Source organism: Daldinia caldariorum (assembly GCF_022478825.1).
Source record: "Daldinia caldariorum strain CBS 122874 unplaced genomic scaffold F4812scaffold_23, whole genome shotgun sequence".
NCBI lineage: Eukaryota > Fungi > Ascomycota > Sordariomycetes > Xylariales > Hypoxylaceae > Daldinia > Daldinia caldariorum.
Window position 1 is genome coordinate 332482 of NW_025953059.1, and position 72089 is coordinate 404570.

General features: G+C 27.0%; 8 protein-coding genes across 8 annotated transcripts; 3 read left to right on the forward strand and 5 right to left on the reverse strand.

Moving 5' to 3' along the window:
• Positions 1-35209: 35209 nt before the first annotated feature.
• F4812DRAFT_463272 (glycoside hydrolase family 92 protein) lies at positions 35210-38004 on the reverse strand (the record flags this gene model as incomplete). The annotated part of the gene is made up of 6 exons (XM_047938181.1): positions 35210-35852; positions 35918-36067; positions 36123-37086; positions 37150-37584; positions 37720-37733; positions 37799-38004. 6 exons carry the CDS (start codon positions 38002-38004, stop codon positions 35210-35212), a joined length of 2412 nt encoding a protein of 803 aa, XP_047786256.1.
• Positions 38005-39845: 1841 nt separating this feature from the next.
• F4812DRAFT_445038 (uncharacterized protein) lies at positions 39846-41059 on the forward strand. Its single transcript, XM_047935552.1, has one exon. The coding sequence runs from the start codon at positions 40276-40278 to the stop codon at positions 40603-40605; it is 330 nt and encodes a 109-aa protein (XP_047786257.1). The 5' UTR covers positions 39846-40275; the 3' UTR covers positions 40606-41059.
• A 1677-nt stretch (positions 41060-42736) lies between these two features.
• On the reverse strand, positions 42737-44290 carry F4812DRAFT_463274 (uncharacterized protein; the record flags this gene model as incomplete). The annotated part of the gene is made up of 6 exons (XM_047938182.1): positions 42737-42973; positions 43042-43200; positions 43272-43310; positions 43368-43646; positions 43824-43984; positions 44248-44290. The coding sequence occupies 6 exons, from the start codon at positions 44288-44290 to the stop codon at positions 42737-42739; spliced, it is 918 nt and encodes a 305-aa protein (XP_047786258.1).
• A 4546-nt stretch (positions 44291-48836) lies between these two features.
• Positions 48837-51213, forward strand: F4812DRAFT_468377 (glutaminase GtaA; the record flags this gene model as incomplete). Its single annotated transcript, XM_047938766.1, has 6 exons — positions 48837-49030; positions 49098-49393; positions 49449-49612; positions 49672-49778; positions 49847-50018; positions 50074-51213. The coding sequence occupies 6 exons, from the start codon at positions 48837-48839 to the stop codon at positions 51211-51213; spliced, it is 2073 nt and encodes a 690-aa protein (XP_047786259.1).
• A 1081-nt stretch (positions 51214-52294) lies between these two features.
• On the reverse strand, positions 52295-55693 carry F4812DRAFT_228141 (Neutral/alkaline nonlysosomal ceramidase). Its single transcript, XM_047930506.1, has 3 exons — positions 55316-55693; positions 53757-55253; positions 52295-53510 (listed from the first exon to the last, which is right to left on the reverse strand). The coding sequence occupies exons 1-3, from the start codon at positions 55603-55605 to the stop codon at positions 52910-52912; spliced, it is 2388 nt and encodes a 795-aa protein (XP_047786260.1). The 5' UTR covers positions 55606-55693; the 3' UTR covers positions 52295-52909.
• A 656-nt stretch (positions 55694-56349) lies between these two features.
• F4812DRAFT_228251 (Pre-mRNA-splicing factor SPF27) lies at positions 56350-57439 on the forward strand. The gene is made up of 2 exons (XM_047930507.1): positions 56350-56574; positions 56636-57439. The coding sequence occupies exons 1-2, from the start codon at positions 56535-56537 to the stop codon at positions 57313-57315; spliced, it is 720 nt and encodes a 239-aa protein (XP_047786261.1). The 5' UTR covers positions 56350-56534; the 3' UTR covers positions 57316-57439.
• Positions 56955-59018, reverse strand: F4812DRAFT_468380 (camp-dependent protein kinase regulatory subunit; the record flags this gene model as incomplete). Its single annotated transcript, XM_047938767.1, has 3 exons — positions 56955-58268; positions 58320-58647; positions 58687-59018. The coding sequence occupies 3 exons, from the start codon at positions 59016-59018 to the stop codon at positions 57564-57566; spliced, it is 1365 nt and encodes a 454-aa protein (XP_047786262.1). The 3' UTR covers positions 56955-57563.
• A 2491-nt stretch (positions 59019-61509) lies between these two features.
• F4812DRAFT_445105 (phosphoethanolamine cytidylyltransferase-like protein) lies at positions 61510-63522 on the reverse strand. The gene is made up of 3 exons (XM_047935553.1): positions 63100-63522; positions 62258-63026; positions 61510-62197 (listed from the first exon to the last, which is right to left on the reverse strand). Exons 1-3 carry the CDS (start codon positions 63312-63314, stop codon positions 61841-61843), a joined length of 1341 nt encoding a protein of 446 aa, XP_047786263.1. The 5' UTR covers positions 63315-63522; the 3' UTR covers positions 61510-61840.
• Positions 63523-72089: the final 8567 nt, after the last annotated feature.

Sequence of the window (72089 nt, forward strand, 5' to 3'; positions counted from 1 at the left end):
TTATAATTATACTTTTAATACGAATATTTTATTTAAAAATAAATTTTTAAATAGTATTAATTAATATAAATTTATTTTTTATTTAAATAATTTTTTATATATTTATAAATAATGGTTTATTTTTTATTATTATAAAAGTAAAGTTTATAATAAAGAGATTATTATAAATTAATAGCTTGATAAGTTATGTTAAACACGAAAACGGGGTAACGATTAATAATGATTTAGTTAAATGTTGGATAATTGAATTTTATAGATTTTAAAGATTAATAAAATTATAACGAAATAATATATGAAATAAAAAAATTAAAAAGTTTATTTAAATTATTATATATTTAATTTATATAAATGGAAAAACTTTACGTTTTTTTAATAAATATTTCAATATTTATTTTAATACTTAATTTATATTTCAATATTTATTTTAATACTTAATTTATATTATTATTGTTTATTTAAAATTTAAAATCTATTAGTATTATATTTTAACGGATTTAAATGTAAGTTTATTACATTTTAATAGGTTTTTTAATTAATACTATTATTATTAACCTTAATGATATTTTTTGGTTGTTTTTAAATAATATATAATTTATTACTTTTAAATAATCTTTTAAATAATTTCTTTAAAGCTTAACTTTTAAAAGAAATTAATTAAATAAAATATAATATTAATAAAGGAAAAAAAAAGCTTGAGAAAATAATAGTAATAATAAAAATGATAAAATTTAAATTTAATAAGGATTAACTAAAGTTTAATAAGTTTATTAAAGTTTTAATGATAAAGTTGTACTTTTATAAAATAAATTAATTAAATTTTAATAAAATAATAATAATAATAAAATAAAGCTTAATTTGTAATTAATATAATAAAACTTTATAATTTTATTATTAATTAATAAAAAGTTTAAACTTTTTATTAAATTAATTTTTATGAAAATAAACATAAGGTTTTAATAATTTATTAATATTTTATGAAAAATGTTTTTATACAACTTCAACTAATTTTAAAAGATTAATTAAGTATAATATAAAAAGAAGTAAAAAATCCAAATATAGTTTTAATAAATATAAAAACTTTAAAAATAAAATGTGTTTAATATTTAAAAACCTATTTAAAAAAATATATGTAAAAAGCTATTTAAAACCTTAAATAAATTAAAAAAGCCTTTAAATATACTACTAAATTTAAGTATTTAATAATAATAATTTAATTTTTAAAAAATATGTAATTTAATTATTTTTATAAAAGATTAACCACATGCGTAAAAAATGAAATTTTAAAAGAAAAAAAACTTAAACATATTAATAATTATATTTAATAAATTATTTTTTACAATAAAAGGTTATATAAGAAATTTGTTTTAAAAAAACTAAAAAAGACCTTTTATTTAAACATATAAAAAACTTAAAAAAACAAATTTTAATATTATTAAAATAAAATATATAACTAAAGCTTATAAAATGCTTAAAAAATATTTAAAAGTTTTTAAAAATAAACTAAAAATTAAAATAATAAAAAAGAATACAAAAACAATTTTATATTATAATAATATTTATTTTAATTAATATTGAAAAGGTTGGAAATTTAATAAAAATTACTTATAAAATGTCTTAAATTATTAGAAAAAGTAGTGTAACTATTTAATAAAAAAGAAATTAACAAAGAAACTAAAAGAAAGATAATTTATAAAGCATTAAAATTAACCAAGTCTTAAATTTGCAAAAGATAATTTTAAATAATAAATAAAGAAAATTATAAACCTTTATTTCTTAATAATTACAAGGGGTTTTTTTAAAAAGAAATAATAATGTTTTTATATATAAATAAATTATTAAATAAATAAATAAGAAAATTAAAAGTTTCATATATTTTTAATAAACTAATAAATAATTTAAATTCTTTTTATATTAAGTTAAATTTAATTATAAAAATTAGAAATATAATATTTCTTAATTATTAAAGGAATATAAAAATAAGAAATTATAAATATTAAAGTTAAATTAATAAAATTAATTATAAATAAATTTGTTTTAAAAAAAGGAAAAAATGTTTTAATAATATAAGAAATTTTATAAAAAAGGTTATTAAATATTGAAAAATAAATTAATATTTTTAGAATTAAAAGATACTTATTTATCTATTTATAAAAATAAATTAAAAAAGTAAAAATTAAAATTGAAATTATTTTACTAGGAAATATATGAATAAATAATATTATTATTAATATTATGTTATTAACTAATAATAAACTTAAGAGCATTATAGTTAATATTAATACTAAATGTAATATTTTATAAGTTTATTATTTTAGAAAAATATATTAAAGTATATAAAAATATGAAATAAATAAAGTATTAAAGTATTAAATAAATATTAAATAAAAATATTATTTAAAAAGGTTTTAATGTAATATAAATAAATAATATTTATTCATACCTTATAATAAAATAAAATAATAAAAAGTTTAAAGTATTTATTAATTTAAAATATTTAATAAATATAAGATTAAATATTAAAATAAAAAATAATTATATAAAAAAATAATAATTATATAAAAAAATAATAATTATATAAAAAAATAATAATTATATAAAAAAATAATAATTAATAAAAAATAAATTAAATAAAAACTTATAAATCTTTTAATTTAAATTTAATAAAAAAAAGATTTTTTTAATATTATTAAAATTAAATACAATATAATTCTAAAAAAATGATAATTAAAAATTAATAGCCTAAAAATAAATTAAAAAATACTATTAAATAATTATTATTAAAACTATATACCAAAAGTTATTAACTTAAACATTAAAAAGAAGTTGATTTAAATAAATTTAATATAATAATAAAAAACATATATTTACAACCTTTTAACAAGCTTATAAAATTATACTTGACAAAATTAATTAAATAAATAAAATCATAAAAAATATTTAAAATTATTTGCAAAAAAACTAAATACTAATATAGAAATCCTAAATTACAAACCTTATAATTATAAAATCAAAATTAAAAAAATATTAATTAAATTTATTAATAAAAAATCCAATTTTTTTAATACTTAAAAAAATAAAAAGAAAATATTAAAATTTAAAAAAACTTTTTACCTTATTTATATAATTAAAAAAAACAAATAAAAAATAATAATACAAACCGCTTTTAATTATTATAAATGCCTAATAAATATATTAGTTATATTTTAAAAGATAATTAAAATTATGTTATAAAAACTTTTAAAAAAATAATTTTTGTTTATTTAAATAATATTTAAATTTTTTCTAATACTTTTGATTAATATAAAAAACATATGAATAAAATATTAAAAACTTTAAAATAAACTAACTTATTAATAAATTTAAAAAAAAGCAAATTTTATATTTAAAAAATTAATTATTTAAAATATATTATTACCTTAAAATAAATTAAAATATAAGATTTAAAAATTATAATAATATAAGATTAATTAATATTTAATAATATTATTATAATATAATAATTTTATAATTTTATTAATTATAATAAATAACTAAAATTCTTTTTTTCAATAAATTAATGTGACGAACTTACACCTAGGTCTGTTAAAGTGTAATAGCAATGGGTTTTAACTTTGAGGTAAACAATAAACGATATGGGTTAAATGTCAAATAGATGTTAAAATGTTTGTTAGGAAAGTTTGAAATCTGTTAGGAAGATAAGAAAGGTAAGAGTATAGATAGAGAAATTTTATTTTAATTTAAAAAAGAATTAATAGATTTGAAGGATTTATTAAATTTTCTTTTTTAATTAATAATTATTTAATTTAAAAATTAAGGTTTAACAATCTTAATAATACTTTTTTCTCTTTCCTTTCTTTTTATTTTCTAATTTAATTATTAGCCTAATTAATAAATAAAAAGATTTTATTAAATTATTAATCTTTTTGTTACGAACCAACATCTATCAGAAACGTACTAGTCTAGGCAACGGGAGCGGGGTCTCCAAGGGCAACGGATAAACATCGGTTGTGGTCATGACCTCGTATAATTTGACTGATTTAATTGATTTGATTGATTTGATCAAATCAACCAAATCACCCAAATCAACCACATCACGATGCACTCAAAGAGGTAGGATAAGCAGGACAACCAGGACTATAAAAGTCAACGTGTATCTAGTCATTCATTTACATTTCCTTAGCTATCAATCTAAGTCTTATATCTAACCCATATAAGGGGAAGGACTCCAAGCCTTCCTGACGAACACTTTCAACGTTTTATTGACACTTGACCCGTATCGCTACTGTTTACCTAAAATCAAGACCCCAGTTACTACACTCTAACGGACCTGAGTGTAGGTTCGTTACACTTTTAAATAAATAATTTATTTTAATTCTTTTTATCTGCCTAAATAATTAATTAAAGTAAATTATTTTTAAATTTGATATTATAAAACCGATTTCCTATTTAATTTTTCTTATAAGGATATATTTTTAAATTCGATATTATGCTTAACAGATGTTTTACAGTTTTAACTCCATTTTAACTTTATGCTTTTTAACTTTTAAAGACGATTTTTTACCTTTTTATAATAGCCTTTTATATTTAAAGCTTTTTACTTTATTTTAAAAAATATATTTACTTTTTTCCCTTATTAAAATAATATTTTCCCGAAAATAAATAAATTATATACTTTTAGGATTATATTTTTTTGCAGATCGACTTTATAATAAGCCATATAATAAACTTAATTTTCTTTAATAGATTTCTTTAACATGTTATTTAATAAATCTTCTTTTTTTATTAAGTTTTTTATTTTTTTAATATTATTAATAAAATTCCTTAATAATTTAATTTTTTAACTTTATATTTAATAAGTTTTTAAATATTATTAATTGTTATTAAGTTATTGTTTTTTAAATAAATATTTATAATTTACTTAGGTTTGTAAGATTTAGAATAAGGTAATATAGATTATTGCTTATATTATATTTCTTTTCAAATAAAGTAAAAACTAAATATTAAATTTTATTATTAATATACTTTTATAACGCATTAATAATCTTAAATTATTTTTATAAAAGTTGCACATATTTTTTAACATTAAATTTATTAATGAAAAGCTTAATTAATTAAATAAAATAGTTAATATAATAGCTAAAACATATTACGCAATTATTTTTTCCTGTTGACTTATTTTTTTTTATTGATTAACATCTGGACTTATTACCCTTTTTAGCTAATTAATTTTTTTTTACAAATCCGTTTATTTAAGATTATAAAAATTACCTTGAAAAAAAATATTTAAAAGAGCTGTTTAAACTGGAAAATTATTTGGAAATTAAGGAATAATTAAATAAGTTTAAGGAGTTTAAATAGTATTTGGAACATAATAAATTTAAACAAAATTTAGAACACGAAAAATCTAATAAAAAATCTGAATTATCCAATAATTATACGGAATTACCTTTAAATTTCAATTATTTTTAATTTTTATAAAGAAATTTATTAAGTATTATATTTAATTAAGATTAAGGTAATGATATTATTACGATATTGCAAATTGTTTTAAAAAATAATAATATAAGAAATTTCTTATAAAATATTAATTAAATTGTATAAGATTTTGGCCGAGATTATTATTTTAGTTTTAACAGATAGAAATTTTATTATATTAGCTATTTTTATCCAATATAGCTGAATTTTATAAAGTAAGTAATTATGTTATTATTTTTAGAAACGTTTATTAAAAAAACGTTTATTTATTTATAAATTTATGTTAAATAATTATTATTAATTTTGTTAAGTAAGATATTTTTTAGAACAATTTCCCGTAATTATTTTGCGGAGATACTTAAATGTAATAAATAGTTTACTTTATAAACATACAAAGAGTTCTAGTTTAAAATTTATTTTAAATTTTATTATTAAAAAGTTTAAAATTAATTTTATAAATATATAAGTAGTTATATAAGTTATAATATATAATTGTATTTAATTAGTTAAAAATGTACTTATTATATATTAAGTTATAAAAGTTTTTTAAAATATAAAAATATATAATTTTACATGTTATATATAATAAATAAATTAAATATATAATTTTATTTATTTAAGCTTAAAAAGCTTTATTAATTAATTTTATAATATTATAGCTTTTAATAATTATTTTATTTATATTAAGAAAAAGTAAAAAGTTTATTAAGATAATATTATAGTTAAAGGTTTATATACGAAATTAATTTTATTTATTATATTAACATTATTAATGATCTTTATTATTTTAATACTATTAACAGTAATTATTTTTAAAGTAATAGTAAATATTATTTATATTAGTAAATAAGAAAATATAAATTAAAATTAAAAATTATGTTAATTTAAAAAAAATAGCTAATATAGCTAAGGCGGAAATTATAAATATTATAATTATGGATAAAGTAATTGTTAATTTTATTAATTATAAGGTAAATTTTATAAATAAGGAGGATTTTGTGGACGAGGCGGATTTTATGGACGCGTTTGTTGCGAATAGCAACTGTTCTGTTAAATTTATTAATAATAAATTTAATTTAATTATTTTATTAATGGTTATTTAGGAATTTAAGATGAAATATATGTAAATACTGCCGATTCCGAAAAGAATTAAATTAAGTAATAAATAACAATTAAAGGATATATTATAATAAAAAAATAATAAAAAAGGATTATAAAAAATATATATAAAAGTAAGTAAAAATAAGATTAATAAAAAAATTAATATTATATATAATTATTTTAAATATAAAGTGTTTTTAAATGATTATAAAATGCCTTTTAATAAGGATAAAATTAAATTTGTTTTAAATAAAGTTATAATAACTTTTACTTATTAAACTTATTATAATTACTTTAATAATAGAATAACTTTTTTTATATATAACTTTTTTAAAATATATGAAATATAATTAAAACTTTTAAACCTTTTAGAAAACGCATAAACACAATTTTACAAAAAGTAAGCGTTTATAAAAAATAAGATTTATAATTTTATCATTGTAAAGCCTTAATAAAGCTTTTGCCCCGATTTGGGTTTTATAACTTATATTAAACCTTAATTTTCAGATTGAATAATTGTTAATTAAAAAAGAGAATTTAATAAATCTTTCGGATTTGTTAATTCTCTTTTAAATTAAAATAAAATTTCTTTATTTATATTTTTATCTTTTTTATTTTCTTAATATATACCCTTTTTTTCAAAGAAATAAATATTTATATTTATTATTTTTTTTAATTTAATAATAATTATTAACAGTTACCCTTTTATTTAAACCTGTTAAAGAATTAATTAACATTTATTAAGTTACTATATTTGCAGCTAAATTTTAAGTAATAATATTTAAAATTTAAATTAATTTTTAATTAAAATTAATATTCTTTTTTATAGCTGCTACTTCTTCTTTTAACTTTATTAATTATGTAATTAAATATCGTATTTTAGAATTTTTGGGTGGTTTAGTAAACGTTTTATAAGAAGTTGAAGTATTATCGGGGAGATTTTGCCCGAATAATGAAGATCCGAATGAGGGAGATCCGAATAGGGGTGATCTAAATGTAGGTAGTGCAGCGCCAAAAGAAGGAGAGCCGAATGTGACTGGGGTTGGACTCGAAGGGCCGTTCCTGAATAAGGAGGTAGGAGCGGGAACGCGTTGTTGGAGGGCGCTAGTAATTTTTAATAAAAATCTGAATCTAATTAATTTTTTAGGCAATAGCTGTGCTTACAGCTCGTTTATATTATCGTTTTTTTGCAACTTTAACTTATTTTACTTATTTAATTTTAATTTTTTATAAAGTTTAAATATATATTATTTAAAATTTAGGTATAATATAAATAGTCCTAATTATTAATTAAATAAGGTTTATTACTTTTAATAAATAATGAATAACTGTAAAAAAAGTCCTTAAGCCTTATGGTTTTTTATTATTATAAATATATAATATTTTATTACTTTTACTTTTAAAAAACTAAAATTGGATATATTATTAAATTAAAAATTAGTTTAGCATAATATTAATAAGTTATATTTAATTTTGTAAGAACTTATAAATATAATAAAGTTTCTAATAATTGTTAATCCATTTTTATTAATATTAAATTTTAAATAACTTTATTAAAGTTAAGTTTTATTTTTAATTTATAATATAATAACAATTTTTATTAATATAATTTAAAATTTTATAGATTTGCGGAAGTAATTAAATTTATATTATTTATATTAAAGCAATTAATTCCGTAATAATAACTTTTATCCGAAGTAATTAAGCTTTTTAAAATATAATTATTTATTATATTAATAATTTAGTTATTTAAGTAATTATTTTTATTAATATTTTATTAAGTTTTTAAGGATAAATTTATATTTCTTTTATAGTAGAAGTTTGGCTTTAAAATAATGTTAAGTGTTTGTTATTAAATTATTAAATAATTACTTTCAGATATATTATTTAATATATTTTTTTAAAAAAAGATATTATTTAACAAATATTATTTAATAAGCTATGTATATAAAGAAAAAATATTTTAAAAAATATTGTTTAAAAATATATTAATATAAAAAAGATTTAAATAAAAAATATATTTATATTTAAAAGAAAAAAAAGGTATTGCTTAAAAAAGCATTATTTTTTAAAAATATTAATACTTAAAATAAGGTTATAAAAACGTAATACATTTTTATTTATTTTATTAAATAAGGTAAATAAGTTTTACTTTTACTAATTATATTATATATATTATAAATATAATATTATTAATATTTGCTTTTTTTAAATGCTTTTATTTATATTTATATACAAGTTTTAAAGCGTTTTCCATTAGAAGCTCCTTTAAGTACTACTAGTCCTTTTTAAAGCTATAACCCTTTTATCTAATTAAATATTTAACAACTAACTTTCCACCAACTTTATTTACCCGTTTTTTTATAAAGAACTTAATTTTAAATAAGATTAATTCGTCCGTATCTCTTTTAATATAACTTTTTTTAAATTTTAATTTAACCTTTTTAAATAAATTAAGTCCTTTTGGCGCTAGTATTAAGTGAGCGACCGACATTATTTTATGCATTTTTAGTGCCTAAGGAAATTAAGCTTATATGTTAGATTATTAAAAAGTCCAGCTCTTTAAAAAAAACTATTTTTTCTTTAGTTTTTTTAACAAATAATATCCTTTATAAAAATAAAGGTAAATCTCTTTATTAACTTTAAATAATTTTAGGTTATAGTTTTTATTATATTTAATTTTAGTATTATTAATAATAAAATCTAAGGATATTTTTGCCTTTTATTAATTATATATAAATATAAAGTACAAATTCTATAAGCCAGAATTAATTAATTAAAATATTAGAACAACTTATATTTGCGCAAATTGTTATAATTTTATAGTAATTTTTTAAAATGGCTTTTATTTGTAGATATATATAAGCTATAGGGCCCAAATCGGGGTAAAGGCCTTATTAAAACTTTATAATAATAAGATTATAAATCTTATTTTCTATAAACACTTACTCTTTATAAAATTATATTTATATATTTTTTAAAAAGTTTAAAAACTTTAATTATATCTTATATATTTTAAAAAGGTTATATATAAAAAAAGCTATTTTATTATTAAAATAATTATAATAAATTTAATAAATAAGAATTTCTATAACTTTATTTAAAATAAATCTAATTTTATCTTTATTAGGAGGCGTTTTATAATTATTTAAAAGTATTTTATATTTAAAGGAAATAATAAAGTAATTATATATAATATTAATTTCTTTGTTAATTTTATCCTTACTTACTTTTATATATACTTCTTTACGATCCTCCTTAATTACTTTTTCTATTATAATATATCCTTTAATTATTAATTATTATTTAATTTAATCCTTTTTAGGATCGACAGTATTTATATATATTTTGTTTTAAATTCCTAAATAACTATTAATAAAATAATTAAATTAAATTTATTATTAATAAGTTCGATAAAACAGTTGCTATTTATAACAAATGCATCTACAGAATCCACCTTATCCACCTTATCCTCCTCATTTGTAAAATTTATTTTACAATTAATAAAATTAATAATTATTTTGTTTACAATTATTATATCTATAATTATAATATTTATAATTTCTGCCTTAACCATATTAACTACCTTTTTTAAATTAATATAATTTTTAATTCCAATTTACGTTTTTTTATTCATTAATATAAATAATATTTATTATTATCTTAATAAGTTTAAGAATAGTTGCCATTAATGGTATTAAAATGGTAAAAATTACTAATAATGTTAATATAACGGGCAAAGTTAATTTCATATATAGGCCTTCAATTATAACATTATTTTAATAAACCTTTTACTTTTCCTTAATATAAGTAAAATAATTATTAAAAGCTATAATATTATAAAGTTTGTTAATAAAGCTTTTTAAGCCTAAATAAATAAAATTATATATTTAATTTATTTATTATATATAAAATTCAAAACTATATGTTTTTATATTTTAAAAAAGCTTTATAATTTAATATATAATAAGTATATTTTTAATTAATTAAGTACAATTATATATCATAATTTATATAATTACTTATATATTTATAAAATTAATTTTAAACTTTTTAATAATAAAGTTTAAAATATATTCTAAATTAATAAATATAATAGCTTTTTATATATTTATAAAGTAATATTTCCACAAAATAATTATAAGAAATTGTTTTAAAAAATATCTTACTTAACGGGATTAATAGCAGCTATTTAATATAAGTCTATAAATAAATAAACGTTTCTCTAATAAACATTTCCGAAAATAATAATATAATTACTTACTCCATAAAATTTAACTACATTAAAATAAAAATAACTAATATAATAAAATTTCTATCTATTAAAATTAAAATAATAATTTTGGTTAAAACTTTATATAACTTAATTAATATTTTATAAAAAGTCTTTTATATTATTATTTTTTAAAATAATTTGCAATACTACTACAATATTATTACCTTAATCTTAATTAAATATAATGCCTAATAAATCTCTTTATAAAAATTAAAAATAATTTAAATTTAAAGGTAATTCTATATAATTATTAAATAGCTCAAATTCTTTATTAAACTTTTCATATTCTAAATTTCGTTCAAACTTATTGTATTCCGAATACCATTTAAACTCCTTAAACTTATTTAATTATTCCTTAATTTCCAAATAATCTTCCAATTTAAAAAGCTCTTCCAAATATTCCTTTTCAAAATGATTTTTATAATCTTAAATAAGGAAGTCTATAAAAGAAGATTAATTAGTTAAAAAAGGTAATAAATTCGGATATTAATTAATAAAAAAGGATAATAAATTAACAAGAGAAGATAACTATATAATACATTTTAATTACTATATTAACTATTTTATTTAACTAATTAAACATTCTATTAATAACTTTAAGATTAAAAAAATATATATATAACCTTTATAAAAATAATTTAAAATTATTAATATATTATAAAAATATATTGTGCCTTAAATCAATAAAATTTAATATATTATACTAAAAAATCTACTGTACAATTAATACTTTAAAATCTAAATTAACTCGTAATTTAAAAATCTTCGGCACTTCTATTTACTATATATTCTAAATAGAAAAAATATAATTATACATTTAAATAATTTATCTATTAACTTAAAAAATATTTAAAATCCATTTAATAGAATATCCTTTTAACTTATAACTTTAAACTTAATTTATCCGTTAAATAATTAAAAATAAAATTTAATATTTAATTTTTATTTCATCTAAAAAAAGCGTAATATAAATAATAATTTATATTACCTTATTCTAAATCTTATAAACCTAAATAAATTATAAATATTTATTTAAAAAAGTAACAACTTAATAATAATTAATAATATTTAAAATTTTATTAAATATAGGATCAAAAAACCAAATTATTAAAGGACTTTATTAATAATATTAAAAGAAATAAAAACTAATATTAAAAAGATAAAGAATTAATAAAAAAAGGAAATTTATTAAATAAAATACTAAAAGAATTTGCTAAAAAAAAATTAAATTTGCCGCATAACCAGAAAATATATAATTAAAAAAGTAATAATTGCTGGGTTTAAGATTTTAAAAAAGCGCAAGGGATTTTGGAGGAAAAACAGTTATCCGTTTTAAAACTTTTAAAAAAAATAACAGATCTTAAAGAAAAAAAAAATTATTATATAACTTATTATAAAGTTAATCTACAAAAAGATATAATCTTTAAAATATATAACTTATTTATTTTCAAGAAAATATTATCTTAATAAAGGAAAAAAATAAATATATCTTTGTAAAAAGATAAAAAACTTTAAGTGTAAAAAACTATCGTAAAAAAATAAATAAAAATAAATCGGTTTTGTATAAAAATAATCTACCCCAACCAATTATCCGGGCAAGTAAAAAATTAAAGTAAGTTATCTGCTTGAAAGGCTAATAATTCAGCAGGATCTTCTTATCTGCCAATTAAACTAACAATTAAATTAAAAAATAAAAAAAAAGGAAAAAGAAAAAGTACTACCAAGTATTAAACCTTAATTTTTAAATTAAATAATTATTAATTAAAAAAGAGAATTTAATAAATCCTTTAAATCTATTAATTCTCTTTTAAACTAAAATAAAATTTCTTTATTTACACTCTTATCTTTCTTATCTTCCTAATAATTTAATTATACAATTAACAAAGTTAAAAAGAAAAGTAATAACTATAAAAAAAGCACTAATTTTAATTAAAACTTAATTTAAATCTTAAATAATATTACCCAAAATTTGGCTGCAAATATAATAACTTAATAAATATTAATTAATTTTTTAATAAATTTAAATAAAAAGGCAACTGCTGGTAATTATTATTAAATTAAAAGAAAATAATAAATACAAACATTTATTTCTTTTAAAAAAGAAACATATATTAAAAAAATAAATAAAAAAAACTTTATTTTAATTTAAAAGAAAATTAACAAATCTAAAGGATTTATTAAATTCTCTTTTCTAATTAACAATTTTTTAATCTAAAAATTAAAATCTAATAAAATCCTTCCTTTTATATAAGTTAAATATAAAATTTAAATTAATAATTAAAAAAATCTAAATAAATGATTAAATATATAATAGTTTAAATATACTTATAAGTCCTTTTATTTATATATATTTTATATAGTTTTTATAAATTTGTTTAATTTAATTAATTTAATAATGCTTTTTAAGGTTTTTTAATACTTTATATATTTAAAACCTTATTTTTAGATATTTTAAGCTATTTCCTTTTTACGTTTAATATTAATTTATAATATTATTCCTTTTTTTCCTAATTTCTTTATCCTTAAAAATTCTTCAGTTAATATTTTCCCTTTTTTATTTTTTTAATTTTGCTAATTATAAATAAAATAACTAAATCTTAACAAAAATATATTTATTAATATAAAATTTATAGTAATTAAGTTAATATTATTAACTCTTTTAATTTTAAAAATATTACTTATTTTTCGTATATATATTTTAGGAAATCTTTATACCGTTTTCTTATTAACAATTAGGTTTATAATTAATTAAGCTATAACATAATTATAATAAATACCTTTAATAGCCTTAGTTCTAAATTTAATTATTTAAAAAAGAAACGTGTTAAAGTAGAGAATGAGCTTTTTTCCTTTTATGTAAAAATAAAAGCTTACTTTAAAAAAAAGGCTAAATTTTAATAAGAAATTTCGGAACGGGTGAATTGTATTTAACGATTATATTAATAAGGGGATTTAGTAAAAAGTAAGATTTTTAAAATAATATACTATAAAAAGAAATTAAATTTGGAGGAAAAGTAAAAAGCTATATTATAAGGCGAGAAAGATAAAGTTAGTGAATTTTTTATTATTACTTTTTTAAAGAACGTCTTTTTATTTTTTAAGATAATTTTAATTTTAATTTAAATTCTTTTCATTTATTAGTTAAGACTTTTAGGATAAAATCTTTTAATAAGTTTTTAAATATTTTTAAAGTACCTAATAAATTTTTATATATATTTTTTTAATAAGTAATCCTTCCATTTAAGTAAATATTCAATTTAATTATTAAATAATTTTAAATTTAATATTTTTTTAACTTTATATTTTTAATTTGTTTTAATGTTTAAGGTAATTTATATAAGTATATTTTAAGCTATTAATTTTAATAAAAAAATATGAAAAATTAAATATAATTTTATTTTTATTAATAATAATAATTTATAATTAATTTTCAAAATAATTTCTTTAATTTGTAATTATTAAACATAAATTATTAGAGTAAATTATTTTAAATAAAAATAAGCTTTTTACATTTAAATTCTGGACCAACTTAATGAAAAAAAAATACTAAACAAAAGTTATTTATTATATACCACTTATAATTAAATAAATAATTAAAATAATCAAATTAAATATTAAAATAATACTTTTGTACGTAGATTAATAAAATATAAAATAATTAAATAAAATTATTATTGTAAGTAAAAATAATATATAATAATTCCATAAATAAAAATATAAAAATATCCCCATTTAAAACAAATACTGATTATAATTTTTTAATAATAAAATTAATTAATATAAAAGATCTACTTATACTTAAGGCAAAAGCTATAATAAAATAAATTATTATTATCCAAAAATATTTAACTAATAAATTAAAATTTTTATAAAAGAAAATAAAGTTTACTTATTATAATAAAATATTAAAATTATAAAATTAAGTAAAAAATTAAATTATAAAAAGTTTCAACTATTACATGTTTAAAAAAAGGCGTATACTAGGTTTTTTATAGTGTTGGATTTTTTATATAATATAAAATGCTTATGTTTAGTTAATTTATTAATTATTACTTATATGCTATTATAAGGTATATTAATTATAGGTTTTTTTAATTTTAGTAATTTTATAATAAAATTTTAAGTAATAGTTTTTTATACTTTATTTGGTATTTCCGTAGGTTAAATAAGTTTATATAACTTATATTTAAACGTTTTAATTTTATTATATATATTACAATTATTAATTATTTTTTTAATTATTTTTAATAATTCGAAGAAATTATAATTTCATGTAATTTATTATATAATTTTAAAGATCTTTTACTGTTTATGTAAAAAATGTTCGTAGTAATTTTTTACAAACTTATATTATAGTTCTTTAAGTATATATACTTTTACCTATTTAGATTTTAATAAAAAGTTCTTTTTTAAATATTACTACTTTAATATATAACATCTATATGTTATTTTTTTCCATGAGGTATAACGTTAAGAGAACAAGTGCTCCTTATTTATTTAACAAAAATATTACTTTCTTTTTTATTACGTCTTTAGTATTAATGCTAGTAGATTTACTTAGCACATTTACTTACGTATTTTCTTTTCTTGCGATATGGACAATCTTAAAATTAAAGTTACTAAGGTATTTCACTTATTTTTAGACTTTGGGTCTAAGCTTCTAAATAGTTATTAATATTTTGAAATTATTATAATTTAAAAGGATTATAATAAACTCTTTAATTTTATTAAATTAATGTTTTTATTTTTAAATATTATTATTATAGTAAGTAACTTTTTATTATAAGTTTAATATTTCCTTTAAGTTTTTTTAAATATTTTAAATAAGCAAGTTATTAAATGTTATACTTTATTTTTTTAAATTATTTTAAAATAGCGCTTATAATAACATTTAATTTATTTGTATAAATTCACTTAAATCATTTTGATTTAAGTAATTTTATAATTGAATTACTTGTAATAATTTTTTGTATTTTGTTAAAGGCGCGATCCGCTTTTTTAATTTATTAAAAACCGCTTGTTCTTTTACGTATAATTTTTATTATAAAATTTACTTTTCTTTAGGTTTACTAGTAAGTTAACCTCTTTTAAGACTTTTAATATTTTATTTATATATTTTTCATATTAGTTAAAACTATTTAAAAAGATTAGGATATTATTTAAATAAACGAAAACTATTTTTCTTCAAAATTTCCATAATATAGTTTCGATTATTCCTTAAAATATAATTAGCGCATTTATTAATTTAAATAATATAACCAGGCATTTACAATAATTGAAAGGAATTCATATTATTATTTTCCATTTATTTCCTTTAGTTATTTAAATAAAGTGAAAAGCTTTTTTAAAATTTAATGTTATAAACCATTTTACATTTTTTATTATTTTTATTAACTTATTACTATTAGGTAAGGGGTAGCCATTTTATTTTGTAATGGAATTAAGGTACTAATAATTATATATATTTTAGTATATTATATTTTTATTTTAATCGAATTTTAATATCCCATCTTTATTTTTCTTAAGTACTAAAAAGATTAAACTCTTTATTAATGAATTTTATTTATATATATATCCTTTTTCGAATTTTCGTTTAATAATTTTAATTAACACCTTTTATTCGTTTACACTTAATAAGTATACTCTATTAAATTTCAGAAATTATCCTTCTTTTAACTTAATTTTATGATTATAAGGTTTATGGTTTAGAACTTTTATATTAGTATTTAGTTTTTTTGCAAATAATTTAAAATATTTTCTTTAATATTTTTTAGTATATTAGTAAGTTTATCGCATATTATTTTAATTTTTCTTTTTATTATTTTTTATTATTTTATTTTATTATAACGTATAAGTGATTATTAATTACTTATATTACATTAAAATGTTTTAAAATATTATTTTTGTTTATTATCTTTTACCGATTTTTAATAGAGTTTCGTTAAACATTTTTATATTTTTATATGCTTTAATATACTTTTTTAAGGTAATTAACTTGCGTATTATATGCACTTAACATTAGTATTAATTATAGTTTTCCTAGGTTTTTCTTTTATGGGTATATTCTTTAAGTTTATTATTAACTAATAATGTAATATCGATAATAATATTGTTTATTTGTATACTTTTTAATGGGGTAAGTTCGAACTTAATCCTTATTTTTTAATTTATTTATGCGTGTAAATAAGTAAATGTTTTTTATTAATTTGGGCCAAAAACCCATATATTGCTTAATTTTAATGTATATGTGATAATGGTTATAAGGATAAAAGATTTAGGAGATTCTTTTATATTTTTTATATTTTAGGTTTTATTATGGATTATGTATATGTATTTCTGGTTGTAAATTAGGTTTTTTAGTTCCGAAAATATTAATTCATTTTTTAATATTAAATAACTTTTCTTGTGAGACTTTTTGTAAAGCGTACACTATTCCTAAAATATTTATACTTGCTTTTCGTAAGTTTTTTTGTATTGCTAGTACGTTTTTTCCTTATTTTTAAAAGAATTTATTAATGGTTATTTTTATTAACTTAAATTTAATATTTACAATTTCCTGTTCTTATGTTCTTTTAACAATTAGAAAACGTTATATCTTTAGTTTTTATACTTAGATTAGGTTTAATATAAAAAGGATTAAAATAATCCATCTGTTTATAAAAAATATATTAAATTTTTAATTTTTCAATTTTTTAATTTTTCTCGTTTGGCAATTCTCTTTTATATAAAAGTATTATTATCTTCTTTAAGGAAGCTTCTTTAATTATCGAGAAATAAGAGTTTGTAATTTTCTTTATTTATTATTTAAAATTCTATTTTGCTAAATTTATAAAAGGTGCTCAATAGTTTCTTTTACCGGTTTTTCCTTTGCTAGGTGGTTATATTAGTTTTTGTAACAGTTCGGAATTCCTTATGGGCAGTTTTTATTAATATCTTATCTTTTTTTAGTGTTAATTAAAGATGAACTTTATTAAGACATAAAGCTATTTTTTTGTTCCCATTTATTATCATTAAAGTATTTAAGATAATCTTAATAAGAATAATTATTTAAATTGGGTTAGTTATTTAAGGTAATATAAATTTTAATATTTTAAATAAATTAAATATAAAATGCTTTTAATAATATTATTTTTATTATTTTATGTTTTAATTTACCTTTAAGGACTTTTAATTATCTTTTAAATGCTTTATAATTTTTAATTATATACTCCATTTTATTACAGTTATAAAACTTAATTTTGGACATATGTTTCTTAAATCTTTTTATTTTAATAGCCGTTAAGGCTTATTTATTTAGGTTTTTTGCGCATTTAAATGAAAGATATTTTTTTAGCTTTTTCCCATGTAACTTTTTATTATAAATAATAATTTATTAGATATATTTGTTAATATATTTAAGCCTTTTTTCCTTTGAAATTTTATTTTTTACTTATATTATTAATTTTTTATAAAAATAGTTGAGTTGGGCATTTTTTAGGAGTTAAGTTACTATTGTTAAATGTTTGAATTTAATGGCGTACTTTAAGGCTTTTTTGGTTTATTTAAGGTTTCGAATAATTTTGCGCGTATTTTTTTTAAATAAGTTCTTAAATATTAATTATATTTTGTTTTTAAAGTTTTTATATTTGTTGAAGACGTATTTGGATTTGTTTAATTTTTTTAAGTTATATTTAAATGGTTTTTTAAGATCGGTTAAAATTATATAAAAGCATTTTTTACAAAGTGTTAATAAATTGTTAAGACCTTATGTTTGTTTTTATTAAAATTGATTTTGTAAAAGGTTAAGTAAAGTTTAGTTGCGTTAAGTTAATTTTTTATATCCGTAATATTATTATATTTAGGTGGTGGAAAGGGTTTAAATCCTTTATTTAATAATAATGGGATTATAGTATTTTATTATACTGGATATAGGTTAAGCTTTTTTATATTACCGTTTTTATTTTGGTTAAGTTTGGTTAATTTGTTCCCCAGGATTGCAACCTTATTCTTAAGTCCTTAATAAGCCTTATATACCTTTTTTAATCCTTTTTTTAACAGGGTTACGTTACTTTTATTATTCTTTTCATTGTTTTAAACCTTTTTTTTCCTTTATTACTAACTTCGATAATTTCTTTTATTTCCTTTTTAGGCTAGCATAGTTTTACTTAGTATTTGGTTTTAATTAGGGCTATATTATTTATTAATTTTAAGACGTAATTAAAAAAGGATAAATGTAATTTATTAATATTATATTTTATTTAATTAATTTCTTTTAAAAGTTATACTTTAGGAAATTTATTAAAAAAGTATTTTAAAAGTGATAAATTATATATAATTTATAAAAGTAAAAGGATATTATTAGCGTTAATGCTTATGTTATATTTACTTAATAACGGTATTAATTAAGGAATTATTAAAATGTGACGAACTTACATTTAAGTCCGTTAAAGTGTAATGGTAATAAGTCTTAATTTTAAAGTAAATAATAAATAATATAAGTTAAATATTAAATAAATTTTAAAGTATTTATTAAAGAAGTTTAAAGTTTTTTCCTTTATATGGGTTAAATATAAGATTTAAATTAATAATTAAAAAATGTAAATGAATAATTAGATATATAATGGTTTAAATATACTTGTAAGTTTTTTTATTTATATGTGCTTTGTATGGTTTTTATAGATTTGGTTAATTTAATAGATTTAATAGATTTAATAATATTAACGATGCTTTTTGAGGTTTTTCCGATACTTTATGTATTTAGAACCTCGCTTTTAAGTGTTTTAAGCTATTCCTTTTTTACGTTTAATGTTAGTTTATAATAATTAAAAAAAATATAAAAAATTCTTATAAACAATTTAATCATAAAATTACTAAAGTTAAAACAACTTAAATAAATTTATATAAATAAATTTAATATTACCATAAACGCCGTTTTAAAATAATTTAAAAAAATAAAATATAACATTTAGTAACTTACTTATTTAAAACATTTTAAAAAAGCTTAAATAAAATACCAAACTTATAATAAAAAATTATTTATTATAATTATAATATTTAAAAAATAAAAATATTAGCTTCGTAGAATTAAAAAACCTATTATAATGCTTTAAAACTATAATAATTTTTAAATATTAATAATTACTTAAAAACTTAAATTTAAAATTTAAAAATAAATAAAATATACAAACAAATACATTAAATAAATTTACTAGCATTAATATTAAGATATAATAAAAGAAAAAACAGTAAATAAATAAAAGGCATTTATCCTTTTTACGTTATATATTATAAAAAATAATATATAAATTTAATATATTAAAACAATAATACTTAAAAAGAAATTTCCCATTAAAATTTAAATAAGTAAAAATATATATATATATGTATATATTTAAAAAACTATGATATAAATTTATAAAAGATCATTATAAATACTTTTTACATCGATATTAAAAAATCTTTAAACTTATATAATAAATTATATAAAACTATAATTTCCTTAAATTAATAAAAATAATTCAAAAAGAAATTAATAATTATAATATATATAATACGATTAAAACAATTGAATATAAATTATTAAAATAAATTATTTTAAATAAAAATAAATTTTTTACATTTAAATTTTAAATTAAATATTAAAATAATATTTATATATATATATTAATAAAATATAAAATAATTAAGTCAAATTATTATTATAAGTAAAAATAATATATAATAATTCCATAAATAAAAATATAAAAATATCCTTATTTAAAATAAATTTTAATTATAATTTTATAATAATAAATTTAATTAATATAAAAAATATATTTAGGTTAAAGTAAAAGCCATACTAAAGCAAATTATTATTACTTGAAAGTATTTAATTAATAAATTAAAATTTTTATAAAAGAAAATAAAAAATATAATAATTAATACAAAATTAAAAGATTAATTTTTAAAAAAGGCAATAAAATTTATTTATTATAATAAAATATTAAAACGAAAAAACTAAATAATAAATTAAATTATAAAAAACTTAAATTTTTCTAAATTAAAAGAACTATTTTAAGAACTAATTATAAACTATTATTATTAATAAAAACAAAATTATACCTAATCTTTCATATTTTTTTATTAAAACCAATATATTTGTTAGTCCTTAGTTTTCAGATTGAATAATTATTAATTAAAAAGAGTGTCAAGAAGATAAGAAAGAATATAAATATAAATAAAGAAATTTTATTTAAATTGAAAAACTAAAGTTTAACAATTTAATAATACTAAATTAGCTTTTTACTTAACTTTATTTTAACTTTATACTTTTCAACCTTTAAAATTAATTTCTTACTTTTTTACAATAACTTTTTACACCCAAAGTTTGTTACTTTCTTATAAAAAACTACTCTCCTAAAAATAAATAAAACTCATATACTCTTTATTAGTTTTAAAATTATACCTTCCTACAAATTAACTTTATAATAAACTATATAATAACCTTTTTTCCCTAAAACCCATTATTCTTTTTTTAAAGTCTTAAAACTAATAATCATTTCTTCCCTAAAACTTATTACATTTTTTTTCAAAGTCTTTTAACATTTTATTTATTAATCCTTTATTTTTCTAATATTAATTTTCATTTTTTTAATATTAGTAATAAAATTCTTTAATAATTTATTTAAATTTATAAAATTTGAAATAAAATAAATAATATAAATTATCACATTTCTCTTAAATAAAATAAAAATAAAATTTTAAATTTTATTAATTTAAAGGATAATATATTTTTATAATATATTAATAATCTTAAATTACCTTCACAAAAATTATATATACTTTTTCCAAATCTAAATTTAAATAATTTTTCAAAATTTCCCCCAAACCCACTAATAAAAAACTCAATTAATTAAATAAAATAACTAATATAACAATTAAAACACATTATATAATTATCTTTTTCTATTAACCCATTATCCTTTTTTATTAATTAATACCTAAACTTATTACCCTCTTTAACAAATCAATCCTCCTTTACAAACCGACTCATTTAAAATTATAAAAATTACTTTAAAAAAGAATATTTGGAAACGCTTTTTAAACCGTAAAATTATTTAAAAATTAAAAAATAATTAAATAACTTTAAAAAATCTAAACGAAATTTGAAATATAAAGAATTTAAGAAAAGATCTAAATAATTTAATAATTATATAAAATTTTAATTAAAATTATCATTTTAATTTTAATACATAAAAATTTTATTATATTATTATTTTCAAAAGTATTTATTAAAAAAATGTTTGTTTATTTATAAATTTATATTAAATAATTATTATTAATCCTATTAAATAAAAGATTTATTAAAATAATATTATAATTAAAGGCTTATATATAAAATTAACTTTACCCACTATATTAATATTTTTAATAACCCTTATTATTTTAATATTATTAATAGTAATTATTCTTAAATTTTTTAAAATAATAGCAAATATTATTTATATTAATAAATAAAAAATATATATTAAAACTAAAAATTATATTAATTTAAAAAAATTTAATATAATTAAAATAAAAATTATAATTATAAATATAATAATTATAAATAAAATAATTATTAATTTTATTAATTGCAAAATAAATTTTATAAATAAAAAAGATTTTATGTATACATCTGTTACAAATAACAACTATTCCATTAAATCTATTAACAATAAATCTAATTTAATTATTTTATTAATAATTATTTAAAAATTTAAAATAAAATATATATAAATATTCTTGATCTTAAAAAAATTAAATTAAATAATAATTAATAATTAAAAAATATATATAAATTTAAATAAATTTAAATTTAAATTTATCTTAAATAAAACCATAAAAACTGTTACTTATTAAACTTATTATAATCACTTTAATAATAAAATAACTTTTTTCATATATAACCTTTTTAAAACATACAAAATATAATTAAAACCTTTAAACCTTTTAAAAAATACACAAATACAACCTCACAAAAAACAAACATTTATAAAAAATAAAATCTATAATCTTATTATTACAAAACTATAATAAAACCTTTGCCCCAATTCAAACCCTATAATTTATGCATATTTATAAATAAAAACTACTTTAAAAAATTACTATAAAATCATAATAATTTATGCAAATATAAATTATTTTAATATTTTGATTAATTAATCTTAATTTATAAAATTTATACCTTATACCTATATATAATTAATAATTCTAACTTTAATAAAAAAAACCATTTTTTAACTTCATATTTCTGAAACATACAATTAAAATTATACCATAAATTAATTTATTATTAAAATTTTACTAACATATAATAATTTATAACTTAATTTACTTTTAAAAATATTTTTCTTTTATAAATATATAATTATTAATTTTTTTTAATTCTATAAATAAACTAATCCATATTAAAGATTATTACAAAAAAAGTACTTAACAATTATATAAAAAAATAACTTTTATATAAATTATAACTATTTCCTAAAATATTTGTAAAAATTATTAAATATTATTAAAATTTAATTTTATTAATAGTTTACTTTATATTTTAATTTTAAATAAAAATATCTTAAAAAAATATTTAAAATATTGTCAAAACTAATAATATAATTAAAAATTTGTTACCTTTTTTTAGAATTTAACGTCTAAAAGATATACCATTTCAAAAAACAAAACAAAACATATATATTTATGTAAAAGATCTTTATATCTAATTTATAAAATAAATTATTATTAATTTTTAATTTTTTAATAAATTTATTATTCCAAATATATATCCCTTTTTAATTTAAAAAAATAATTAACAAAATTTATAACGCATATTATATCAATATAATAAATAGTTCTAAATTCTTTTATTAATTACTTATATAATTAAACTATTATAATAAAATGGTAATTATTTCCCTAACTATATCCAATATTATATAAATAAAAAAATAAAATTATATAAATAATTTTTAATAACATATATAAATATATATTTATATTACCTGATGACAATCTTTAAACTTTTTATTAAATCCGACAAATGTTTTTTATAAATAACTTTAAAATAAACTTTACTAACAAATAAATCAAAATTACAAAAGTTAAAAATTCTTTTAACCTTAATAAATTTAAAAATATATATAAATTTTATAAGATTTTTTAAGAAGTTTATACCCTAATATTAATAAAAACCAATACTTTTTTTTAAATCAAGGCTTAAAACAATAATAAGTTGAAAACAATAAGCTAAATTTATTAAACTTTAACTAATAAAAAATATATTAATAAAATATTATTAACTTAATTTATTTTATTCATTAAAACCCCGTAAAAATAACATTTTTAAAAATAAATACTTTTTTATTAAGAGGGTTTTATAATAATAATCTTTTATAACAAAAAGAAATAAGATAAGATATAATTAATAATAAATTTTATAAATTTAATTAAACTTTATTAAAATTTAATTTACTTATTATAATATAAATTAAACATTTAATAGATCCTTAAATAAATAAACTTAATTCCAAATACTTTATCCCAACTACCAGCATATAATGACCCTTATAATAAACAAAAAATAATAAAAAGATTTAAAAACTAATTTAACAATATTACGAAAGATTTTAACTATATTATAAAAACATTTATACTCATCCTAAATAACCTTAAAAAAGAGATCCTAACCAAATATATTACTAATAAAAAATTAACCCAAATTATAATAAAAATTCAAATAAAAATAACAATTAATTAATATATAATAATAAATATCATTTTAACTTAAAATTAATAAAATACCTTTATCATTAACTAAATTACAATATAAATTACATTAACTACTATTAAATATTAAATCAATTTAAACTAATTTATAAACTTCTATAACTATTTTATATTATTACCATAAACTTTATTATTAACCTCTTCAAAATCTTAATAACTAATATTATCTAAAATAAAACAAATTTTGAAAAAATAAATACAATACTAACTATAACCTACAAATTCAACAAAGAATCATTACTTATTACTAAAAATATAAAATATATTACAAAAGATTAAACCAATATATTATATATTATATCATTTATTATAAATTAAGGTTTACCAACTAAAATAATATCAAATAAAAACCCGAAATTTATATTTAACTTATAATAAACGCTTTAAAAAATTACAAAATAACTTTAAAAATCTTAATAAATTATCATAAATAAATAAATAGCTAAAATAAATAACATAATTAAAATATTAAAATTACTCTAAAATATTATATAATAATAAAATAAAATATAAACTAAATTCTTATTATTCTAATTTTATAACATAATCTTAATAATTCTAAATCTATATTATTAAAACATTTATTTAATAAAATTATATTTAATTTTAAAATAAAGTCCCCTTTATTACTCTTAAAAATATTAAAAGATTTATTAAATTTTAAAATCTAAAAGAAATTATATTAATAAAAAATAAAAACATGCTTAAATTTTATTATTACTAATATTAAAATTAAATATAATAAAAATTATAACCTAAAATCATTTAAAGTTAGTAAAAAAATTTACCTTTATTTCCATAAAAAATATTATTTACTAAAAAACCAAAACAAATAATTTAACATATAAGTTTAATTTCCCCAAATATTAAAAAATATATAAAATAATATTAATTATTTATTTAATATTAATGCTAAAAAAAATTAATTTATTCAAAAAAATTAAACTAAAATTTAAAAAAACTTATCTTAAAAAATATAAATAAATTAATCTTATTTAAAATCAAATCCTTTATAAAAAAATAAATAAAATTAACAAAAAGTTAATTATTAAATATCTAATCAGATAAAAGGGTTATAACCCTAAAAAAGATCAGTAAAGCTTAAGGGAACTTTTAATAAAAAACACTTTAAAACTTATATATAAATACAAATAAAAATATTTAAAAAAATATTAATAATATTATATTTACAATACATATAATATAATCAACACAAATAAAACTTATTCACCTTATCCAATAAAATAAATAAAAATATACTATCTTAAATATTAATATTTTTAAAAAATAACATTTTTTTAAACAATATTTTTTAAACACCACTTTTCCTTTTAAATATAAATATATTTCTTATCTAAATTTAAATAATAATTTTAATATTAAATCTTTCTTATATTAACATTCTTTTAAGTAATATCTGTTAAAATATCTTTTTTGTACATAAATAATTTATTAAATAGTATCTTTTTTTAAAAAAATATATATATATCAAATAATACATTTAAAAATAATTATTTAATAATTTAATAATAAATACTTAATATTATCCCAAAACTAAACTTCTACTATAAAAAAATATAAATTTATATTTAAAAACTTAAGAAGATACTAATAAAAACAACTACTTAAATAAGTAAATTATTAACATAATGAATAATTACACTTAAAAAAGCTTAATTACTTTAAATAAAAATTATTATTATATTATAAACCAAAAATAAACTTTAATTTTATTAAAGTTATTTAAAATTTAATATTAATAAAAATAAATTAATAATTATTAAAAACTTTACTATATTTGTAAATTTACATAAAATTAAATATAACTCATTAATATCGCATTAAAATTAATTTTTAATTCAATAATATATTTAATTTTAATTTTTTAAAAGTAAAAATAATAAAAGTATTACACATTTACAATAATAAAAAACAATGGAATTTAAAGACCCTTTTTATAGCCATTTGTTATTTATTAAAGGTAATAAGGTTTATTTAATTAACGGTTAAAATTAATTACATTATACTTAAATTTTAAATAATATATACTTGAATTTTATAAAAAATTAAAGTTAAATAAATAAAATAAGCTACAAGCACAATTATTACCCCAAAAATTGGTTAGATGTAAATTTTTATTAAAAGTCATTAACGCCCCTTAATAACGTGTTCCCGCTCTTGCCTCTTTATTTAAGAACGGCTTTTCGAGTTTAATTTTAATTACTACTTACATTTAAATCTTTGTTATTTAGATTTTCTTTATTTAGGTAAAATTTCTTTAATAATACTTTACTTTTTTATAAAACGTTTATTAAGTCAGCCGAAAATTCTAAGATATAACGTTTAATTACATAATTAGCAAAATTAAAACAAAAAATAATAATTATAAAAAAAGGTACTAATGTTAAGTAAAAATTAATTTAAGCTTTAAATAATATTACTAAAACTTTAGCCGCAAATATAATAACCTAATAAGTATTAATTAATTTCCTAATAAATTTAAATAAAAAGTAATTATTAACAATTATTATTAAATAAAAAAAAATAATAAATACAAATGTTTATTTCTTTTAAAAAAGAATTAATAGATTTAAAGGATTTATTAAATTTTTTTAATTAATAATTATTTAATTCGAAAACTAAGGTTTAATATTATACATAAAGTATATTAATTATTTTAATTATTTTTATTATAATTAAATTATATAGTTAATATTAAATAATTTTATATTTTTATTTATATTATAAATTAATTTATTTTTATTAAAAAAATAAACGGTTAAAAGTTAAACGTTAAGTTAAATATTATAAACGGTATATTTACGCGAGTAATTAAATTTATATTATTTATGTTAAAGTAATTAATTCTATAATAATAACTTTTATTTAAGGTAATTAAGCTTTTTTAAATATAAATATTTATTATATTAATAACTTCATTATTTAAATAGCTATTTCTATTAATATCTTATTAAACTTTTAAGGATAAATTTATATTTCTTTTATAATAGAAGTTTAACTTGAAAATAACGTTAAGCACTTATTATTAAGCTATTAAATAATTACTTTCGAATGCGTTATTCAATATACTTTTTAAAAAAAATATTATTTAATAAATATTACTTAATAAATTATTTATATAAAAAAAATGTTTTAAAAAATATTGCTTAAAGAAATATTAATATAAGAAGAATTTAATATTAAAATTATTGTTTAAATTTAAATAAAAAATATATTTATATTTAAAAGGAAAAGTGCTACTTAAAAAGTAATATTTAAAAAATTACTTCTTAAAAATATTAATATTAAAATAAGGTTATAATAATATAATATATCTTTATTTATTTTATTAAATAAAGTAAATAAATTTTACTTTTATTAATTATATTATATATATTATAAATATTATTAAGAAGATAAAAAAAATAAAAATATAAATAAAGAAACTTTATTTTAATTTAAAAAAGAATTAATAAATCCTTCGGATTTATTAAATTCTCTTTTTTAATTAATAATTATTTAATCTGAAAATTAAGGTTTAATACGAACCTTTTATACCCATTTAACCATATAAAGCTCTTAAATAATAACAATTAAAACTTACAATTTATATTATAAAAATAGAAATATTAATTTAATAAAAATTTACAAATTATTTAAATGTTTATAATCGTTATTTACTAAAATTAATTTTAAGGTTAAATTATTTAAATAAAATATTTAATATTATATTTTTACGATTTGTAAATGGTTTTATAATATTAAATAATAATAAAAAATAATAATTTAAATATAATAATTTTAGTATAATTATTTAAACAAATTTATAGGAAAAATCCTTATATTAAAAAATACATTACCATTTAAAAATAATTATAAAATACCGTACGTTAATTAAAAAAAGGTAAAACTAATTAAACTCAAATTAAAATAATCTTAAAACTAAATCTAAACGTTATTATTAAAAGAAATACTAATTAATAATAAAGGATATTACTAAAATTATTTTAAATATATCTAATATAAAATAATAATAAAAAAATCATTTTAATTAATTAAAATATTTTAGGTTTTTTTTACATAGTTTTATATAAAAGTTTTAATTATTTACCTATTTTATATACCTTTTTTTATCATTTTTATGGTAAATTTAAATTAATTAAAAATTAAAAATAAGTGTTTCTTAAGATAAATTGTAAATAACTAGTTTAATTATTAATATGAAAATCTTTAACTAAAAATGTGTATTATTTTTAAAAAAATATAAAATTATAATTATGGTTTAAGGTATATATAAAATTAATATAAATTATTAAATATTAAAAACGAAATTTATTATATATATATTATTTAATTTTTTGAACAGATGTTAATTATAATTACTTTTATATTTAATACATATATTTAATAAAGTTTAAAACACTTTATAAAACGTTAAAAAAATCCTTTTTTATCATATATATAAGGTTATAGTATATTAATTCTTTAATAAATAATAAATATATGTGTTTTAAAAGTGAGAAAATGGTTATATTAATGGTTAAAACTTGTGTAAAAAGTAAACAAGCATATAAAAGTATATAATGTTTTTATTACGGTAGTATTTTTAAAATTCCATAGAAATATAACTTTTATAATTATTTAAAATTAATAGCTTTTTACAGTTTATTATATAATCCTTAATATATTTATTAATAATTTATATAATAATTAAATTAAAATTTTAATTTATATTATCGTTTAATAAAGCTTATAACTTAATTTTAACGCGTTTATTATTGCATTTTTATAATAAAATATTAGCTATTTTTTAATATAAAAAACTTAAGTAAAGAATATTTATATATTTAACTTAATAATATGTTTAATAATAATTTTTTTTTAAAAAGAAATTAACTTTTTTATATAATAACATTATAAATTCATATTATTAATAGCTATTAATATAATTACGTAATGTATTAAAAAGGATATTATATAATTTTATAATATATTTAATATTAAAAAACTCAGTTTATTAAAAATCATAAAACGTAAAGTTTAATTTAATTCTTTTTCGTTATAATGTATTATTAAGAGATGTATGTTATTTTAAATGTGTATATAAATTATTAACTTGTATAAACCATTAACTTGTGGTTTATATTAATTATTTTTATAGTTTTAATAATAGTTTTTAATTTTAATTTAATTTATTATAATTATAAATAAATTATAATTTTTATTTTTTACTTCTAGTAAATTTTATATAATAATATTTAAAATTAAAAATATTAAAATTATTTAAATTAAATTTTTATTTTTTAAATATAATATACTTTAACGTATTCTAAAAAATAATGAAAACTATTTATTATTAATATTTAAAATAAATAAATAATAAAGTATTAAAAAAATAATAAAGTATGTAAGTTAATAATAATTAGCATAATTAAAAAAACATACATAAATGTTATTATATAAGTATATTATTTAAATTAAATTTTAATATTAAAGAAAATAAAAAGATAATATAATTAACCTATTTTTTTTTCCATTTACCGTTACTTATTAATAACTTATAATATTTATTAATTAACCTTATAAAAAATATTAATAATTTTTTAAAGTTAATAAATACGTATAATATTTCTTTTTATATTTTATTTTATTTAATGAAATGTATTAATTAATTTTTTAATATTTTATTACGCTATTTTAATTTGATAAATTAATAATAAATCGTTATTATTATTAATTAATTTAAATTAAAATAATTAAAAATAATAATATAATAATGAAAAATATTATTATTATTTACATAATATAAATATATTATATTTAATAAAAAAATAATTTTAATTATGAATTTATAAATAATTAAAAATGGTAAGCATTTACGATTAATATAAATAAAAAAAAAAGTATAAAATTATTTTTATAGAAAAATTGAAAAAAATATAATTAAATGTAAAAATAATAAAACGTATATTAGGATTATTTATTATATCAATAATAATATTATTAACATACACTTTTCAAATTTAATTAAAATATTAAACCATATAAAGCTAATAATTAATATTATCTTTAAAGTTAAAAAACATTTTTTTAAATATAATATTAAGTTTAAAAATTAAATTATATTAAAAGGGGAAATGCGGTTTATTATAAGGGTTTTAATTAAAAATAAATAGAAAATCTTAATTAAAACCGCTAATTGCTAATTAAAAACTTTTTAAAATATAAATATAAATATTTTTACTTTTATTTATAATACAACGTATACACTTTTTGTTTTAATTAGAAAATATTATAAGCGTTATAAATGTATTTTCTTTATTAACAGCAAGTTTATATTTTAAAATTTAATTAAAATAAGTAATATAAATTATTATAAAGTATTAATTAGAATTTAAAAAAACTTAAATTTAATAATAATTATAAAATTATATTTAAGCATATAATATATAACACGAGATTTATAGTTTTTATAAACCTTTAAAAAATCTTATTTAAAATAAATTAATTATATTATAAAAAATGTAAAAATGTATTTTCAAAAAAAATTCATTTTAAATAAAGTTTATAATAAGAATAAGTAATTATATAAATTGGTGGTTTATTAATAATATAATAAAATAACGTAACATTATTATATTATATAATAAAAACGTTAAAAGCTTAAATGGAAATATATATAAACGTTTAAAATTAATTAAAAACTAAAATTAATTAAATTATAAAACGATTTATTTTAAAAAAGTAACATATAATATTATATTAAATTTAATAAAAAAAATAACGTAAACCACGGGTTAATGGTTTACACGGGTTAGTGGTTTATATATATACTTAAAATAATACACGTATTGTAAGAATACATTGTTTAATTAATTTATAATGTATTATAATAAAAAAGAAATTAAATTGAACCTTATATTTTATGTTTTTTAATTTCTTAGTATTAAGTGTGTTACGATATTGTATGATATCCCTTTTAGTATATTATGCAATTACGTTAATAATTACCAACAATATGAATTTATAATGTTATTACGTAAAAGATTAACTTTTGAAAAAAAGGATATTATTATTAAATATATTACTAAATTAAATATATAAATATTGTTTGGTTAGGTATTTTATATTAAAGAAATAATTAATATTTTATTATAAAAATGTAATAGCAAATATATTAAAATTAATTAAGTTATATACTTTATTAAGTAATAATATAAATTAAAATCTTATAATATATTAAGTATAGTTTATGCTTAAAGCTAATATTATAATTTTTAAAAATATATATAATTTTAATAAAATAGGATTTATAATAGGAATTATAATAATTATTATAATTATTATAATTTTAAAAATATTATTATAATAATAATATTATATATCTTTATATGCTTACTTACTTTTTACATAACCATTAAACATGATCACTTTTGCACTTTTAAAACACGCATATTTATTATTTATTAAGGAGTTAATATACCATAACCTTATATATATTACAAAAAAAACTTTTTCCTCATATTTTATGAAACATTTTAAGCTTCTTTTATAAGAGAAAATATGCACACAAGCTTTAAAGTAACTAAATTATATTCTCTAAATAATAATAAAGTAATTTTAAAACTTAATATAATTAAAATTAATTATATATTATTATTAAACCTTTAATTACCTAACCTATTTTAAATATTTAAAACATTATACAATATTAATAAAATTATTTTACAAACTTTTTACACATGTAATAAAATTTACAATAATTACTTTTACTTATTAATAAACATTTTAAATATTGTAAATAAAATTACAAAAATTATATATTATTTATTACATAAAATTACTTTATTAAAAAAAGTTAATAACTTTTAAAAGATAAATCACATACTTTTTAAACGTTATAAAATTAAAAATAAGCAATTATAAAAAGGAGAACTTCTTATTATTAATAAAGAAAAAGCTTTACAACTTTTAAAAAAATAATAATTAAAGATGGTTTTTTAAATAAATGTTATTAAACGCTTTAACACTATAATATTTATAAGAATATAAGCTATAATTTAAGGATATATTAAGTTAAAATAAAAACCTTTAATAATAATAATTAATTATATAATTAATTAATTTAACATGTTATAGTTAAATTATAATAATTTTAATTAAAAAAGTCTAAAATTATAAGCCGTTAACCTGTGTAAATTACTAACCTGTGGTTTACGTTAAAAAAAATACATATTTTATATTAAATTTTAAAATTATATTACTTTTAATAATAATAAAATTATGAAAAAAATTTAATACCTTTTATAATTACTTTACTTATATTAATTAATAATAAAAATAAATTTATTATTTTCACCTATTTTTAATTTTGAAAATATAATTTTAAATGTTTTTTAATAATTAATATTAATTATTAAAAATATGAAAAAAAACATTTATTATAAATTTATAAAATTAATTTTTAACATACTTTATTAAATATTTTATATTATAATTTAAAATTAATAATGAAAAATAAACTTAAAAACAAAATAAAATTAATAAATAACATTTAAAAATTATTTTTTTAATCTTATTTATAATTAAAGAAAATTAATTTTATAAAACTAAATATTATTTAAATTTAATAAATATTAATACCTTATATTTAAAATAATTATAAAAATAATATAAAATAATTTTTATAATACGTATTTTTACCTTTAAAACTTTATTAAAATTAAAAAAACTTTTTTATACTTAATATTTTACTATTATTATTATGTAAAAAATAAAATAATTTTATACATAATTTCATTAAGAATAATTTATTTTATTTTATTTAATAAAAGTTTTACTTTTTTTAAAAAAGATTTTTTATAAATTTTATTTATTATTTAAAAAAGTTACATTTATAAATTATTAATATTATTTATAAAATTTATTTATATAAATTTAACTTTAATAATTAATTTTAATTATAAATATAAAAATTATATAAATAAATATAATTAATATTAAATATAATAATATTTAAAATTAAAATTATTTAAAATAAATAACATATATTTAAATAAATAATAATTATTTAATATAACGTAAACCACGGGTTAACAGTTTATACAAGTGAAGAATTTATAATTTTATATTCTTTTAATAAAAATTATTATAATTTAACCATAATTTATTAAATTAATTAATTATATAATTAAGTTTTATTATTAAAAGTTTTTATTTTAACTTAACATATTTTTAAATTATAATTTATATTTTTATAAATACTATAATATAAAATATTTAATAACATTTATTTAAAATTTTATTTTTAATATTATTATTTCTTTTTAAGAAACTGTAAAACGTTTCCTTTTTTAAGAATAAAAAATCTTTTTTTATAATTATTTATTTTTAACTTTATAATATTTAAAAAAATATATAATTTTTTCGTTTCATAAAGTAACTTTATATAATAAATAATATATAATCTTTATAATTTTATTTAAAATATTTAAAACGTTTATTAATAAATAAAAATAATTATTATAAATTTCATTACACGTATAAAAAATCTATAAAATAACTTTATTAATATTATATAATATTTTAAATACCTAAAATAAATTAAATAATTAAAAATTTAATAATAACGTACAATTAATTTTAATTATATTAAATTTTAAAATTACTTTATTATTATTTAAAAAATATAATCCAATTACCTTAAAGCTTACATATATATTTTTTTCCATAAAAAAAAAACTTAAAACACCTTATAAAACACTAGAAACAAATCCTTTTTCACAATATATATAAAAACAATTATATTTAATAATTAAAAATTATATAAAAATAAATAAACATATAAAAACATATAATAATATTATTATATTAATATTATTTAATATTATAACATTTATTATAAATTTTATTTTATTAAAATTATATATATATTTTAAAAATAATACTTTTAATAATTATAATATTAATTATAAATATAAATTATATTTAATATATTATAAAACTTTTATAAAAATTTATTAATAATTTATATTATTATATTTCAATAATAAAATATTAATTATTTCTTTAATATAAAAAACTTAAATAAAAAATATTTATACATTTAATTTAATAATACATTTAATAATAATATCCTTTTTTTAAAAGTTAATTTTCTATATAATATATTATAGATTTACATTATTAACGGCTGTTAATGCAATTATATAATGTATTAAAAAAATACCATATAATTTCGCAATGCGCTTAGTATTAAAAAATTAATTTTATTAAAAAAATACAAAGTATAAAATTTAATTTAATCTTTTTCTTATTATAATATATTATTAAAATATATATATTATTTTAAATATATATATATATATAAAATAAAAATAAATTTTTTATTATTAAAATTTTATTTTTAATAAATATTAATAAAATATTATAATAAAATGTATTTTTAATTTTTTAGTATTATTTATTATTAATTTAAAAACTTTTATATTTTATTATATTATTTTATTATTATATATAAAAATTTTATTATTATAAAATTTTAAAAAAAATTATTAATAATGATAATAACTTTTCGTAAATTTAAAACATTTTATAATGCCCTGGACTAGGTGGCACATCACCATAATCCCACGCAGTTTTTTTCGCGCCAAGTTGAAATTCCAAGACACTATCCTCTCCGTCTGGTCGGACGATATCTTCGTGACTAACCCAACTTCGGTTCCATGCCTGTCCATTAACTTTCAAGCTCTGAATATACGGCCCTTCCATTAACCCCGTAGCCTTAATGCTTAGAAAGGTGCCGGACTCCCCAACACTTACACTGATATTATCGAACCGGGGAGAAAGGATCAGATATACTGGTTGCGTGACAACTGGGTAGAGGCCAATTAAATTCCATATCAGCCAACTGCTCATCGCACCAGCGTCATCGTTTCCCGGGATTCCCGATGGTCCCGTGTGGTAGAATTGATCGACGACCTCCCGTGACCGCTGGACTGATTTATGCTGCCGCTTTGGGAAGTAGTTGTACAAAAACGGTGTCATGAAGCTGGGCTCATTGCCTGGATTATAGATAGTCGTGCCCGCGCCATTGCCGCCTACATTTGATCCTGCAAGACCCGGTACGAACATAGTGTCTAATCTTGACTCCGCCTTTGTTGGCCCTCCCATTAGGGAGATCAACGACTCCATGTCAAACGGAACAGTCCAAGAGTATTCCCATCTAATGGTGATGATAGTAATTAGTGCCTCGACAGCCCTGTCACAAATATATGCGGTGTCACTTACGGAACGCCCTCGTAGGTTATACTACTCCATTCGCAGAAGCCGCATGATATTGGATCATACTCTTGATAGCTACCATTCGGCCACGTAGGCGCCAAAAAACCGGTGAAGTTTAGCGAGGTTACGTTTGTGGCCCAGGTCCTCTGCCAGCCCCTGTTTACCGAGTTAGCTATTTCTACCGACACCTTCTGGCGGCCTATGTACTTACGCAGAACCATTGAGGTATTTCGCAGCGTCGTCTGGTGCTTCTCCCCGAGCAACCTGATACACCGAAAAGTCGTTTAATGAATATTCAACGGTCTTACTCAGAGATCGTCCAAAGTTGGGAGTTACGTATCCGTACTGCCTCCAGTCCCGAAGCGCGCCTCGACCTTCCTTCGTACTTCCAGTCAAATCCTCAGGGTCAAAATTGTTGTAAGGTAGGTCATCTGCATCGCTCTTCATGGCCGCGTAACCATCTGTCCAATTGATACCGCCTCGAAGGCCCTTCACGTAAGAATCGGCGAGTACATTGTCGGCGTTAGAGCCGCCTTGTACTCGCCCGTTAAAGTTGTGACTTCGTCCATCCGGCATAAACCCTTCGAATCGCCATATACCTATTAGAGCTCTAACAATCTCGATTTGCGTCTTGGGTTGAATTAGCACATAGAGGGAATGGAGGCATCTGAATGTATCCCAGATGGTGTAGAAATCGTCATAATACGGTTCATCCGATTCCCAGTATGGATTATCTCCAGTTCTGTTCGAAGGAAGTAAGTGAGCATGATACATGGCAGTGTAGAACATTTCCAATTCGGTATGGTTCGTTGACGTGACATTTATCTTGGAGAAGACGTCCGAGTTCCATTTGTTCTTGGCGGCATCTCGAACATGTTCTAAATTCCAGTGCGGAATTTCGTCGAGGAATAGACACGCCTTATCTGTCGAGACCCATGATACACCAACTTTGGATTGAACTGTCGTGATATTGGACGGGAATTCAAATAAAGCCCCGACCCTATCAGCATATTGATATCCTACGACTCCACCATCGATGCTGATCTCGTTGGTAAAAGTCGCCGTGGAATTCGTTGTGCTTGGCCAGTATGGATCTGTTGCTCTCCCGGAAAAGAGCTGAGATTGTGACGGGGTAGAATCGAACTGGGCACAAAAGTATACTCGATAATCACCCCCTAGAATTTGTTATGTCAGTATATCAGCTACAAGTTGTTTCAAAGTAACTACCAGCTACCTACCAGAGGACCAACCCCCTCGATATACGCCATAGCCCGAATAAGATGTACCGTCGTTGCTGCGCTCAATTCTTCCATTGCTATAAAATTGACCTTTATCTCCAGTGCTTGGAAGATAATGGCTAACGTCTACTAAAACGTAGTGCCCATCTGCGTTTTCAGGGTATGTGTATTTGATTATTCCAGCATGCATAGCAGCACTCATTTCAGCAGTAACGCCGTTTTGTAACTGAGTCTTATAGTATCCAACCTCAGCCACGTCCGGGGAGGTCCTCGGTTGCATGTATGTCAGATTGTCTAGTACATTGACGTCTTGAAGGCTGGCGAGTGGCATCTGAGGTATGAGTCCGTAGGTTGGTGCTCCGCCAGTGCCGCTTTCGTGTAACATCGTGATGGCAGTGACATTCGAGTCTGGGGTGTAGCCGCCGTTCGCAGTAACTAGAGGAACCGAAAATGAGCAATCAATGGGTGGTCAAACGAAGTTTGTAATGAAAACAAATTTGACATATGGTTTCCCTTGCTAGTCTGGCCTGACTAGTGCCTCCAAATTATCATCGTTAGAGGTGGACTTACACGAGACATTCAACCTAACGTTGTAGTTAGTGAGAGGCTAACGCCGAATCTCTTTTCTTTGAGCTATTCAAATACGTACTCGGCAGTATCAATCCCAACCTTGACTGCACCAAAAGGCAGACTGGCTCCAGGAAAGACATTTCCAGAGTTATATGATGTGCCCGGATCTGGGCCCTCGGTGCCAATGAAGAGATTTACATGCTGCGTCCTGTCCTGCGCACCAGCTACCAAAAGCTTGGTGGTAAGCAACTGGACGACAGCAAAAAGACCCCAAGATGACTTCATCGCTATAGATTGTGTGGTGCTCGTTTCCCAGCGGAACTATCCCATGGAATAATACTAGGACAGACCTTAAAGATACGGATGAAATTGTTGCGTAGGGAGCTCCAATTTATATAGCGTTAACCACGTGGACTACGCCATGGTGGTCCTTTTGTTTGGAAAGCTCCCATGATCGAACTCATGCAACATGTTTGCTCTCTTCATACCATCTCCAATTTCAACCAACTCCTCGACCATGCTACCGCAGGTGACTCCATACCATTACCCCCGCAATGGGTACCCCAAGTTTTCCCAACCCCTTGCCTTTGAAGATGTTCGCTAAGCCGCTTCCGGCTTTCGTCGCCACCGGAATTCTAGATTTACCTTTAATATCCCCTCGGATTTGCAACGCCTTGCATGAACTAGTTCCCGAGAGGGTTGCAAATCTCGACTTTTGACGTATACTGCCATTCGCGGGATCCTATCACATCGAAGAACCACGATTCTTCACTAGGCGGATACTAACTAGCATCAAATATCGCGGGGTACATCGTCAACCTGTTCCACAGCATCGGGCCGGTGTCATTTCCGCCCCCATTCGATGCTAATAGCAATTTCATTGATATATATATACGATGACTTTTTGGCTTTGTTTTAGAGTAAATATTCCCCGCTCATCAGCCATCGGCTATAATCGGTTCTCGGTTTTCGGTACCTGCTTTGTCGGCATTTAGCTCACCATCCGCGGACGTCTCCGATGATATAGTTCACGCATGCGTCCTCCACAGAGACCGTGCGGAGAGAACAGCAAAAGCACCCCAATGACCAAAAGCCTTCGCCTTAGCTTTATCTCCGCCGTAGAGCCAGACTATGATGCCGTCACCTAGCCGAAACGGCGATATTCCACGTCCGGGCGGAGGAAGCAGTTAATGCCAAGAAATATACTTCCGGCCCCGATGATGTAAACGGGTATAGGTAACGGAGGCGGCATATTGATTTGGGCTAATTTTGTCATAAACAATTCTGACTATTGGATAGAGTGTCTGCACCGGTTTAGGGCATTTCGTCCTTATATACGGGGCGGAGAGCAATAGGGGTGAGCTACGTGGCCAGGACCGACAAGATACCGGAGATACTGTAGCAGCTACATGAGCATCCACACCTAAAGTCCGATGCAAGAGATTGGAGATGAGAGCCAATTTATGCACTCCTAGATGAACTAAAATAGTAGTTGTATGTATGTTATTAATGTCCTTTTCTTTTTTTCTTTTTTTTTTTCCATAGCTACCCCTACACTCATAAGTGTAAGCCTTTCATGAAGCTGGATCTCCAAGGCATGTTCTACCCTGGCAACAGTGCCGGATATGCCAAGCGAATAAGACTTGACACTACATCCTAGACGGAAAACCTCACGCCTAAATCGGTTACTGAGGCTACTGAAGACCTGCAGTTTCTTCAATCCCTTAATTTGGCATGGTCCTAGTAGTGCTCGTAATGAATGTAGGTACGTAATGCACTCGGCATGGGGTTAGTTGCGACAAGGCCAAGATCGGTACATATGTAGTAGTAATAGTACTGGGCCGGCCAAGCTATGCTATCCCAGCCGCAGATCTTTTAACGAACAAGGACGCACACTTCGTTATCACTTCTGTTTCTCAGTTGAATGAATGCGGGTGGAGTCGCATTGGACCCTGGGGTCGAGGCCGTGATGATGGTTCAGCGTTAGAAACACAAAACTAAAGCTGTCGGTATGGAGTTCAAGAATGCTAACTAGAGCCTAGCATCGTGTGGATGAGGATTTGTATCGTGTAGTCTACTGTGACGATATAGTACGTAAACCATTCCGATGAGGGTTGACTGGTAAACGTGTTTCGCATAATACGTAACCTCGTTTTGGCCTGATGTGAAGTCTCGTCTGCAGGGGTTCTGATATTGTATCGCGTCGCCTTGGCGCACTGATTCGCACAAGGAGCTCGGTTTCAGATCCACGTTATGGGTGGTTAAAGTGAGACTCTTTTGCTTCACGATCTGTTGCCCCTGTTTGGTCTCCTTAAGTTGTTTCGAAAATTTCCCTCTGATTATTGATGACGATGCTCAGGTCCTTGTATAAATAAAAAGATGCTAGGAAGATCACTGCCCGTTATATGTAGATCCTCACAATTGTGCATCCATTGAAGATCTCGCTAACGCTTTCGTCCGCTTCTTCAATCTTTTCATTATTTCGCTCCTTCGGACCGCTCTTCGCCAAAAACATTCGTTTAAAACAGGCTGGGTTAGGGACATCCCGTTACCATAATGAAATTCCTAGCCGTTCCTACCATCGCTACATTCCTCGCCGCATGCGCTTCTCTTGGGTCGGCTCTACCCGTTGAAGCTGAAGCGAACAAGATCAGCACACCTAGGAGTAGCACAAGTAATAACTGCTCTATGGACAAAATAAGAGAATGCGTCGACGATACAGGGCTCGAGAGCACGATATGTTTTAAGCAAGTATGCGCTGGCGTACAAGGAACACCAAGGAAAACCAAACGCCAAGAAGATCAATGCACCGAGGAGAACCTCCTCCAATGCGCAGTGATGGAATGGCGGGAGGCCGAAGTGTGCTTCCAAGAATTTTGCCTATAAAACTGCTTGGGGGCGTTAGGATACGGGTCTGGAACGGGTAGGGGCTCTCACGGATCGAATCCCTTAGGAGATATGAATATGCTCGTTCATGGAGTCAGCAAGGTATCACACCATGCGCGCGTCTCTCATTCAAACTGCCGCTCCGTGAAACCGAGCCGAGGTTGGTCTGGATTCTGAATGTTTCCCGAGCTAAAGTAGCGAGAGATGCTCAATCGGAGAAGGAATTGATGGAGTTCGGGCCCGCAGGTTTCTGAATGTGGGTAAGAGACGTGGATTTCATTTATTCATTGGATAACACTAGTACTTTATTTTTAGAGGCGGCAGAGCTGGCCTTGAAAGACGTCTTTGGCATGTCTCATGGTCGTTACGATCATGTCTATGAGCTACCTAGCATTAGGTAGGTGGTTATAATTGCAGTAAAGTAGAATTAACAGGATACCCTTTTGAAAACCCCCCTTCGTACTCTATTTCATCTATTCTTCGGGATGCTAGACTTATGAAAGCGCTTGTGTTCGTGAGTTGATGAGATAGTTACGTTCACTACCTTATTTACTGGACTGGCTTCTGGCTCTCGGTCCTCGGTTCTTATATGGATAAAGCCGTAAATATTAGCTGACCAGAATATTCCTTCATCCTTCCGTCAGCCTCTCGTACGTTGAGCCTATAGCTTGGCTCCGAGACCACATCTTCACCGGATAATTACTTACGAATATACTATGCCCGTTCTTTGATATTCCACGGAATCCCCGTGATCTCTTTTCTATTTGGACCTAAGTTGTAGGCTTGAGGCACATCCCATCACCAAGTATCTACCACAGCTCAAGGAGCTCAAGTAGCAACAAGGTAGTGCAAACGACCAACTCACAACTATTGATTGGGACGATGTTACACTTCAATTTGTGGCATCCCATATGGGTGGGATTGGAGCGGATTGTAAGCATATAATATGGTGCAATAAGCCCATGAGTGATTGGAGCTAATACGAAGATGAAGTCGTGACCGATATGCGAGCCTCGGGCTCGACTGGACAAAGCTTGGACTAAGACATTCTTGACTGTTGTGGCGTGGTTTCCAAGGCGTTGACCCCTGCAAAGGGGAGGGTTAGTAAACAGCATAACTTGCTTTACCGTAGCTTGCTTAATTGGAGACTTTCTTATTCCAGATCTAGGGTAGTTGCGTGACTTAGACAATGATGAATAGAGGCATTGTCTAGAGCGTTGACTTGGTTGGACTTTAGGCGACATTGAATAGAACTTCACGATATCCAGAGAAGGTGTATCGGAATTTGAATACGGGGCTCAGTCTGTAAGTATGGCCCTTCGGACCTATGTATAAGCGTCTTAGTGTTTTGCGGAAGATCTGACTATTTAAAAAGAATCCAATAGAATATTCAAACTGCTACGTGCTGGCAAGTTTACTACCGTTTTTATACCGTCTGTCCTTTTTTTTTTAAAAAAAAAGAAGAAGAAGAGGAAGAGGAGAACAGTCTTAGATCTAGGGTTTGTGCTAGAATATAGCTGTCTTGCATGAACAGCGGCTTTCACATACATTACCACCTCTAACTTCGTATACTAAGGTCTAGTTGCGTCCTTTGCTACTCGCGTGACTACTATATGCTCTATAAAATACCAAATATACACCATCGACACAGGCTCAATTCAACCCTACCGGTAGTCGCAGATGAATTACCTACCATGCCGGATGTGCACTCCGGCTAGCCCCCGGCTCCTTATATAAAGAAAAGTCGATAGAAAAGAGTTAGCATGTCCATGTATTGTAAACAGCCATCCCGTGGCAAAGGTATCCTGTCCATAATAGAGCCTTAGGCCTCTTGCAGCATTTTCTCACATCTCAGTCTCTTAATAATATATATACAACGTATGCGTGTGTTTCCTTCATCCTAGGTCAGGCTTTTCTGCCTGCCTATCTAGCTTCTCTTTTTTGATTGATAGGTAAGGGACGCTCCTGAGTGCCCAAATAAAAAATTGAATCAGAGGACCGGTTCTTAGAATATATACACTATTGCTGTTAACGAAGCCACAAGACAATCCATCCTATCTGCATAGAGATGGACTTTCCGTGTAGTGTCCTGCACAAAATGCGGCGCCTGCGTCACAACCTCTTAATCTACTTAGAATTTAGGGCTTGCAATTGTGCAAGCGCATAATCCCTCAGGAGCGGAGACTATGGTAGGGGTAATTACACTGATGACGGTAGAAGTGAAGTCGGCGCCGGTAGTTTCGAAGACAGTTGTGGTGCTGTCGCTTCCACCAACAGTCTTGGCCACCGTAGGTTCACCCCCGCCGATAGTTTTAGTGACCGTTAATGGTGCTGAACCGGTAACTGCGACAGTAGACGGCTCGATAGTCTTGGTTTCGGTGACGAATGACGGGCGGGGACAGTAACAGTAGACCGGATGACGGTTATACCATCTACACCACCAATGATCCTGCTCTCTGTGACGATTGATGGGGTAGGGATGGCACGAATAATGGTTGTGCTATCTACGCCACTAATAGTCTCAGTAACGGTATTTTCGCCGCCACCATTACCGACAGTAATTGTCAGGGCAGGTGACTGGGTAGCAGAAGTTTCCTCTTTAGAGTTAGAGACGGTCACGGAACAGCCGAGGACGAGGAGCCAATGCCGATGGTAGTAGTAATAACCGTCTCAGCAGGGGTCTCGGATGAGGCAGACTTAGTTTCCTGATCGTAGACTGTTAGGAATTGCCCAAGGGAGGATTAAGGTAATTGGCAACTTACAGTGAGGGTGACAACACCAGTGCTGTCCGAGACAGTCACAGTAACGACGGGGGGCTTGTCACCACCGTTACCGTCGCCGTTTCCGCCATCATTCATGGGTGAAGCACCTTCTGTGGTGGGAAGTAACGTCGAGAACATCGCCGCCATTACCACCGCTTCCCGAAGGGAGGGAAGGAGGTAGTCATGTTCAGGAGCGGTGGAGACGTGATGGTCGGGCCGGCTGACGTAATGCTGTTCAATGTCACGGTTGGGGTAGTGATATCTGCCGACGACGAAGTACTATTGACAATGGCTATAGGGGAAATGATATCAGTGGGCGACAAGGTGCTATTGGTTACGAATGTCAATGATACTAGTAATCCCTGCCGGAGAAGTACTGGTGATGTCTGCTGAAGAAGTGCTGTTGGCAGTAACAGTTAAAGAGCTGACAACCGAAGAGATATCAGAAGAGCTAACAGTTGAAGCGGCAGTGTCAGTAGGCAAATTACTGCTGCTTGTTGCGATCGACGAAACGCTGTCTGTAGATGAACTACCGCTGATTATGGCGCTTGACGTGATACTCTCGACTGGTGAGGTGCTACTTGTGATATCGCTTACCGTCAAAGTCAAAGTCAATTCTAATTTGCCTGTTAGCTTAAATCTATTTCGTTGATATTCGCAAGATCCTTACCACACTCATGGTTGGAATATCCGTTGGATATGAGTCCGCGGGTGGAGTAAGAGACTCAGAGACAGGGAAACTGCTAGCTTCCGAGGAAGATGGAATACTACTACTACTGATCGTCTTGGGGGTTAAGCTTCCGAACAAGAAAGGCGAAAAGAACGAGCCTACTACCTCATCATCTACTATGTAATCCAACCGAGTAGGGAATGTCCTTACGTTCTCGTACACCAGCCAAGTGAAGCCACCCCGTATTTCTCATAGGGAAGATCTTATAAAGCTTGAAAGCACGGTAAACCAATGCGCACAATCAAGCCACCAGTCGTCATTGTGTAGCGCAACAAAGGCGTATCCACCATTCTAATGTTCACTGTCTGAAGTTTGGGCATATCGACCATCACTGATCTATACATATATCCCCTGCTAGGTAATCCGCTGGCTCTTGTCCGAATATCGCATCTCAGGGTTTCTTGGACGAGTTAGGATGCTGGAAAACGCGGGCAAGAATAAAACTCAGTTTAGCTAGTCATAACTATGCTCGTAGCCGGACAGGTTGCAATACCTATACACGCTGACTGTGGAGAATATTAACAGGTAGGTTTATTTAACCTGATTTAGGCCAATGGTGTGATACAGATTGTCGGAGAATATCAAACCCCTGAACCTTCCCGCTCAGGGATACGATACCTTTTGTATGGGTATCAACACTTAAAAGCTTACCGCTATATTACACTAAAGGCTTGTAAAGGGCAAGACTAGCAGAACCATATTCTACTAGTGTGCATGTCAGTAACCAGAATTCAGCTCGAAACATGAAGACTCAGTCAATACCTAAGTTCTTGGTCTTCAGCACGATACATGCGTCTGCTTCTAGGGGGTATGATTATACCCCCACCCGTTTCGAATGGTCACCGCCCGCAGGGGGCTTCATATGTCAGATGTTCAAACCAGCATCTAAGATGATACGAGGCTTTCTCTTCACCATTTATTTTTTTTTGGCTGGAACACTAGCGACACGAATATTTTTCGGCAAAAAGGCCAGATCTATGGCCCATACGCGTAAGATGATGCATGGCCCCCATCGTCCGTCCAGATTCAATGCAATGCAATGTAGGTACAATGCGTCGTTGCGAACTTCGTCTCGCGGCTTCTACGAAACATCAGAGACATTATTATGATGCAATTACAACGCTCACTAGCAGCAGAGTTATCAAAGCATCCCACGCTCGTTTCAATCACCTGCTACCATCTTATCTCGTTTCGAAAACCCGGAACCCGAGATCTAATATTCTAAAATCAAGCCCCTGGCACCGCAATCGGCGATACCGATTTACTTGAAGTTAACTTAAACACCTGTCATCCGAACAGAACTTGAAGCAGTGTTGACAGAAATACCACTCTCCTTCTTACTAGGTTACCTATTAGTCATGTGAGCATTAGATCTAGCATTCTTATAAGATATCACTTTATTTGTATAACAATATGTCGACATTCTACTACCCCGACACGAAGTAGCCCAGCCCAATGCGGCAGGTCCGTGGAGAGTAAATGGACACCGTCTTTGGCTCGGAAGTTCAGCATGAAATCCATGGTTGACAACCTCTTGGCTGTATCGCCCAGGACCTCCAGCTCGGACAAAAGGACAACCCTAAACCGAAGCACGAGGCTAGAGCTGTTAAAGGGCTACCGTATGCGGCACCCACGACCTCGGGTTGGCTTGTCAAGTGGACCTGTAACGTTTCCGTTGTAAAGCGAGATGGACGGGCGTTGGTCAGGTATACGGTAATGACCTCATATTTTCAGGCGTAATATCCGCTCATACATGATGGGCCACGCCTTGCTGACAGCTCGGTCTTGGAAGGGAACCACGGGGCCAGCTAGAGGGGACAAAGCTATAGGAAATCCTTATTGCGGGGTAGTACGGGGAAGGCTTACCGACAGTTGGGGCTACTCCGTCATCCTGAGGCTACCGGGGTTGGCTAGACCTAGTATGGCACACTCTTTCCATGAAGACGGCACCTAATCGGCCGAATTCACACGAAATACTGACTTGACTATATCGTGAGACAAGTACTTTAGGTAATCAGAGGGACTGGGAAAGGGGATCGTAAGGAGAGAAAAAAAAATAAAGAAAAAAGACTCTTGGACGCGCGGCACGAATGCAACGCTAAGATCCCATGATCTTCCTCCTAAAAACGCTTTTTTTTCTACCTCATGTGCGAAATCTAACCGACCTATCCCAGCAGCCATTGACGCTTTCCCCGGATTGTCGCCGTGAGCTAGAAGAAACCCCCGATTCTGGCGGAAAACTTGGCAGAGGTGAGAATAAGACTGTTAGATCCTCGACACGTGAGGCCGTTGGGGTAATGGTCACAATCTCATTGCCCCGCGCTGCCCCCCTTCCCTCGGGCACCCAGCGTCACCGCCGGTTGCTAAATGCAACCGACTTTACTTGCAGGTGTATGTGTTGTCAGAGGTATGCTCTGCCAAGTACATCAAGGAGCCTGTGCGACTTTAGCTCTGCAGTGCTATAAGTCCATTCCTACCTACCTACCTAGGTTAGGTGCTTGTCATCATCGACTAAATCCTTGGCTACGATTTTAGAAACGAAACTGATGGCAATGTTATTGCTTAGGAATGTGTTGTTTGAGTTCTATACTTCTTTGTCTCAGTCGCCGATCCCCCACATACCGGCTGGGTTGGGGTTTATATAGGATCTAGCAGAACAACAAACATTTGGGTGCTTCTAGTTCGGTGCCTTGGCCCTTGAGCAGCCATAACGACTATTGGTTCACTTTCCTCTGCGGAATACGGAAGTATTGGGATAGCCAACCAATATTCATGTAAGGGACCACCAAGGACCACCAAGCCTCAAATGACAGTAAAAGACTGCGGAAAATATCTTAGAAGCAAGACACGAGATCTCCAAAACCAATTATATGGAAGATGCAACACAGTATGCCAAGCCTGCATTCCCTAGAAAAGCTTGAAAACCAGAAACAACGGGAGCTACTTTATGTCTGTCTCTATAACTCTCCACGGATCCATGGAGCAAGGTGCGAAGCGGCGCAGCCCAATGATCCGAATTAAAGTTTGAGGCTGCCGAGGCTTCCAAGCTCTTTCAAAGTGCCGGCCGCGATGCCAATATACATACGCATGTAAGCTTACTTCTTCGGGAGTATGCAGGCATGCTAGGTATAGGAAAATTTTCAGGACTGTGTGCTCCTTGGCGAATCAGACTAAGAATAGATCCGGAAATGGCAGGTTAGCTTTGACCCGGAACTAGGAAGTTGGGTGGTTGCCCTTCCAAACCACGTTAGCTTGATTGATCATGCACTCTGTCTCGACTCTCGAGTAGGGAAACAATATTGAAAGTACCTAGGTAAGTAATTTCAACTAGGGTCTAAATCCAATAGAGCCTTGGAGCTATATATGCTCCAACATTAATAAGCCTTTCGGGACCTGCATCATGGCAGCAGTGTTAGCTTTGACGTGGCGGCGTGATACGCGCTTGGATTTTTATGTTTGGGGTAGTAAACATCCGAAATGGGTTTGTTTTCGTTCCCAAACGCGAGTAGGTGCGGGTTCACAGCGGCTGACTGCGGTTCCTAAATCTGCGGGTAAGAATGCTCGACATCAAGTTTGCCGACGATACAAAATGTCTTTACTTGCTTGTCGATTCCATCATTCCCTGGGTCAGGGCGAGAGACAACGACGGCAAATCGACGGCTCTAGACGGTTGGGTGGCCCGATTCAACAATAGTGTAAGGTCACTGGATCATACCAACGTGCCCTCTCTCTAATACTCCTCTTACGGCCCGCAGATCTCCTTCCTCTTCCGGGTGAGACCTACGGCCCTACCGGCACATTCCGGCCTTATTTAACGACCAGGCAAACGACCAAGCCAAGTAAACATTGCTTTCAAGTCCCCACAGCTAATTCTCATTCCATGGGAGGTGAATCGTCCGGTATCCACCATAGCTCCGCGAGCTCTTACCTAAGACTCAAGTCTATACGTATTCTATGTCGACGGTTGTTGCCAACTACCTTCATTTCGCACGTGGTCTTTTCAATTCCAACAAAGCTGATTCCTGGTTACCGCGTGCTAACGAGCTGACCGTTGTTTCTGGATCTTGGACTCGTTGACTTGTGACCCGCCCTGTTCTCTTTGACGCCATGCTACCATAGACTAATATATCATCACAAAGGCCCGAAACACCACAGCTTTACTGAGCTCCTCGAGCATGCCATGAAGAATTATGGCTGGCTTTATTCACTGGTATACCCTACCTTGTGTAGTTGTATGTGAGGTAGGCCAAGACTGAGCAGAGCTGGAATACGCCCCAGCTTAGATGGTGACTTGATCATGCATGGCACATATATTCAGTCTCATGACTAGGTATTTTCTTCTCTCTCCATCCCTAGCCTTTGCTTAAGGTTCCCCCCCAGTTCCCTGTCTGCATTGTGCTTCCACACACCTGCGAAACCTTCCTTATTCGTCCACCCATCTGATCCAGTTAGCTTGGACGCCTCCAGATCCCAGATTGGCCCTGCATATCTCATACGGAGATAAGTGGCTCGGAATCTTATTCAAATATGAACCTTCGTCCCAGCTTCGAGCAGAAGTTTTGTTTCGCCCTTTCTAAGTTTATTTCATCGCATACCTCGACAGCTTCGGTAAGCTCTCTTTAGGTTTCCGAAACATCGGACCTTGCCCATCATCCCTTACACCCCCTTCCCGACCCATTTTCAGGCTTTCCAGGTTTTTATACCTTGGTTTGTCTACTCATTATACTTCAGCATCCACGATGGGACTTAGAAGCGTGCTGGCCGGGGTGGCCCTCCTCGGTAGCTTAGCTGATGCCGCGTCAAGCTTTAGTCCTGCAAGACCTCCTGCAATTCCGTTGGCTGTCAAATCTCCATACCTGAACTCGTGGTTAAATGCCGGTAGCGACGGTGGAAACGGGGGCTATCTCGCCGGTGAATGGCCAAAGTTCTGGAGGTCTGCTTCCCGTTCCCGCGAATTTTGCAATTTGCTCCTTTCCATAAGCTAACTTTCCCTACGATAGCCAACAAATCACGGGCTGGGCGGGTTTCATCCGTGTAGATGGAAAGGCGTACAACTGGCTGGGTGCGCCACCCGGCGCGGATGTGGTAGATCAAACTGAATTTTCTTACACATCGACACGGAGCACGTTTGTGATGAACGTGGGCGGCAAAGTTGAGATGAATATCACTTTCTTGTCGCCCGTAACGCCGACCGATTTGAAACGACAATCTCTGGTATTCTCTTACCTCGACGTTGGCGTTCACTCGCTGGATGACGCTAGCCATGACGTTCAGTTATACGCTGATGTCTCAGCTGGTGAGTTGGGCAAGTCAGCTTCATAGTTGATGTGTTTACTCATAATTACTCGCAGAATGGGCTTCCGGTGATCTCAACGCCGTTATCGAATGGGATTACAAATCTGCCGATGGAGTCGTGTACCACCAATTCGAGCGTCAAAATCAGGCGGCGATTTCCGAGACCAACCAGCAAGCAAACTGGGGAACTTGGTATTGGTCCACCAAAGATGAGGACAACGTGAGCGCACTGCTCGTCCTAATAACTCAACGCTTAGCAGGACTGATATGATCTCATAGGTTTCGTGGCAAATCGGCGCTGACACCGATGTAAGAGGCGCTTTCATCAAGGACGGAGTTCTTCCCAACACCAAAGATCTCAACTTCCGAGCCGTACAGGATCGCTGGTATGTCACGATAGGCCCTTTGATTATAGTTTTATTCCCTCTATTGGGTACTCATTTCTTCCCCTCAGGCCGGTATTTGGATTTGCTAGCGACCTAGGTTCTGTCGGCTCATCCACCGTTTCGACCTTGTATACGCTTGGAATGACACAGGAGGGTGCAATCAACCTCCTAGGCGAAGGAAGCGATCTCACCACTTATCCTGCCCTGTGGCAGAGCTACTTTGACTCAGCTGTCGATGCTGTTAGTTTTAATTAACACTCTTGTCATGTGTGAATGGCCGGGCTAACAATTGCAGGTGACATTCTTCTACAACGACTATGACGAGGTTTCGAAGCTATCCACAGATTTAGATAACAAAGTGGCCTCGGATTCTCTAGCTGCTGCAGGCCAGAACTATCTGACCTTAACCAGTCTTAGTGTCAGGCAGACATTCGGCGCCCTGCAATTTACAGGCACCGACTCAGACCCTCTGGTATTCCTTAAGGAGATCAGCTCAAACAGCGATATCCAGACCGTAGACGTCATCTTTCCCGCCATTCCGCTGATCTTATACACGAACCCCTCCCTCATCGATTACTTGCTCAAGCCGTTGTTCATCAACCAGGAGAATGGCCACTACCCTAACACCAACGCTATCCACGACCTCGGTACCTTCCCCGTGGCTAAAGGCTACCCCGCCGGTAACGATGAGCTCATGCCGCTAGAGGAATGCGGCAACATGATCATCATGGTGCTGGCGTACGCACAACGCACCGACGACAACGACTACCTCGCCCAGCACTACCCCATTCTGAAGCAATGGGCAGGTTACTTAGTAGACGAGGCCTTGATCCCTGCAGACCAAATCTCCACAGACGACTTCGCAGGCTCTCTCGCTAACCAGACAAACCTGGGACTCAAGGGCATAATTGGTCTAAGGGCTATGGCTGAGATCTCGGAGCGAACAGGCCACGACGAGGACGCCAAGTCATTTGGCGATAAGGCCACCTCGTACATCGAGCAGTGGCAGGGATTCGGACTGAACACGGCAGCGAACCCACCCCACGCGACGTTGAGCTACGGAGACGGAGACTCGCACGGGTTATTGTACAACCTGTACGCGAACTCGCTGCTGGGCTTTGGCGACTTTGTACCGAAGTCAGTGTATGACATTCAATCCAACTTCTACCCGACCGTGGCACTGAAGTATGGTTTGCCGCTCGACACACGCCACACGTACACCAAGACGGACTGGATGCTATGGGCTGCGGCTACGTCCGGCAAAGAGACCAGGGATACCATCATCGGCCTCGTTGCTGACTGGATCAATGTTACGCCCACAAATAAGCCGCTTACCGATCTATACGACGCCGCTACTGGGGACTATCCTGGCGGTCTTCAGTTCACAGCGCGGCCTGTAGCAGGTGGCCATTTTGCACTGTTGGCATTGCCATAGCTGTTTTCAAGCATATGGTAGAATTTAAAAGGTGGGAGGCGGGGGTTATTGATCCCTTTGTTTTTTTTTTCTTCTTGTTGTCAGGTCATATTTCGGTATATTTGCCATCTTGCAGGGAAAGGCAAGGATATGAGAGACGGAATTCAGCCATGAACACTTGTTATTAATCCCAGCATCCATCGCATTTATCCTTCAGCTTCACAACTCTCGCTCCCCTTACACATATACTATGTTCACCTATTCAGCAGCCGTAGCTGGTTAATTACGCGCTCCTGTTCTGTTAATACATTATTGATACCCAAACATCCGCCTCCCAAATTCTACGCGCGTAATTCTTATACCAGAACGCAAAGGCAAAGAAAAAAGAAAGGGAGAAACGACAGACGAAAATAAAAATTCTCCGCGACGCGCGTTCCAAATGGTGATACGTATGAGACTCGCGCATTCCAGTTGTTCCTTAGAGTAAGCAAGGATCAAGTATGCTAGGAGATATGCAACTGGGTTCGTTGCTGAGCGTTTCCCGAGTAAAGCATGCGTGGACAAGTATAGGTATACATTACAGATTCTCTCATCTTCTAAGCGAAGACGGTGTTAGGACCCGGGCTACGTATCTTTTTTTTTGTCTTGGTAGTTCATTAGAAGGCGTCTCTAAAGCCTTGTTTTGCATTAGCCATGTAGACTCATCTTTATTGGCATTTATATAGGATAGAGACATGATAGAAATAGAGATATTGCTTAGTCTAACCTCTTTTCATAGCTTAAGACAATGACTTGGCACAAGGCTGAATATAGATCAGGTACAAACGACGTAAGGGGGGCGTAATATTGACTACCCTTGGCTGACACCTACCTACCTACCTAGTGGGTGCCCAACGTACACGGTATGTACCTAGGTACTTAGGTAGGTAACTAAAGAGGGTGAGAAAGGGGGATAAACTTAGCAGAATACGAGATGATAATCCCGTGGGGTTGGCAAGATGGGTACAGCATCGAAAACAATGCATTGCATTTGCATGGCACAGCATCGATGGGTTATATCACATCGAATCAACTAACAGACCTCCCGGCACATTATCAAATGCACTAAGTCAAAGTCGTGTCACCTCTGCAGACAATATACTAGGTATGTGATAATACTAGGACTGGAATAAGATATTTCCATGCAAGTTAGATAGGGAGGAAAAGGACGAAAATAACCAGATCAATCTCCAATTTACCCCTGCACTAACAACCGCTGAGCCGCTCAGCCGTTAAACCGGTCTGCCTCGTCTGCATGGTTTTCGTGACTTTAAGGGGTCTTCCCTTCTCCGCCCCTCCAAATATTCCCGACCTGCTTTCGCTTTCGCTTTTGGAGGTGTCGTGGTGATAGGGTGATTAATACGTCTCGCCTAATTCATCCAGAAAAGACAGGTCCAGACCTGCATTGCATTGCTACCGGTTTTCTTTTCCCTTTTCATGTCGCCCAAAACCTAAAGCGCCACTGACGGGACTGTACGTCGTACATCCTCACTATCAATATAATATGCCCCCCTTAAGCTTCGCATAGTTAGGTAGTACGTTCTATCGTGTATGCATGATGAGTCCCTGCCGTAACATTATGATGATATCAAGTACCCGTCCTGTTGTTTTAACCACCTAAAGTAAATAAACAGAAGCCTCCCGGAGCTCCGGGTGGAACCAACTATTGGTCGCCCCACTACTTCTCGATCGACCATCCATCGTCATCCACAAGTTCGAATTCGCCACTCACACCCTCGAACTCGATGATCTGTCCCGCCAAGCTCTTGGCATCGCCAAAATACCGGATCCGATAGCGCCCCGGCTCCGCCCACGGGTCCGCTGCCTCCCAGGTTATTTCGACCTCGCTAGTCCCTAACAGCTCGCTGGTGCGGCGCCACCGGAACACAAGGTACCAGTCGCTGTCGTCACGGACCACTTTCCATTTCCTATCTTTCTCGTTGATAAGTTTCTCTACAACGGCATAATTACTCTCTAGTCGGAGATTATTCCTCGGGTTGGCCCCGACGAATTTCGCAGTCACCTGTGCGCCTTTTTGATATTTCTCTTCTACGTCTTGCTGAACGTCGCCAAAACTTCTAAAAAGCGGTGGTGAATCATGAATGACACGAGGGATAAAGCTGAGACTGCGATTACTGTTATCCGGTGGTTCTGGTCCTCTGGGCGGGTGGCTGCTAGCTGTCGAACTCAGGGACGACACCCATGATAATGTGACGTTAATGTATGCTGCCAAGGTATGTGATCCGTACAGTGTGCTTGCACCTTCGTAACGTTGGATTCTGTTACGGACAGTGAGTCTTACTGTATCTCATGAAAATTCCCTGCATTACACTCAAGTCAGGGGAGAGAGGAGGTGATGAGTCCACACAGACATTTTGATGCATGATAAGAATGACGAAAACCTCCACGAAGGTGCCATAGTACTGGCAAACTCTGTGGCCAGGATAAAAACAAGCAAAACGAGAAAAAGAAGAAAAAAGCGCAACGGATAGCAGCTGCGCTGGAGGAGCAATAAGTCTACTTACCCGTACTCTTCTTCCGTAGTGATATAGTGCGTGTAGCTATTTGCAGGTCCGCCAAGAACGACGACGGGGGAAGCTGATAGAGCCTCTTTTGCGAATAAGGCCGTGGTCTCATTGGCAACTGCATTTTTCCAGCGTCGTCCAGCCATAGTCGTTGCTTCGCCCGGACTGATAATGATTATTAATTGGCCGACGCGAAAGACCTGTACGTCGACTACGTTGGGAGTCCATTGATATGGGGTGGACACCTCGCCAACATCGAGTAGGATGGGCTTCGGAGCGTGACACGCGATTTGTTCCTGTGTTGGGTTCTTAAGTATGCCGCCAACGACACGCCATACAGGGGAGGTATTTGATGCATTGTTGTTATGCTGAGTAAAATCAAATACACCAGGTCCGTCCGACGTTCCGGCGGCAAAGGAGTAACCTAGTGCAGCAGGGCACGTTCTGACTTCTGTTCCATTAGGTAGTTCGAATTGATGATTGGACATATTATGAAAGGTGTGAAAGGATTTCACCCTACCCCCTCGAATTGGATTTGGTTCCTGGTTAAGCTGGTCGTAGAGCTTTTTTGCAGGTTCGAATTGGCGTTTACCAATCTCAAAACATGACGACGTCCCTTGGTCGTCAACCGTGAAAAGGGGACCCCGCGCATGACAATGCTGAGACCTACCATTACTGCAGGTGCTGTTCTCAAAACTACACGTCTGCCCTGAACCATCTTCACACCAGGCCCCAAGAACATTGGGACTGGTATCGCCAACACTGGCTTGAGAAAAGCCGGCGACGAATTCCTCCGCAGCAGTGTTATCACCTATGACGCTTTTCTCGAATAGATATGCCGCCAACCCTTTATTATCACCCGATACCAATGTGTTATTTCCTAGCATAGAGGTACCATGCGTAGGGAACCAAGTAAGTACGCCAATGTTTTTGCCATCAGAGGTTTGCTGGAATTTCAGCATCGTGAGGTCCTTCTCTACTGATCCGTCATCCTCGGAGCTGATGTTATATCTCGCACGTTCTTCCTCCGGATTGGCAAGGTAGGCGAAAAGGCTCCTGTTGATGTTGGCCCCGAAGACTTTGGTGGATCCAATACTGACATGACCCGGCGTGAGACTTTCGTGCGCATGTCGAATGGACAATAGAGCACCATCAACTATAGCCCGATAACTCTGCTGATCAAATCCTTTACTCGTGATTTGAGGTAACAGATAGTTAAGCCAAGCACCAGGACCTGAATGTGAATGGGTACCAGTCACAGCTAGATTGTGATGGCCATATACCGCATATTCCGGTCCAAGTTCCTGCAATCCCGACAAGATGCCATACCGAACAGCTGTATCTCCAGACTGTGTGTCGAGCACGAGGTATATGAATCTATCTGACGGATTGACAGGGTCGGCTATGATAAATGCTCGCGAATGGAGACGTTGTCGCAAACCAGTTCCGATTTGATGCAGATCAGCATAGCCCATTAAGTTGATCTCGACACAAGGACTGCCACCAACAGAATGTAAGTACATCTTTAACAACAGTTTTCTATTTGTATAAGGGCTTACCCAGTTATATCAGCCTTCCCAACTCCGATGAGGTATTCATCGTCTCTGTAACGCGACTCTGCCTTCCAGCCACCATCTCCCGAGTAAGATGGCCATGGCTTAAGACTCTGTGTTAAGCGCTCCGATGGGAGACACGCGATCGAGAATAGTATCGCAAATGGTAGGAATATTATAAGAAACCTAGATATTCGGCTACCTCGAGCTCGAGTATCGGAGTCGTGATCTAGTTGTACTCCCAGAAGTAATGGAGAGCAATTCTTATCTTTCTCGCTTTCTTGGTCTCTGGACATCTTGGCTATCTCCTGTATATAACACGGCGTCGAGCAGCCTAAAACTTCCTATTTAAATACGGCCCTGTATTTGCAGTCGGGGTGAGCTGTCCAAGGACTGGCAAACGAGTCATTCAGCACAGCAAACCGGAAGGGCTGAAGCGGCGATTGGAGCAAATGCTATAACAGGATCATTCCTAAGTTATTTCGTTTTGATATCTCGACTTACATGATTTGGGTATAAATATGGGATTGAGATTAACTAAGAAAGAACGAGTTAAATGATGCTTTCTTTCACTCATCGCGAAACTCACAAACGTATAATACGTCAGGTAACCTGCCAGCCTGCTAACTTGCCTACTACCTCTACCTACCTGGTACATGTAGGTATGTAGGTAATCTGGAGAGGTACCTACTTGGTACAGAACTGCGTACATGTAAATGATACAGGTACCTAAGCCTTAAGGTAATGCAAGCATGGGGGTACCTACCTAGGTACTTACCGCAGGTATACTACATGTATGTACGTCATAGGTATTTAACTGTAGAAGCTGGACCCCTGCTGCGAATCCCCACCCTGTCTAGGTACCTAGGTAGATAATTTGGGGTCACCATTTCAGTGCCGCGTCTCCCTCGCGTCTCCTCAAGCCCAACGCAGCTGCTAACAGCTGCTGGCACCTGTCAAAACGAGTCTAGATAATACCTCATACATGTATCTAACTACTTGTAGTTAATGTACATATGTACCTACTTAAGATTCGATAACGATAACCATCATCAAAATTCCCCGTTCGCGATCGCGATCGCGTTCTATTTGCAACGTTCAATTATTATATCTTAGCAATTGATATACAAGCGCATACATACCTCCTACCTACATACATGTACCTAATATAATTGATACCCGTATGCTAGCCCACTAGCAGCTCCTTTAGCTCAGTATATCCACCATGTCCTCCATCCGCGCCACAGTCCACGAGTCTCTCCCATGTATGGTTCCCTAGCCTCTCATACCGCTTAGTAGTTATCTACAACTAACACATCACCTCAGACGTGGACCCGGAGCCTACACACGCCGAGCGCGCGGCCGCTGAATTTCTCATCGCCTCCGAACTGCAATCCTCCTCTGCCAACTCTCCATCTCCCTCCTTCGTTCTCCCTCCCCTCCCAGAACCCTCCTTCAGCCCCCTCATAACCGCCGAACTCGCACGCATCGCCTCCAAACAGCCCCTCCGCGCCATCGACCTATCTCGGTACGAAGCTGCCAACCCGTCCGATATCTCCTCGTCTTCCAACCCATCCCAAATCCAAACCGAGCTCTCGCGCGCTTACGCCGCGGCGACGTACCTCGAGGGCCGCCACGCTCACTTGCAGCTTCTCGACAGCTTCGGCAAGAACGCCTGGCTGGTTGGTAACTGGCAGCTTGAGGCCGAGCTGAGAGACCTTGAGCGCGAGCTCGATTCCACCAAGAAAGAGATTGACCTCGTCAACATCCAACGTCAGCGCGTACAGGATGAGGTTGGTGGCGAACTGAAGGGGTTGGACGAAGCTTGGAGACGTGGTGTCGGTAGGGTTCTCGAAACCGAGATTGCTACTGAGGGACTGAGGCAGCAAGTCCTTGAAAAACAAAGAGGGGTGAATTTATCGCGAAATTTAGAAGAACAATCAAAGGAATATCGATTAAAAGCACGCGGTCGGAAGGCGCTAAGGCTGGGATTAGAGGAAACATGATACTGACTCGCTTGGGAAATCATAAAACTTTAGCTAAATTGCGAGAGGAAAAATTTCTAGTAGGTAAAACGCCTCTGTTGCGGTATCAAAAGCTATCATAAGTCCTATTTAATACGGAAAACGAGGGTAATTCCGAGAACGCCTCCTCCGAAATGAATGCTGCCATCCGTCGTCTAAACTGCCCCCTTTCCTAGTATCATATGTCTTGTCTAATTTCCACTGCCTATACTTTGAAAATGCGCAGTTGATTAATATGTTCCGTTTAGTGGGTCAGCGTCTTCGACCCCTGACTTAACACCCACGTATTTGGTCCTTCTCATGATGCCCTCGACAGGACCAAGTAATCTCTGAAACGCACTTTTGCCTAGAGTCGCAACCTTGACCTCAGTAGCACTAATGACGTTCGCAGCACGGGGCTTATCATCTAAGAGCGCGAGCTCACCGAAGAAATCACCCTTTTTATAGTGCTTTACTGACTCTGAACACCCGTCCTTGAAAGCGTCTGCCTCGCCGTCTTCCAGGAGGAAGAATGAGTTACCAATATCCCCTTGCTTGATAATCGTGTAGCCCTTGGGGAACTTCTTGGTCTCTAACGCATCGGCGATCTTTGACCTCTCATAGGGTGTGAGAGAAGAGAGAAGTGGTACCTCTTCTAAGAAGCTTTCGTACAAACGCCTACGTGCGAATGTGGACTCCATAAGAATCCGTCGGAACGTAACGCGATCAAGCGCCCATAATGTGCAACCAGGCTCGGCCGAAATGACAGTCGCGGCTCTCGGCGCATTATACATCAAGGCTAGCTCACCGAAAGAGCCCCCAGCCTGTATGATTCCCACCTTGTTACCCATCCCGTCAGGACCGGGCTGAAGTGAGCCCGCATCGTTGACATATACGTCGAAAGAACCCTTCTCGACGATATAAAAGTAGTCACCCGCATCACCTTGGGTAATAACCTATGCGATCGTTAGCTTTCAACATAAGTATTAGAGGGGGAAGACACATACCTTGATATCCTTTGCGGGGATTGGTTTCTCCTGCAGAGCGCCTAAAATCAGATCATTTTGCTCATCATCCAGGTGACTGAACAGGAAGTTCCCTTCGATAGCCTTCTTCAACCTCTCGAGCTGCTCGCTCGTTTTAGGGTAGGACGGCGGGGTCCAGTTGTCATTAACATCTGCCACAGGTTTCAGCGATTCGGCAGAAACTGAGGTGCGACGGCCAAAGTTATACTGGGCTGGATAACTATCAGGATTTGGCGGGGTTCTCATTATGGAGGGAGGCCCGTCTAGCGATCCGTCTAAGGAGCCACCGAAGGGGCCACGGAAGGAAGCACTGGGTATAGTAGACACAAATGTACTAGGCCGTAATGACGGTGTTGTGGGGGATGTGATAGTATCGTTCTCGTCCTCCTCAACCACATTTAGTAAACCTGGCGGTGTGCTTCTGCCAGACTCGGATTTAGCCCCACCGTTATTGAATGGGTTAGAGTTCGCCGCGAAAGGGCTCGTGAATGTAGTTCCAGACATAGCGTAGGTTCTATTGAGTGAGGAAGCGCCTCGCGTTTTGAGATAAGTAGCGCGTTCGTCGGCGAGACGACGAAGGAAATATTCGGAGCAAAACTGTAGGATATCTGGCGGATTTCTTAACCGGACTTGATTGTCAAGTGTTTCTATTTCTCTTTGGTAAGCAATAGGCAGAGCCATGGTGTCCAAGGCAAAAGAGACAGAGTTAAGGCAACCAATAGATGCTTTGACGATTCGATATCTACTTTATATGGCTAGGGGTATACATAGGAAGATGTGGTTCGAGTGTGGAATATCCGGACTAGAATGGGCGACGGGGAATATTAATTGGAATATTACCTTGGGAGTAACCTCAGATGATATGGGTGCAATATACGTGTTGCTGGTTCTTGGCCTTGGGCTTAAGGAATTCACGTTGCTAGCATATCCAACTCGGATTAGCCGACAGATCGCTCGTCAGAGGAAAGCTGGGGAACGACAGGGTGCTAAGGGAGAGCTGGACGTGGTAGGTAGTAGGTACCACATAGAATGAGGCTATGCTCCAAAATATGGCGAAGATACAAATAGGAGTATGGTGGGCGCTGCGTAAGCAGGCAACGGTAGTAATGGCAGGGTGGGAAATGAAAATCAACTCGAAAGAGGAGGTATATAGGTAGAAGAATGGGAAATTTTGGAAGGACGGCAGCTGAATAAACTAGGGTGACTCGAACAAGCCAAAGGTACAAGAACGATAGCTATAGATGGATAGAGATAAGGGGGAGAAGGGAAGGGGGGGTATGGGGATGGAGATAAAGATGCAGGTACAGCTACTTTTACTTACTATTGAGATGTACGTAGTCGACACACAGCCCGGCACAGCTGACTTTGCTCGTGACTGTTTTTAGGTTGATGATATTGCGGACAGTCCTCCGTGAACTTGAGCTGATCAAAGTTACAAGCACAGCTCCAGTTCCCAGCCCCAAGAAGTCCGTCCAGGTAAGATGTTGTAGGAAGACGCGAGATACGGGATACGGGATACGGAGGGGAGTGAAGAGGGGTTGAGATGAGATGAGGTCAATCAATCCAATCCCCTTTTTCGCTCTGGCAGGTCTGGAGACGGGAGACGGGAGACGGGAGACGGGAGAAGTGAAAGGGGATATAGGATACAGGACACAAAATCGAAAATAGCGTACGAATACTAATTCCTTTCTGAGAATTGTATTGTAATGTACCTTATAGTAGTAGAATGAGAATAGTAGCGTATAGATCGTGTTCCTGTCCGAATGTGTCAGGTTGTCTGTGGCAAAAGAGTGACGATTGAGGGGATGAATTGCGTCGGGTCTGAAAAGGAAAGACGATCACGAACAACGCTTGGTCTTAGCCCTTTGGAATTTGGGGGAGTGGGTCTTGTTTAAGATGCCATTCCCCAGTTAAAGCGTTGTAAAAAGACCCTAAAAATTAAGGCCCCAGCTCCTTTTTCCCTTGGAGCTTCTTTGCCTTCTCTGCCTGTTCTCTGCGTTCTTGGCGACTTCCAGAATGGTGCACAGACCTCTAAAACGTCCGTGCCATACGACTTGAGGTACCTGCTGAAATCTGCAGCCTTCCAGTGCCTTAAGGTTAGGCAGGTACCTATACCTATTGAACGGTACATGGCTCTAACTTTTTTTTTTAGGATCATAAGCTGGATGCTAAATGGTGCAATATGGTTTGACATGATGCAGACACAACTACAGGCACCCACCCAAGCGTTTAAACTCTAACCAATCCAGCGCCTATTCCGAATACATCGCGCAACTTGATTAAAAATTAAGGAAAAAAATTAAAGAAAGCGAAGCCGACTGATAGTACACATAGACCTTACCATATCTTAGAAGATCGTAACATTAGACAGTGAAGTGCTTGTGAAACCTGTTGGTCTACAGTCACGTCACCCAAGATCAATATTCGTTGGCTCCTTCTGGAAGACTCATAGTGTACCAGACCGGTTAGTCCAAGCTCCCCAACTCTAGGTACATGTACCTTCGGTACCTAACCTACCTAAGGCAGGGCGACAGACAAGGTGCTTATTCGTACCTCGCTGACTCGAACTTGTGTTACTAACATTACCTTGTACTCAGCATGCATCATTGATTTCTTTATGTTATAAATCCATTTTTATTTTCTTAGCAGTTACTTACGATAACCTCACCGCTCATCCACACACACACATACACACATACACACTTTCTCTCTCTCTCTCTCTCCCTCCTTTCCCCCCTCCTTTTCTTTTTTAACCTTCTTGGGCTCTATGGAATCTTGATACGATTCTCAGATCTATTTGATTCGTAGCCTTGAAGTTGTGTCATTTGGTTCGTCAGCGTAAGGTGAGGCAGCTGAGTTATTTTCCACCACTTTCAACAACTTAGCTAGCAATTATAAGTAGGCGCCTATATCGCATACTATAGGACGGACTAGTTAGGTAGATCAAAAATAGAATAATTAGTATGATAACTTTAGGTACATTTATATTATCGTCTCATCTAAGATACCGCTTATTTGTAGGCTCACGTCAGACTTGTATCCTATTTCTACTTCCTCGAATGTGGAGCCTGAATTTCTCACGACTAATCATCTGATCTGCCACAAAATGGAATCGAAATGCCGAGAATAATTTGTTAGAGATTTAGAAAAGGAAAATACCTAATTGTAATCGGTATTATCGAGTGGAAACAGGTATGTATTGTAATATCAAGTTGTCTTATTTCAGACTATACGACGAAATATGTGCTCCAAGCTGTCCCAATTCGCATGCTAATGTCAAAATAGATGGATAGAAAATAACTAGAGTGATTTAGTAAGAAAAGATACTTGATGTAACCATGAGATCTATCTAGCTTCTATGAAAAAGCGACTCGCTATGATTCTCTCCGGCCAGGACAGGTACCCAACGTTTATTAAGTTACTATGGCTTTATACATACCTGTTCTTCTATTGATCACTTATGTATCGCATACAATGCAATCTGCCCGTTGTCTAATACCACTCTACGTGGAAGAAGTCATTTTCTCTTCTTTGCGCCGCTGTTCCTCCTCCAAAATCTCCCTCTGCCGGTGCGCGGCCTCACCTGTGGCCTTTATACCCTTCTTTCTCTGGCGCTCTTCATAGAGGTCCCTGCTCCTCATAATACGCTGTACAATGGTACCCGCGTTTACATCCTGAAATTCGTGGCTTTGAACCTCCTGGAAGATGCCCATCTCTTTTGGCACTATGTAAGGGTCGTATGAGAGCGGCATGAACGCTGTTGGTCCGTGGTATACGGCGTCAGGGGTGCCCCAGGGAGATCTCGTGAGGTAAGATTTGGTCGGTGAGAAGGGAGCGCCCAAGATAACGGCGTTGACATACTGGTAATCATTAGCGAGATATTTTCGAGAAGAAAAGTAAAAAAAGGAGGGTTTGCATACTCTACATTGGAGCACGCATAGACCTCGCTCATAGATATTCATGATCGGATAGTTGACTCCTTTCCAGTAGTTGATAACCTCGTCATCATGGACTCCAGCAACAACAAAAACAGGGCCATAATCCGCGCCTTTGCCGACGCGCTCATCAACGGCTTGCTGATCATACCATCCCTCCTTTTTGGCTAGTCTCTCCTCGGCAAGAACGACTTGACGTAGAAATTCGATATGCCCACTAGAAAACAAATCGAAACCACCGTCAACGTAGACAACTCTCTGGCCAGGTTTCGGGCTGGGTCCCTTCAACAACGGACGGAACGAGCCATCCTCTTCCGTAGCTTCCGTCTTAGCGGCAGTAGAAGCTGACCAAAAGTAGACGTCCGCGCCAGGATTCTTTCCAGACTCGTCGGTTGCGTATTGGCGAATTCGGTTTAACATAGCTTCCCCTTCCGATTTCCTCTCGGCTTCGGTGCCACTGCCCTCTTGGCCATTGAGAACCTTTTCTAAGGACTTGATGAAGTGCGTCCTAGTGCATAGCAGCATACGGCCGACAAGGTCGGTGGTCGATATACTAGGCGTGCGCTTAACAACTTTGAATCGACCTGCGGCTTTCACAAAGCGGTAACAGTCCTCGCCGCTGCTGTCGGACGTAATATCGTCGCCGTGCACCACATACTTGCAGCCGAAGTGACTTATGAAATCCAGCTGCGTAACGTACGGTGCATATGCAACAGAGCGAGTAACCCAGCGACAGGCATCTACTGCGGCAAGTCTTTTTTCCATGTAAAACCAAAGAGATCAGCAGAATGATCTTTAGAATACGACCCGGGAAGAGCTATCCGTACCGTTCTCGAAGATTCATTACCGTCGGGCCCTTATTTTCTAGGATGGCCTCGTCGGAATGCACGCCGACGTACAGCTCCGTACCGAGTTGGCGTGCCTGCAGCATAGCGCCTGCGTGGCCGTGATGGAAGAAATCCCAGCACCCATCAACCCAAATCCGGTCATCTAGGAGCTCAGGGGCTGGGGGTCCGGAAAGGACCTCTTGCTCCGAACTCATGGTAAAGAATTACTATCGAGAGAGAATGGCAAATGGCTTAAAATAAAGAATAACTGTCAGGTAGAGTTTATTTTTGTACCTAGCGTAGGTAGCCGTGCAAATTGTTTTATCGAAACCAGTTGATGTTCAATGTTGCTACGTCTTATACTTTTTATACCTACCTAGGTACCTAGCAACCTCGAGGCGAGGCTTCAAGAAAAAGGGGGAGAGGGAGGGGGGTGAAGCGTTCAATATTAGGTTAGTACCTACCGTACGATATACTGTGTTCAACTCATTAGGTTAGGTAAGTACCTACGTACCTAGGTAATTGCAAGTTGCAACCCCTCATCTCGGTATCCTATCGATAAGAGCTCCGTAGCGGCGTGGCAAGCTAACAGGGTGCAAGTACCTAAACTTATAGAGAATTGCTATTTCAGTAATAGTAAGAGTTTAGTAGTAATCACTTTTAAACCCATTTTTCTTATTACTTACTTAAATGGGTTAACCGCTTTCTTGGTATCCCGCTTTTCCTAACTAGCTTATTTACATTAAAATAAAAATATTTTTATTTTTAAATTTTATTTATTTATTAAATTAATTACGTTAATATTATTAATAATTTTTTTTTATTTTTTAAAATATTTTTAAATATTAAAAAAAATAATTAATAAAAAGTTTTTTTTTTAAATTTTTAAATTTTAATAATAATTTATTATTATTTTTATATTTTACATTTTTTAATAAAATTAGTTTTATAATATTAAATATATTACAAAATTATATAATGTTTTTTAATATATTACGCGATTGCGTTAATAATTAATAATATAAATTTATAATATTATTGTTAATAAGTACGTACGTATAATATAAAGCAATAAATAAGTAAATTAAATAACAATGGGGGTAAAACTAATATATTAATAATATTTAAGGAAGGAAGAATTTATTTAAAGCTAATTAATAATGTAATGCCTTTTTATACAGTAATAATGGATACATTATTTCTTCCTCTAATATTAGCAGTAAGGTACTTTATCCTTAATAAAATGCTTACGCGCCAATATCACATAACCACTACTTATTTTATTTTCTTTTCGCAATTAATTAATTGCAAAAGTAATTTACATAATAAAAAAGAATTTTAAGAAATAAATAAAACTTTATAATAATATGCGCTTATATTAATCTAAATATGTATTAATATATATACAGACCATTTTGCACATAAGTTAACATGCATTTATAATAACATATAATTATATTAATATACTATATCCTTTTTATAACAAATTAATATCGGAAATATAATAACTTAAATTAAGAATTATCTTATATATTAACTTATGTTAATTTATAATTATACCATTTTATATTTAAGTTAATTAATAAATTATTATATAATATCTTTTATTGTACTAGCTTTTACATTTAATTGTAATAGTTTATTACTATAATAACACATAACCATTTCTAAGTTATTTATATTTTACCCATCCTTTCAAACGTAAGTTAATCTAATTATTTTCTACTAATAATCTTATAACCTTATTTAATAATACCTTTATTATAATATTAGCTAAGTTACATATATTATAAATCTAATAAATATCATTTATCTCTCAGTTTTCGTAAAATTGCCATAAAGTTATTAAGTTAATCATTAATCTTTTTTCGTTAATACTTCCTATTTGTACTAAATATTAATATAGGAAAAAAAAATTAATATATAAAATAAAAAAAGCTTTAAAGATTAATAATTAATCTAAAATAATATTAATAAAATAATAAATAATAAAATTTATATTAAAACTTTATATTATTTTATAAATTTCATTAATAAATATATTATAAATAACTTATTTACATTTAATAAATAATTAATATATAATATTTCTAATAATTTAAAATTTATTACTTTAATTTATAAATCCTTTATTATTTAAAATAATAATATAATTAATTTATAAATTAAGATTTTTATTATTTATAAATAATTTATTAATAAAAATATATAATTATAAGTTTTAAGGATTTAAATTAACATAATTAAATCCTTATAATTAATTATCCATTTACTATTTAATTTTAATATTAAAAGCTTTAACTTTTTTTAAACTAAACTTAAAATATTAAATTATTATTAAATAATTAAAAATGGCTTTAGGTTAATATATGGAAAAGATATATACTCTTTGGACCCTTTATTCCACAAATTGCTTAACTATATTTAAAAACTTAATATTTAATAGCATTAATTTTTCAGTTTATCCCTTTTAAATAATTATAATCTTATAATCTTTTTCTTAAATAATAATATAAGAACTATTAAAATCTTTAATTTTGTTATTTAAAATCTTTTGGGGACGTGCTTTAATCCTTATTTTAATAAATGCTTTATCCTCGGCGGCGAAAAATTCCATTATACTTATATTTAAAATATTATCTATTTAAAGATTAATAAGCTCAAAGGAATTTATATTCATTATTAATAAATAAAGGTTAAATACTAATAATTTCATATATAATTCTTATTAATAGTAATATAAATAAATTTTAAATTAATAAATATTTAATTCTATAAAACCATATAATAATTTAATAATATATAATAACATCCTTTTAAAATATTTATTTTTTAATTCTATTAATAAATATATAAAAATTATTCTTTATATTAATATTTTTAATTAAATATAAATTATAATAATATCCTTTATTATAATTTTCATCCTTTATTATTTAAATATAAAAATTAATATTAATATTAATTATTAATTAACTTTTTAAATAATAAATATATATATTATTATGAACTCCTTATTAAAATTACTATATCTTTAAATTATTAGGTATGATTTTTCATATAATACAAAGGTATTTTTACCTTTAATTTCTTAAATTATTTATAATTTAAATATTATTACTCTTTAATATATTATTATATCATATATTTTAAATTATAATATACCTTTATTAAAAAAGGCATCCAATTCTTTTATATTTAATACTTTATATAATTTCTTTAATATAATTATCTTATTATTTACTTATAATTATAACATTAAAATAAAGTTATTATATTCTTTAATATTAATATATAAAATAATAATATATAATAAATTATTAATATATATTAAATCCTTTTCCAAAATAATTTAATAATTATTAAAATTAAAAATGAAATTAAGTAATTTAATCTTAATTTCTTTTAATAAAATTAAATTCTTTTTACATTAAATATATAATTTAATATATAAACTTTAAAACGTAAATATATTACTTAATACATTTAAAATAATTATAATATCCTTTTTAATAACTATAATAATTTTATATAATCCTTTCCAATTACCTTTCTCCTTATAAACTAATACCTTACTTTTAATGGATAAGGATATAAAGAAAGTTACTTTAGTATTAAAGCCGTTACAGGTGTTTAGGGCGTCCTGTACAAAACATTACAACTTAATCTTTTTAATTTCTATTATTGCCTTTTGGACTGCTTATACCCTTTAGATCTGTGTGGCAGTGGGTGGTAAGTCCATATTGATCTTAAAGTAGGCGTTAAAAACTAATAAAGTTAAAATAAGGCCATCCGGATTAACAATATTATTAATTACTTTTACAATTATTTAAAAACATAACGTTTTTAAATTAAAATCCTTAAATTTATTAGTAATAATTTCATATACTTTATAAATAAAGTTATAATATCTTTTAACTTTTTTAATAAATTAATAGGCTTTTATTAATATTTAATAATAAGTAATTCCAATTATCCGTACTTTATTACAGAATTTGAGATTGTTAAAGTTCGTGCCCACATTATAAGAAATAATATCAAATAATCTAAAATAAGTATTAATCCAATATTCCTTTAACGTTTTTCACATTTCTTTTATAATAACGTTCCTTAAAAATTATACTACCTGGAAACTGGTAGCTGTATTAATAACATATAGGATTAATTACCCGTTTAAATATATTATATTAACAATTATCTCATAATTAAATTCTATATCCAAATTTTTTAAAGTAAATTTAAATTATTAAAAAACTTTTTCTTTAATTTAATAATAGTAATAAAATTTGTTAATTTTTTTAAAACTATTTATATTAATATCATATTTAATCTTATTTAATAAATTATATAATTTATTAATTAATAAATAATTAAAACGTATATACAAATGTTATAATTTTATTTTTATAAAATAAATAATATCTTTTAATTAAAATCACAAATATCCTTATTTTTTTTAATATTAATTATTATATCATTTTTATATATAAATTAATTAATAATATTATTAAAATATACTCCTAATTAATTTATATCTTTTAATAATAATAAAAATGGAATATTTAATTTTATAATATAAAAATTTATTTTATTAAATAAGATATTTATTATAATTATATTAAATAATTTAATAAATAATTTATTATTAAATCAAATATTAGCCTCTTTAATATAAGTATTATTTATTTTTAATTATTTATTTAGATATTTTTTAATAAAAATTAAATATTATTCCTTTTTAATTATAAATATTTGGGCTACTCTTATGTTTAATATAATTCCTTAGAAAATATTCTTTATATATTAATTTAATATAAAAATAATATTAGATTTTAAATTGTCCGAAAGGAAATTAGCAGTAAAATAATGGTGGAACGCTTAATTAAATAAATATGTAATTATTATATATAAATTATTATTTTTATTTAAATTTATTATTAAATAAGTTATTTTATCTCTTTTATAATTAAATTTTAAATTTAAGTTTCCAATTCTTTCGTAATTTGTTAAAAACATTACATAATTCTTTTTGGAGGGGCTTTATTTAGCCTTCCATTTATCTTTAACTTTTTTTTATTTATATTTTAAATATTTAATAGATTAATATCCATCCTTTTTATATATCCAATATTATTATTTTTAAATTTTAGAAAATTATTTCATATTATATTTACTTCTTTTATTATTATAATAATATTTGCAATTAATATAATAAATATAGTTATTATTATTATTATTATTATTTTTATTTATTATAAATTACCTTACTTTTTTTATTACTTTATATATTTTAATAAATATTTAGAATTTATTTACTAAATTTTCAAAATATATTAATAATTTAAAAAGGGTATATTATAATTGGGGCACAATTTAACAAATTTGGTATATAATTATAATAAGTTGTTATTTTCTTTTAAAATTAAGGCTTAATACCTTTTAATATAATAATAATTTATTAAATAAAATTTAAAATATTTTTATATTAATTTTCCCTTTATTTTACTTTTCTATTTTAATATTAAAAAAAATAATAAAAGTTTAATTATAATAATATTAGATTTTATTTTATTTTATATTAAAATATTATTTTATAATTAAATATATATTTATAAAATATTAAAATTAAAATATATTATAAAGAAAATAAATAATTACTTTTCCTAATAAAATAATGGAAAATATAGTATAAAACTAAATTTATTATATTTTAACCATATAATAAACATTTAAAAAAAAACGGAACTTATTTTTAAAAATATTATATATTTCTTTTATATAATTATTTTCACTATTTTATACCTTTTTAAAATAATTAATAATTATTAAAAAATATATTTTATTAAAAATTTTTATTAAAGAAATATTATAATAAATATTTTTTTATTAATTATTAATTAATATAAGAACTTATATTTATTAATTACTTAATTATATAAATAATGGAGCTATTTAAAAGAAAGAAATGTAATTTTTAATAAATTAATTTCTTCCTTTTTATTTAATACCTTAAAAAGCTGCTGGTATTATATATGGACCATCTGGTGGCAGTCCAGGAGGTCTAAGAACATTTCCCGGGACCGGTAGGCTAGTTAGTGCTCCTTACATTAGGCTACTGCTATATACGGGGTTGTACCTTTGTTCATACCTTTATTGGATTATATATGTAGGATTATTAAGGTAAATATTGGTGGCAATTTGGGGGGGCGTAGCTGTTCTTTAGTAGATGGGGGGGGGCGGGGAGGTAAGAAGGGGGCCGGGGGTTTAATGTTGGAGGGGCTAAATTACAAGTCTTTGTATTTAAATAGGTGGCAAAATATGGAAGATTAATAACAGATTGTTAGGGACAGGGGGGGGTTACCTTATTACTTACGGGGTTAATAATGGATATTATATATAAAAAAAGGGTTAACTAACTGAGGTAATAAATTATATTAAGACTTATTTTATATATATTAATATTTAAAAATTATAAATTATAAATTATTATTATTATAATATAATATATATATATATAAATACTTATATATTTAAATAAATTAATTTTTAATTAATATTATATATTAATTTTTAATTAATATTATATATTAATACCTTTTATATTAATATATTAAATTATTTTTATTTAATTATTTTTAATTTATTTAAATTTTATATTAATAATTTGTATAATAATATAAAGTTAATAAATATTTTAACGTAATTAATATTATATTATTTTATATAAATGCCTTATTATATTAATATAATTTAAAATATTAATTATAAAAGTTTTAATATATTTATAAAGTTTATTATTATAAATTCGTAAAATTAATCTTAATATTTATTTATTATTTCTGTAAAAATATAAATATATAATATATTTATATTAATAATTTCCAAATTTATTAATATAAATAATGTTTAAATTACCTTTTACTTAAAGGTAATTATTTAAAGATTAATTAACTCTTATTTTACAATTATATGGTTAAAATGTTAAATAAAGGTCATTTATTTAAATATATAATTTATTAAGGTTTATAATTTATTTATATTTTTTATTTCAATTAGGTTAATTATTATAACATAAATTTATATTTATATTAAGGTTTTTAATTAAAATATTATAAAGTATTTATAATAAATAAAAGCTATTAATTTAATTAATAATATTAATAATAAATTAAAATTGTAATAAATAATAAAAGATTTAAAAAGGTTAAATAATAAAGTAAAATAATAATTTATTATAAATTTAAGATATATTTATAAATAAAAGAAAATATATTAATATTATGTATATTATTACAATAAAACCTTTTTAATTATTATAACAATAACTTTTCTAATTTTATTAATTTATATTATTAAATTTTTAATAATATTAATTAATATTAATAAATATATATATATAATATAAAATAATAAATAAATAAATTAAATAATAATAGGGGTGAAATTGGTGTATTAATGATATTTAAAGAGGGAAGAATTTATTTAAAGCTAATTAATAATGTAATGCCCTTTTATATAATAATAATAAGTACATTGTTTTTCCCTCCAGTATCGGCGGTAAAGCACCTTATCCCCGATAAGGTGCTTACGCGCCGATGTCACACAACCACTAATTATTATATAAAAAATTAATTTTTTAAAAAATATTATTATTAAATATATTTTATATTTTAATATTATAATAAAAATATATTAAATAATTAAATAATAAATGAAATTATTTTTACATTTTTAAAATATATATATTTATTATTTATTAAAAAGTTAATATATTATAACTTTATATATATTATAAAAAAGTACTTTTTTTAAATGTTTTATAAAGTATTTTAAACATTATTTACGGAAAAGAATATATATAAATTTTAAATTATTTAAATTATTTTAAATATTTAAAATATTATATAATATTAATAAAATTTATAATAATTATTTTTATTTATTAATACATATTTTAAATGTTTTAAATAAAATTATAAAATTAAAAATAAATAATTATAAAAAGGAAAATTTTTTATTATTAAAAAAGGAAAAGCTTTATGGGTTTTTTTAAAAAAAATAATAATATTAAAAACGATTAAATAATAATTAAAAATGGGTTTTTAAATAAATATTATTAAACGTTTTAATATTATAATATTTATAAGAATGTAAATTATAATTTAAAAATATATTAAATTAAAATAAAAAGTTTTAATAATGAAAATTAATTATATAATTAATTAATTTAATATATTATAATTAAATTATAATAATTTTAATTAAAAAAATATAAAATCGTGAACTATTAACCCGTGTAAACCGTTAACCCATAATTTACGTTATTTTTTTTATAAATATTTTTTTTTTAAATATTTTTTTTTTTAAATATTTTTTTTTTAAATATTTTTTTTTTAAATATTTTTTTTTAAATATTTTTTTTTTAAATATTTTTTTTTTAAATATTTTTTTTTATTTTTTTATAATATTATTATTAAAACTTTTATTACACTTTTAATTAAACTTTAAATTTTATATTAATATATTATATAAATTATTTATTAAAATATAAGCTTTTTTAATTAATTTTAATAATAAATAATTTTTATTATTTATTATAATTATAGTTTTTAATTTATTTAATATTTAGAGTAATTAATTAAATTATATAAGGATTAATTTTCTTTAATTTTTTTTTTAATTTTCTTTCTTTTTTAAACATTAATAATATATTAATTTTACCTTATTATTAATTACTTTTATTATTAATTAGTTTTATATTATATATATATTTATTAATATTAATTAATATTATTAAAAATTTAATAATATAAATTAATAAAGTTAAAAAAAATTATTATTATAATAATTTAAAAGACTTTATTATAATAATATATGTAATATTAATTTTTTTATTAAATAAATAGATTTATTATTTATAATGAATTATTAATTTATTTTATTATTTAATTTATTGAACCTTTTTATTATTATTAATTAAACTTTTATTT

Excerpts from the sequence above, each read along its gene's own strand:
- F4812DRAFT_445038 (XM_047935552.1), top strand. The coding sequence starts at position 40,276 with ATGAAATTCCTAGCCGTTCCTACCATCGCTACATTCCTCGCCGCATGC.
- F4812DRAFT_228141 (XM_047930506.1), bottom strand. The coding sequence starts at position 55,605 with ATGTCCAGAGACCAAGAAAGCGAGAAAGATAAGAATTGCTCTCCATTA. Across the intron at positions 55,254-55,315 it reads GGGAAGGCTGATATAACTGG|TCCTTGTGTCGAGATCAACT; the intron begins GTAAGCCCTTAT and ends TGTTGGTGGCAG. Across the intron at positions 53,511-53,756 it reads ACTACGGAAGAAGAGTACGG|AATCCAACGTTACGAAGGTG; the intron begins GTAAGTAGACTT and ends TGTCCGTAACAG.
- F4812DRAFT_228251 (XM_047930507.1), top strand. The coding sequence starts at position 56,535 with ATGTCCTCCATCCGCGCCACAGTCCACGAGTCTCTCCCAT. Across the intron at positions 56,575-56,635 it reads AGTCCACGAGTCTCTCCCAT|ACGTGGACCCGGAGCCTACA; the intron begins GTATGGTTCCCT and ends ACATCACCTCAG.
- F4812DRAFT_445105 (XM_047935553.1), bottom strand. The coding sequence starts at position 63,314 with ATGAGTTCGGAGCAAGAGGTCCTTTCCGGACCCCCAGCCCCTGAGCTC. Across the intron at positions 63,027-63,099 it reads GTAATGAATCTTCGAGAACG|ACTTGCCGCAGTAGATGCCT; the intron begins GTACGGATAGCT and ends CATGGAAAAAAG. Across the intron at positions 62,198-62,257 it reads TATGCGTGCTCCAATGTAGA|TATGTCAACGCCGTTATCTT; the intron begins GTATGCAAACCC and ends AATGATTACCAG.